Source organism: Ips typographus, linkage group LG3 (assembly GCF_016097725.1).
Source record: "Ips typographus isolate SLU linkage group LG3, UJ_Ityp_2.0, whole genome shotgun sequence".
Taxonomy (NCBI): Eukaryota; Metazoa; Arthropoda; class Insecta; order Coleoptera; family Curculionidae; genus Ips; species Ips typographus.
Genome location: NC_138424.1, coordinates 21,671,298 through 21,732,245, shown reverse-complemented (window position 1 = coordinate 21,732,245; position 60,948 = coordinate 21,671,298). Strand labels below are relative to the sequence as shown.

At 34.4% G+C, this 60,948-nt stretch overlaps 3 protein-coding genes across 4 annotated transcripts; 1 reads left to right on the top strand and 2 right to left on the bottom strand.

Annotated features, from left to right (window-relative positions):
• Positions 1–8,615: 8,615 nt before the first annotated feature.
• On the bottom strand, positions 8,616–10,754 carry e(r) (enhancer of rudimentary). The gene is made up of 3 exons (XM_081974850.1): positions 10,593–10,754; positions 9,774–9,959; positions 8,616–8,979 (listed from the first exon to the last, which is right to left on the bottom strand). Exons 1-3 carry the CDS (start codon positions 10,593–10,595, stop codon positions 8,842–8,844), a joined length of 327 nt encoding a protein of 108 aa, XP_081830976.1. The 5' UTR covers positions 10,596–10,754; the 3' UTR covers positions 8,616–8,841.
• A 274-nt stretch (positions 10,755–11,028) lies between these two features.
• On the top strand, positions 11,029–20,268 carry Cht11 (chitinase-3-like protein). Its single transcript, XM_081974835.1, has 7 exons — positions 11,029–11,302; positions 11,359–11,507; positions 11,604–11,864; positions 13,607–13,733; positions 13,789–13,941; positions 14,844–15,149; positions 19,759–20,268. The coding sequence occupies exons 1-7, from the start codon at positions 11,250–11,252 to the stop codon at positions 20,129–20,131; spliced, it is 1,422 nt and encodes a 473-aa protein (XP_081830961.1). The 5' UTR covers positions 11,029–11,249; the 3' UTR covers positions 20,132–20,268.
• A 5,629-nt stretch (positions 20,269–25,897) lies between these two features.
• Positions 25,898–26,987, bottom strand: LOC145725921 (NADH-cytochrome b5 reductase-like). Of its 2 annotated transcripts, XM_081974845.1 has the most exons (2): positions 26,385–26,987; positions 25,898–26,330 (listed from the first exon to the last, which is right to left on the bottom strand). In XM_081974845.1, the coding sequence occupies exons 1-2, from the start codon at positions 26,833–26,835 to the stop codon at positions 25,948–25,950; spliced, it is 834 nt and encodes a 277-aa protein (XP_081830971.1). In that variant the 5' UTR covers positions 26,836–26,987; the 3' UTR covers positions 25,898–25,947. The 2 variants fall into 2 exon arrangements, with proteins under 2 accessions (XP_081830971.1, XP_081830970.1); XM_081974844.1 differs by having other exon boundaries at positions 25,898–26,987.
• Positions 26,988–60,948: the final 33,961 nt, after the last annotated feature.

The following is a 60,948-nucleotide window of genomic DNA, read 5'->3' as shown; positions in this document are numbered from 1 at the left end:
AAGTCACTAAAATGTTAACATTCCCCCCCAAGTGAGAGAAAATAATGGGGATGAGTGCAAAAATAACCTAGAATTTCATCAGCTGATTGTCAGTAAATTTAAGGGTTTTTTCCTTGGAGACTTGTGTAAACCATAACAAGGGTATGTACTTTTCCATTACTGACCAGAAGCAACATCCCCACGGCCCAAAAACCCCAGAAAAGACGTAATTAGGTCAGACAACAGTGAAAACTTCTTACAGGTACTTACCCAAACAAATGGCGATTTTGACGGAAATATGACTGTACCGGACCGAAACACTGAGCGAACACCGGGGGCACATCACCTAGTTCAGTTCTCCTAAATTTAATTGCGTTTTTTTGCGTTAAAACTAAAGAAAATACGGTAAAAAGCATCACAACACTAGACCGACTACCCAGACATATTTATTATTCGGCGATCCGCGAAACGACCGGTGGCGCCATCTAAACAGCAGACGGTCAACTGAGATTCGCGATCGCGATTCGCAAGAGTGCCGTGAAAGTAACTGGAAAATTTCACCAGAGTGTGTGGGTGGGGCATGTAACTTTAAATTCTTCTTGGAGACAGTGGCGTTGCCTTAATTAGTTTAATTGAATAAATAAAGACCAAGAAAAAATGTATTCCGGTACAGTTTTTCAACTTAAAATTAGCCTGGTTTTTACGCTCTACCACTCTGAAATACCCCAATATACCCGGTGTAGCAGAAAAACATTTTATTATTTAGTTTTCTTCACGACTACACTTCTGAAACACCATTTATTGTACAGAGATAAGAAAATTTCATTAAGAAATCAATAATGAGTTGGACAAAGATGGTAAAAAACAGGAATGTAAAATTTCCGAAAAATTAAATTTTTGGAAATTTTTCCGGAAAAATTGGAAAATGTGAAAATTCAAAAATTCGTTTTATACACTTTTGAACTATTAACTAAGGTTTATAGTCAGTTACCTAACCTAACCTAACCTAACCTGAAACGTTCCTGAGATATTGAGCAAAAACTGCAACAAACGAGAGTCAACTTTGACGCCCTCTAACACCTAAACGGAACAACTTAGCCGTGCCCACTTAACGTCACGTGATTGCCCCATTTATTAGCTTTCTTTTGTTATACGGTGGTTTTATACAGTATGTTTTAAATAAGCGAGTTATTGACGATTTTCTGGAAAAGTGCACGGAATTGTAAGCTAAATTAGGGATTTTTTGGGCCTACTATACTAACGGCGACCATTTTGGATTTTCCTTAATCAAAGTAATTTTTTTAACTAATTTGAACCTGGGGAACACAAATCTGACGTCCATTTTGCTCTAACTGGCACCGTTTCGGAGATGACTTTGAAATTATGTCAATTTTGACAATTTAGGGCGTGGCACCCTTGCAAAATTACATTTTGACAAATGACACTTTACGTCATTTTTGTACTATTAACCTGAAGGTATTTAAGCAGTTGAGGTTAATTTTGAAAATAAAAAATTTTTTGAAAAAAATCAGTAGATATCACCTTTGAAAATTCTTGACAATTCTAGTTTTTAATTTTCAAGGTCAAATGGTGCATTGTACCAAAAAAGTGATGGAAGGGAAAAGTTGCACCCCCATCGAGGTGCGTTTGTGGTAAAAATTTTAGACCTGTAACCTGAAACGTTCTTGAGATATTGAGCAAAAACTGCAAAAAACGAGAGTCAACTTTGACGCCCTCTAGCGGCTAAACGGAGCAACTTAGACGTGCCCGCTCAACTTCACGTGATAGCCCCGTTCATTGGCTTTCTTCTGTTATACGGTGTGTTTATACAGCTAGGTTTCAAATAAGCGAGTTATGGACGATTTTCTGGAAAAGTGCACTAAAATTTCGCTTAAATTGGGAATTTCTGCATTCGAGGAGAGTGGTCAAAGTAAGGCTGCTAGAGCAAAAACAATTGAATATCGATACAAACATTTTACATCAAGTAGGCCTGGAATTTGACGTAGATTCCAAAAATCGAATAAAAAATTATAAGTTATTTGGTTTGTTGCTCAAATCTGGGACACCCAGTATACTGATGGATTATCCAGGAATAAAGTATAAATTAAACAAGTTACAAGAATGTTAAAAATTCATTGAATCACCCTGTAAACTACTCCATTGTATTGTCAATAACTCGGTTATTTTGACAATTATAGGGTGGTTCAATATACCAATTTGTAGCCCTTGAAATTTTCTTTTGACCACCCAGTATAGCGTTTTTACCTAAAACGTCGAATAACTGAGTTATTTACTGTTAAAACTGAGTTGTTTGATTTTGACAGTTTTTACTGTGACAGCCCATAACTCTGTTATTTTGACAGTTACAGGGTGGTTGAACATACCAATTTGTAGCCCTTGAAATTGTCTTTTGATCACCCTGAATACCATATATAGTAGAAATGTCACGCTACCGAAAGTTAAACAAGAAAATGATTCATGATATACCTACTATAATAGAATCTTACAACATCTTACAGCCGGACACACTGCCACTCATAGAAACGAGAAGAAACATCAACAGAGATACGCCAGAATACCAAGAACTAAATAAGATGATTAGCAAAAAAGAAGACACAACGAAAACAAAAATGTCCACGGTAAAACACAGAATGACCAAAATAGAAGACCAACAGGGTAATCTAATATCAGAGAACAAGGGCATTGTTGATCGTATCCATGCATTCTACACTCGTCTAATGCTTCCAGAGCAACTAATCCCAAAGCCTCAAGCACTAGATGACATCCCCGATATAACAAAGCAAGAGATACGTACAGTACTAAGACAAACAAAAAAACAGGAAGAGCCCAAGGTGCGTATGATTGAAACGAGGGAAGAGAATTATCAAGAGAAAGACCTGTAGAATGTGACAGAAACCCGCCATTGTCAGCTTCTTCTGTCACATTCTATCAACCCTTCTCTTGAGAATTCCGTTCCCTGCTTTCAAGAATTAGGCCCCAGGGGAAGATGGAGTCACTTGTAAAATGCTGAAAATGGGTGGAAACACTGCGGGTACTTCTCAACAAATGTCAAGGCAGAATTCTTCTTTTCAAAAAGGGCGATAACACCGACATAGAGAATTACCGACCAATCAGCCTTTTATCACACCTATACAAACTTCTTACCAAGATTATCACTCACCAACAAGCTAGAGGCCTACTAACCAGTAGAACAGGCGGGGTTTCGAAAGGGGTATAGCACCGTTGACCACCTTCAGACAGTAAGAAGATTAATAGAAAAAACAAGTGAATACAATATACTTCTGCACCTAGCATTCGTAGATTTTTGAAAGGCATTTGACTCCATTGAGATATGGGCTTTCCTGCAGGCCATAGACGATGCGAGAATTGATTCCCGATATACTAAACTCATCCTGAAATACATATATGAAAATGCCACCTTTTCCTGACAACTTGTTCACCTTGGCGTTAGGCAACATATTCAAAACACTGTCTTGGGAGGCTAAATGTGAACGGAATACCTCTAAACCACTTACGATTCGCCGACGATATCGTCCTCATATGTAGCGACATCAACGAACTCAAAGATATGTGATGATATATGATAATCTACTTGGGCATACTATCAAACTTGCATGGGCAGCTTTTGGCAAGTTGAGCTGTATATTAAAAAACAGAGAGAGATCCCAATAAACTTAAAGCGAAAAGTCTTCGATACATATAAGTATACTGCCGGTAGCAACTTACGGTTTAGAAACAGTGACAATGACGAAAAGAAGTGCTGAACAGCTAAGAGACCAAATCAGAAATGAGGAAATCCGACGAAGAACTAAAGTCGTGGACATCATGAAGCGTATCCTTCGGAAAGCAATGGGGCAAGACAGACTCCAGAAAAGGTGGCTAGACGATATCAAACCGATTGCGGGGAAAAGGGTCTCAAACAGCACAAGACAGAAATCCATGGAAGCAAGTTCAGGAGTGGACAAAGGAGGACTGAACAAGAAGAATCTTGGAAGTTACACGACTTTAATCAAGTGACTGCACCAAAACAAAAAGTTAATAGTTACTTCATTGTCATTCTGTCAAGAAGTGTAAAGAAGAATAAACCTCTAAAATTAACCACAAAGAGAGACAGTAGTAAATTGGTGCTATTTCAAATTCCACTTGTTCTGTGTAATAGACACAAGTGAGTCGCATTAAGCAGTTCTTTTCTTTTTTTTTACACACTATGGCAACAAAATGTACTATTTTTGTATATCTTCTTCTTCTCAGCCCGTACTTATCCACTCCTGGATGAAGGCCTCTTCCAAATCCCTCCACGCCTTTCTTTTTCTAGCAATCCGGGTCCAATTCCTTTCTGCAACATTCTGGATATCGTCTTTGGGGCGTACCAATGCTCCGTTTGGTCTCTCTTGGGCGCCAAACTAGAACAACTCAGAACATCTGGCACTAGTTCTTCTACGAATTTCCTCGTTGCGGATTATATCCCTTAGAGTGATTCCTATCATAGCCTCTCCATAGCTCGCTGCGTGGTTTGCGGTTTATTGGAAAATTTGCGGGTAATTGCCATTGTCTCTAGTCCATATGTGAGAACCGGCATCACGCAGGCATCAAACACTCTTTTACAAATTTATAGGAAATTCACTAGATTTAAGGATAAATCTAGTCTGCCAAAGGCTGCCCAGGAGAGGCCTATTCTTCTTGTGATTTCAGAAGATTGATTTTCTTTGCCAAGTTGAATTTTGGTGGCCTAAGTAAACATATTCCGAGACAACCTCCAGGGGTTGGTCGTTAACGGTCACCTGGATGTATTCTGTACTCATGATCTTTGTTTTGCTGAAGTTCATTTCAAGTCCAATTAGCAGCGATGCTCGATGAAGCTCCCGAAGCAGGTTTTTAAGCTCTTACGACCACAATATCGTCGGCAAATCGTAAATGGTCGTTGTCAATTCTCTTGACAGTCAAGCTTTTTGAAGACATCCTCCAGGGCAAGGATAAAAAGTTTTGGTGAGATGGTGTCTCATTGCCTTACTCCTCTTTTGATTGGAATACTGTCGGTTTTTAACTCATCATCTATTTTTACATGAATGGAAGCGTTATTATAGATTAGTTTGAGTATCTAGAGTCGATATCTTTGCAATGCCTAGGAATTCTGGAATTGTCCAGGTTTCGACAGAGTGGCTTTTTCAATAAGAGTGCGAAGTGTCTGCAGGTGGTCGATAGTACTAAACCTCTTACGGAATCCCGCCTACTCGACCGGTTGATATGAGTCCATCTTACGCCCTAGGGCATTATTTATTAGATAATTGACCTTAATAGGTGTCATGATTGCTGAAATAATAGCCCTGTCGAACATTAAAACAAATTAAGTTTGCTTTTACAACTGTCATATGCTAAAACACACAAGTTCATGATCGTCTTCTGTGTAAATCACGGTTAATGACAAAAGATCGAAATCGACACCAACAGAATCCATTCCTCTATGCATTCATATTGTCTATTTAGTAAAGAAAGATGAAAAAAAGGGTTATTCACAGATCTGCACAGTGTTTTGATGGTTGCCTTATTCTTCTTCTGTCAGTGCCTATCCTCTATGGATGTTGGCAATCATCGTTGCTCCATATAATCCTGTCGACAGTCGCCCTGAATAAATGTACTCTGTCGTCATTACCGTCCACTGTCTAATATTTTTCAGCCACCTATTTTTTCTTGCAAATTAGTTGGATAAGTTGATACTTCTCACCTTCACTCTATGTAAAATTTCTAATTCCTTATGCATTCGTTGGATCACGGTGTTATTTGTGACATGGTAAGTGTATGAGATCCGGTAGCACCACATGACATAGCATCTGTCAAGGTCCAGGTTTCCACTCCGTATAGAAGCATGGAGAATACGTAACACTTTAGGACCTGTGTTCTTATAGCAATATTCCCTCCTATCAGCTTACTAAATTCTCTTAGTAAGATATTTGAGAGGATTATCTATAATTTCATCTATTCATATGTGCGCTGTGACATGTCGAAGTATCAACATGGTTTTTTGCCTGACAGATCAACAGTTACCAACCTGTGCGTTTTTTCTGAGCATGTGGCAGATGCCTTGCGTGATAAACAGCAATTAGATGTCATCTATACAGATTGTGCAAAGGCTTTTGATAAGGTCGATCACTGTGTACTACTACGTAAGCTTGAGGAGGCGGGGTTCTCTGGTGGAGTGCTGAGGCTCATGAGTTCCTACCTGCTTGGACGTGTGCAGACTGTTAAAGTGGGCTTCTCATTGTCCGATTATTATGTTGCAACTTCTGGGGTACCACAGGGGAGTATCCTGGGGCCTTTACTTTTTCTGATTTTTATTAATGACTTACCGAATTGCCTGCAAGGCTCTACCGGCTTGTTATTTGCTGACGACTTTAAGATTTTTAGACAGATAGGCAACGATGCTGATTGTAGCATTCTCCAGGGTGACTTGGATGAGGTCGCTGCATGGTTTTATAACAATAATATGACACTGAATATTAAAAAATGTTTCATTGTCACATACAGCAGGAGGCGTACGTTGGTAACTGGAGATTACTATATAGCAGGTTCTAAATTGGAAAGATGCAATGAGGTCAAGGATTTGGGAGTTAAATTTCAAAGTAATTTTGCTTTCAATAACCATTATGACTATATAATAAACAAGGCGTTTAAATTACTGGGTTTTGTCATACGTAATACCAAAGATTTCAACATCGATACAATCATCAAGCTCTATACTGCACTGGTCAGGCCACATCTTGAATATGCCTCTAATGTTTGGTCACCAGCTGATTTTTCTAATAGCAATGAAATTGAGAAGGTTCAAAAAAGGTTCTTGCGCTATTTATATGTAAAACAAAACAATGTGTATCCTTTTAAAGTGTCGTACAGTAGCATGCTTGTCACTTTTGACTTGACTGCTCTTGGTGCTAGGAGGAAAACTCAGGCTGTTCTCTTCATCTACCACATTGTAAATAACACTAAATATTCTGGCTGTGATCTGATTAATTATATAAACTTCAAAGTTCCTAAAGTTAATTTAAGAATTTTATCCCCCAGCCTTTTCTATGTTGATAATAGGTCTGTGGCTTCACCCCTCAGCGATATGACTTTACAGTGCAATGAGCTGATCTCTACTAATGTGATACCAGATATTCTGTTTGTTACCTTAAGCGATTTGAAAGCTATTTTGTTACCTTATGAGCTACTGTTTTAGCTCAACTGTTCCTTTACTTGTAAGTACCCCCTAGGGTGTTTGTAAAGTGTACCTAAATAAATAAATAAATAATATTCAAGTGCATAGGACCTTTCTCAGGCGGTTGAAAACAGTTCTGGCTTTTTCTATGCGGCTCTCTGATCTCCCGTGAGTGATTCCTTCAGGCTGCAGCCCAAATACGTTACTGTATCTGCTGTTTCCAAGCTTTCGTTATTGACCTGGTGGTACTGCGCCTCATAGTTTTTACTAACTATACGAATCGTCTTCTTGCAGTTAAGCCTCATTCCATTATATGTCACATGCCTCCACCACTCGGTGTATTAATTCCTATAATCCCTCACCACTACCTGCTATGAGAGTGTCTCTCCATTGATCTTAATGCCTTATTCCTCTGTTTCACTGAGCGCCTGTCTAAACAGTATTTCGGCATACGTGTTAAAGAGAGTTGGTGACAGTATGCAAGGTTTCGTTGTCTATATGCACAGTCGCTCTCTGGTGTAAATACAGATTAGTTATGAGGCGCAAAAACTTGTGGTGTTGCACCCTATCAAACGCCTTCTCGAAGTCGATAAAACAAGCGTAGACATTGCAGTTTACGTCCCTGGCTCTCTGTATCAGGACCTGATGTATAGAAAATAGGGCCTCTCGCGTTCCCATTCCACTTCTGAATCCGAACTGAACCTTGTTCGTGTTTTATTCGACCTTTCTCTGTATACTTAGTAGCTATTTGTTTTCTTAGGAAGTGGAATAAACGTGGAAACCAGCCAGTCCCTAGGCAATTCTCCCGTTTCATATATTTTATTGAGTAGTTTAAGTTGGGTGTCTCCCAAAAGTTTCAGTATTTCCGCCTTAACATTGTCCGGTCCGGTTGCTTTGTTATTTTTTAGTTACTGCGTGCCTTATACTTCATCGAGTGTTATTTCTGGGCCTGAATCAGCATGGATAATGGTTTCCGCCTGTTGCTCTGCCTCGAACAGCTCTCCCATGTATTCCTTCCACCTTTCCAGGTTGTCTTATACTTTTAATAAATTCGATTTTGAAGTCTGAATTATGTGTGATTGGACTACATTTGCCAAAAACATGATGTTTTATAATAATTTTAGAAAAAACTCAGCTATTAGGTTTTATTACTTCTATATGAAGTTTTGTTGAGATTGTACTTTGAGATTATGAGTTTTTCCTTTTATCTCTGTTTATGTTAAAAATTATGAATCTAGTATAGTTTGTTCACGACGTGCTTACTTATTGGTCCTGACGATAAAGTACACAAACTTTTGAAAAACTTAAGTTTCATGTTAGAATAATAGACGAAGAGTATCAACCAAGTTCTTGATAGGGAAATACTAGACAGCAAAAAGAATATTTTGCTATTTGATGACTACCTGAAAAAATATCACAAAAATTCTCTTTGACTTTCTAGATATTTATTAAGAAACCTTAAAAATAAACATGTCCAACTTAAAATCCAGATTAGTTTCTTATGAAATAATTCCCTGGTCAAACTGAAAGCAAATATTCCTACACTTTCATAAAAAAAAGCTGAAAAACGAACCTCTTAATGTGAATGGTATCTGAAATGAACATAAAATGCAATAACATTGAAATAGAAAACCCCACCCAAAGTAAATCTAACATTGGAACCCGTAATCGGTGTGACCGGCGGCCTGTCGTAGCAAAATGTAGATTTTCTCTTTGATCCAATCTTTGCTGTAGGGCGCGTACGTGTTGGTGGATTTTTGGTATACTAAACAGCTCAGATCTGACAGCTAAAAAAATGCCTCTCAATTATATTAATACATACAGGGTGTCCAGTAAGCACATGATCAAAAGAGAGAAAGAAATGTGACGATTTGACGTATTTGTTGTAATGATGTTCTAAATACTATTAATAAAAGTATGTTGTGCTTTCAACTATCAACTTTATTGACTGACTATTTCTGTCACCCCCTACCTGCTTCCTACCAACTACCTATCATAATTATTATTACTATAAGATACCTGACAATGGTCATTAGAGACAAGTCCACAGCAAGTTTCATTAAAATCCATCGAAATATTTCTAAAAATAGATTTTTTTCCAAGAACTTTGACCATCAATCCCATTGGAACCATACACTTTTTTCTAATAACAATTACGTCAAATCGTCACCTTTCGATCTAAACAATGTCACAATACCCTTTTGATCATGTGCTTACTGTATATTAAGTAGCATTTTTCAGGAAAATATAGGTAATTTCTAGTAATTTTAAGTTCACAATCAATTGTGACATAATGTAGAATTTTCCACTAATGCTTCTAAATAGGCAAACAACAGTTATAATTAGGTATTTCTAAATGTTAAGTACACTAAATTATGTGATAATAAGCAGTGTAAGTATATTTGAAACTTTTGAAGTTGGGTCAAAATGACAAATTTGAAAAACCACTAAAAATAACTGAAAAGTTGAAAGTATCAATTTAGGAAGAAATTACAATTTGTCTGCAGTATTAACAAACTTATTGTGATCAAAAATATCAAGCATTCTTCGAAACTATTGTCACAATACAAAAATGACTTACCTGATCAACAAAATCAAACAACTGGGATATGTCATAAGTGATTGTGGGTGTGTTAGGATTTCGCCTTTTCAAGTGTTCCTCATAGATGCGACACACTCCTTCCATACAGTCATTGACTGATTCATAATCTGAGTAGGTTCTGGTCTCAGGATTGGCCCCTGGCTGCACCAGGAGGATGGTGTGAGACTGAAAAACAATACACCAACTCCAGGAATGGTTGCCAAATAGAACCCTTTTGGTTTTGGTTCAGGCTTTCAGAGGTTTTATGATTTTATGAAATTCTCAGAGCTATGATTGAGTAATTTGTAACATTTTTATAGTGTTGAGGATTACCAAAGTTTGTTACTACCTAAACCACTAAACCAACACACATAATATAATTATTTGACCAATTACAAACAATGCTGTGACTTACTCAAAATACTGCAGGTCTCTTGGATTAATGTATTTTGTGATCACAATCCTAACCTAACTATTCTGAAATCAAGTTAAAATTGTTCAAAACATAAGAGAAATGTAATTAATTTGTCTAATTATGGTTCTCTAACAATTTCGTCCTTACTATATAGTCAATAATTCTCAATTGGAACTCCTGTTGTTCAGTTATGCCTGGAGCTAAGTTCGAGTAAGTTAACCTATAATTTTAGAATTGTAGAAGGTAAATGTAGTCACAGGCTGTTACATGAATAAGTTTTAGGCTCCAACAAGTCAGTGATACTTAAAAAACTACAAATATTTCAACCAAATTCAAAATAAACAGAAAGACCAAACATGCCAAAGATTCTAGACAACGAAAGTATGATTTTCCACAGTACTCACCATTTTTACCTGCAAATAAACGGACTAAAATATATTACAAACTCAGTGATAACGTTTAAATTGAGTGAAAACCGTATTTTAAAGGGGAATTTAGAATCCAGTCACAAAAAAACAGTCCCCAAGAATGCAAAATTCCAGAAACACAGCTCAAACCTCCAAATAAATGACAGTAACAAATTGATGACATAAGTCCGACAGATGACAGTCCAGAAAACTGGATTAGCTATTTGAAAAACATTACAATTGCTTTTGATTGGGTTTAGGGATTCGTTATAATAAGCAGGCAATTATGGCTATGTAGCTGTAATTTCTTTACTATCTAAACTAAACAGCAACAACTGTACTGTGTAACCGTATAGTCTTAAACGGGCATCCATACTGACGTCACGCCTAACACATTTAGCTAACCGTTTACTATAACCACACTTTTGTCAGTAAATGTCAAATGTTTTGTAGGTTATTTTTTGTTTACATTATTGTTTTGTGTGAATATTATTATAAATTTACTTTCTTTTCCCAGATTTATGGTAAAATCTGATTTTCACACTGTAATAACCACAACATGACATTTATTGTCCACTTTTAACATGTTTGATTAACAAATATTGAAAAAAAAAAACCACTCCAGTTAATAAACCTTAGATAAGACAATTCACAATGTTTGCCGAGGATTACAACCACTACATGTTGCTTCAGAGAGATCGAAACAGGTAACTAATGTAACTGCAACATGTATGCAGTGCTGTTTACTTATTTAAATGTGCAGAACTCCCTGGCATATCGACAAGAAAACTGCTCTTATGGTTGGATGCCTTGTTCTACCTGTAACAGTATTCTGTGCCACTTATATGATTCTATTTGGTATTTATGAAAGGTTGATTTATCCCAAGTCGGCATCAATATTTGCTTCTGTTGGTGAGTATAACTGACACATACAAAAATTGATTACATTTGTTGTTTTTGTGACTTAAGTAATTTATGAAAAAAACTAATTTCATATGTAATATGTAGAAACAACAAAAAGAGAACAACACAGGGCCCTAATTTACAGTCAGGGTTATTCAGACAACTATACAGAACACTTGAGGCATGTACCAATGCACAATACTGAACAGTCTCCTGGCAAGTTTAGACTGGTTTGCTACTACAATTTCCCAGCCAATGAAAGGTCCATGCAAATCAGTGAAATTGACCCTAGTTTGTGCACTCATTTGAATGTTGCCTTTGGCAGAGTGGTGAATCACAGTATTTACCTTGATGATACTCATTTGGGTAAGTTTTTAAATTGAAACTTTTGACAGACACAATAAAAAATTGATACTATTTTTAGTGTTAAATCCTTCCTTTTTAAAGTGCTTATTCTCTGTTCTTTTCTAATTTTCAGAAATTTTTATTTTTTTTTATTTTTGTTTTGGATTTAGCTTATGAGTAATGCCAATTTTTGCTTTACGGTGGTGGTTTGCTTAAAATTTCATATAGATTCCAAAAATAACATTAAAAGATGACTTTGCAACAATTCAGGCCATGGAATTTTGCACTGTTTTTGGCATTTTAAACTCACACCAAACCTTCAAAAAGCAAAACTTTTTCAACATGGAAAAGCTTGAAAATACATTCAAATTAATGTTGCCAAAAGCAGGACCCTTTGATTCAGTCATTTTGGTTGGCAACCTCAAAAAGCTTGTAATTTGTGGATTTGTGCGGTTGCAAAAACGTGGACCACTTTGACAAACTGATCTAGCTATGACATTTGTCAAAACTCATTAAACTGTGCTGTGAAACTGTAAAATGTCAAATTTTCGCGCAACTTTGATAAATCCCACCACAATCGGATAAATCACACTGTATATTGCATTTGTAGTTCTATGGAGCAAAATTTGACAGTTGTGACGTTAAGTGACCTAAGTAACACAGTTTCCTGCCACAACTGTCAAATTTGGCTCCATGGAGCTTTAAAGTGCAATTTTTCAAAGAAACACATCTATTTGGCATTTTATACTTTTCGGTGATTAGTGAGTGAGTTGTGACAGTTATGACAGCTGTCACGTGACGCAAACAAAGTATTAAATTGTTACTAAACATCCCATCTGTCAAATTTGGCTCCCTGGAGCTGTAAATACAACTTTCAGTGTAATTCCTCAAAGAAATACATCTATTTGGCATTTTATACTTTCTGGTGACTAGTGAGTGAGTTGTGACAGTAATGACAGCTGTCACGTGACGAAAACAAAGTATCAAACTGTTCCTTAACGTCCCAACTGTCAAATTTGGCTCCATGGAGCTGTAAATACAGCTTCCAGTGTAATTCCTCAAAGGGACACATCTATTTGGTATTTTATTTTTCCAAATGACTGGTGAGTGAATTGTGACAGTTATGACAGCTGTCACGTGACGCAAACAAAGTATTAAATTGTTACTAAACATCCCATCTGTCAAATTTGGCTCCCTGGAGCTGTAAATACAACTTTCAGTGTAATTCCTCAAAGAAATACATCTATTTGGCATTTTATACTTTCTGGTGACTAGTGAGTGAGTTGTGACAGTAATGACAGCTGTCACGTGACGAAAACAAAGTATCAAACTGTTCCCTAACATCCCATCTGTCAAATTTGGCTCCATGGAGCTGTAAATACAACTTCCCATGTAATTCCTCAAAGAAATACATCTATTTGGCATTTTTTTCTTTCAAGTGACTGGTGAATGAATTGTGACAGTTATGACAGCTGTCACGTGACGCAAACAAAGTATCAAACTGTTCCCTAACATCCCATCTGTCAAATTTGGCTCCATGGAGCTGCAAACACAACTTCCAGTGTAATTCCGCAAAGAAACATAATTTCCAAATAGTCCATCACCTGAATTGTTGCTTTTGATGTGCATTCTTTATTATCCTCTCAAGTTCTTCTATAATTCCTTAAATTCCCTTGGCATTTTCTCAAAAAAAATAATTTTTGAGAATTTTCCATCTTTAGATATCCTTGAACTCCATTAACTGGAACATTTCTTGTTCTCAGATTATTTGAAGGAAATCACAAAGTTGAAGGAAATTAATAAAGAATTAAAGGTATTGCTTTCCATTGGGGGGGCTGGAAATGACGATGGGTTTCCCCAAATGGTACGCGATCACACCAACAGAAAAACGTACGTATTTCAGTAAAAATTCAGTAAAAAATTGAAAGTTCAAAGCTTTTTCTAGCTTTATAAAGTCGATTTTAACTTACGTTAAAGACTACGGTATAGATGGAGTCGATTTGGACTGGGAATTTCCAGGGGAACAAGTCTACGACGATCCGTATCAACGGATGCATTTCACTCAGTTACTGTCTGAAGTGAGAAAGACAATTTTAAGGTAACTAGAACAAGTTCAGTAGAATTTTTCAAATATTGGTTCAAAGGTTCTACTCTTTAGAACAAAACAATTCAAAATTGAAAAACCTGGAACACTAACTTTTGGACAATCAAATACAGAGCTCGTAGAACATACCAAATTTCTTGGAATTCACTTGGATGAATTCCTAAACTGGTCAAATCATATTTTAGAGTTAAACAAAAAGCTTAGTTCAGTTTGCTAAAGCATACAAGTCACTGCGAAATACATGAATGTTAGAACATTAAAAATCCTATATTACGCAAACTTTGAATCTGTGCTCAAGTATGGGATAATATTTTGGGGTTCTAATAGCTTAATGGAAAAAAGTTTTACAAACACGAGCACTTAGAATAGTCAAGAAAATGGGATACAGGGAGAGCTGCAGGGGGGTTTTCAAAGCTAATGGCATTCTGACGGTGTGGGGACTATATATTTATGAATGTATAGTTCTCTTTTTCAAAAACAAAAGTATGTTTGATCTGGAGGTACATCATAGTTATAACACTCGAAGCGTAAATGTAAATTATCCGATACACAGATTAACTATAACCGAAAAAAATCCATATTATGCCTGTTTGAAGCTTTTTAATACATTACAAAATGATTTAAAATTAGAAAGAAATGAGAAACTTTTTAAAAGAAAGGTAAAACAGATGTTAATTAATTTAGAGTCATATTGTATCAGGGATTATGTAAGAGACTATTAGGTGTACGCTCATCTTAAAATGACGCTAAAATGGCTGTTTCTTTTTGTGTTTTCATGTATGTTTTTTGTAGTTACAGGAAATGTATTGTGACCATAATTAGAAATAAAGAAGACTAACTAACTATTGATTTCCGATACATGGTGGACAATTTTGTGTATTTTTTTTAAATTTCAGGCAGCCTAAATACAGTTTCTTACTAACAGTGGCGGTGGCGGCCACTACCCAAATAATTGACACTTCCTATGACGTGTCCTACATGAATGACTACGTCGATTTCGTCAATTTAATGTCGTACGACTTTCACTATTATACGGGAGCGACTCCGTTTACTGGGATCAACTCCCCATTGTATCCAAATTTGAACGAAAAATACTATTTGGCAACTTTAAACATCAACTATTCCAGTTACTACTGGAATTCGTTGGGAATGGACAAGGCCAAAATGAATATTGGGTTGCCTACTTATGGACACACTTTCAGGTAAATAACAAATTATACCAGGGCGTCCAATAGTGGCTGGTATAAGTCAGAATTTTACCCTTTGAGAATGACGTCAAGCAGGTCAAAAAACACGCATGTCTTTAATTAGATCACAAATTTTAACCTACAAATGCTTTAAAAAATTAGTGCGTTCGGAAGTGACTGATGATCAAGTGCCTTGAAAATCACATGATCATGAGAGTTTCAGTTTAATCATCATTCATTCAGTGAATAGGTGTGCTTCACTCACTTAAAGATCACTTCTACTCCTAATAACATAATATATTATTAATGTTCATTGATTTTGTGTTGTGTTATTGTACTTTGCACAATAAAGCAAAAATAGAAATTTGACATAGCAACTTTACTAACTTGAAGTACTTTGTTTTTCATAAAAGCGGTTATTTTGGTTTTACTGACCGACATTTTCTTAGAAATGTTGGTAAAATAGGAGTCATCAGCTGAAATTCCAGCCTTTTTCATTCGGCATAGGGCAGTACTCACTTTCAAAGCCTGTGATGCTCTATAAGACACATTGGAATAATCAATTGGGATGACATCTTTCGTTCGTTTCTTTTCGTACTCCAAAAAAGCAGCACATTTAGAATTAGCATTTGGGCTTGCTCATTGTAGCGCAGCGTTTTTATACCTTTGATATTTGTTTATATCAAAGTGACAGTAAATGTCAACATTTTTAGTTTGACAGGATGACAAAATTAATAACGTGCCTTTTTTGCTAAAATTGTTTATTTCATATGTTTGATATGCGAGAAACAAAGATGTAAAAAGATGACGTCATTCTCAAAAGGTAAAAATCCAACTATACTTTATGATTATTTTGAAAATTTGTGTGTGTTTAGGTAACCATTGCTACGACGTTGCCATTTGTAGTAAAAAGTAGCAGCAACCTTGTAAATTCAGAATTAAAAACTGTTTTTAATCATTTTTTTGTTAATACGCCTTTAAAGTGCTTTTTTGTACTTATTTCACCTAATTTAAGGTCCTCTGGTATAAATACTGTTCTCGCGGACTGGATTTACCCGTGCGTCATCCCCTTATGATATAGAAGTAGACATGCATTATTGACTGCATCCTTGTCTATTGTTAACTTTCAGAAAGGGTAAATATCTAAATGAATGTCTTCCAAAAAAAAAACATTTACTGATTAACGCTTCTATTTCAGTCATTGTCAGTTTGAAAACCATCGAAATTTATTTGATTTGTTTACTATTAATTCTTTTCCGTTTTTTTGTGTTGTTAATCATTTATAAACTTTTCTATTTACCACACCACCACAGTTTATTTAAGAGCTATTATTTCTACGCTTTTAACATTCTGTAAGTACTTTCATAATATTATTTGTATATTTTTTTTATATCGGCTGTCACGATCTAACCAAAATTGGCACAATTACTAACTGGTTTTGAAAAAAAAGTGGGAGTGTCTATTGGTTTTTATTTAATATTACTATTACAGTATTTATTTAGAAAATGCCTGGAAAAATTCTCCACAGACAAGTCCAGCAGTTAATTCTTAACCTTTGTGAATATTTTGAATTGGAAAAAACCAATGCAGGACCTTTAGAAGCTTTATCATTCGTTCAGGAAGAAAATAAGACATTTTAAGACCTTACATATTCTTACTGATGTATTTTTTTTGATACTAGAAGGTTGCAGCTGCTTTGAAAATTTCCCGCAAAACTGTTTATTCGATTCGGAAAAAGCAAGCAAGTAATCTTATGATTTCCTCACCTAGAAAACGTAAATCGAGACGTTATCAACGGGCCAAGACCACTGATTTATCTGAAAGCATTAAAATGGATGTTCGAAGTACATTATATGATATGTACAACGATAGTATGTTAATAATAGTAAAATACAGGGTGGTCCAGTTTTAAATGTCAATAATTCACCAATCCATAGCCAATTAAAAAATAAGTTGACATTCATTATGTCATTTTCTTGAAAAGTGCTTCGTAAGGAAAATACGATCTTTCAAATTTCTGTTTAAAAAATCGGTTTTTTGTCATAACTGTCAGACCGTTGGAGCAATATTGATCAAATTTGGAACAAGCACTTTATTACACGTTATTACGGTCGAAGACCCAAAACTAACCCAACCCAACTTAAAAATCGTGTTGGAAACGGAAAATTCACTTAAGAAGTTTAAAAAATATTATTGTAGCCAGTTTTCATAGTTTCCAGACAAACTAAAAGACTTTACTTTTGAAAATTGAATTAGAAAAGATAAAAATTTCAGAAGCTTAAAAGTTGTGTTTGTAACCAGTTTTCATGCAAATCGAGAGACTTTAATACTAAAAATTGACTTGTAGACATAAACACTACTTTTTCAAGTATTTGTTACTACAAATTCATACATTTAAACCTTAAAAATTGACTTGAACCCCAAAATGTGACTGAACTAATGAAAAGTGACATCAGAAGCTTAAAATTTGCATTTGAAGTAAGTTTTCATAATTTGAAGACAAATTTCAATATTTTAGTCTTGAAAATAGTCTTAGATGCAGGACATTCACATTAGATTCATGAAAATTGTCTTGAAAACGAACTTTTCGTGCTTTTTACTTTGCTTTTCATTTTCTTCGAATTCTGGACTATTTTTAGTGCTTCAAAATTGCTTTCAGCTTGGAAAATCGAGTTTTAAGACTATCTTCACCAAGTTATTGACATAGCAAACTTAAAAAACAATTTTTACATTTTTCATAGACTTAAAATAGCATTCCAAGCTTTGTCACTATTATTTCGACTTCTAGACACCTGAGTGCTAAAAATTCGGGTATTTCTTAATAAACTAGAATCGTTTTTAGTGTTTTAAGGCTGTTTTCAGTGCCTCAAATCGAGTTTCAAGACTATCTTTACAAAGTTTTTGACTTATCAGGCCTAAAAGCCAGTTTGTCCACTGACCATAGTCTTGAAAATGTTATTTCAAGCTTCTTCACTATTAAATTGACTTCTACACTCATAGGTGCAATAAATTGTAGCATCTCTGAGAAATTCAGACTGTTTTTAGTGCTTTTTAAGAATGAAAAATCGAGTTTAAGACTATTTCCAAAAGTCAAGTTTCTTCAGTAATAAAAGTAAAAAATGTTGGTACCAAATGCTACAATAAAAGTCTTGAGAACTAATTTTTAGAAATAAAATAGTCCGAAAATTTAATTTACTTCTAGACTTGGTGTCCAGTCCAGAAAATTCAGTTGTACACCAATTAAAGTCTTGAAAATATACTTTTGGACTCTCTTTAGTCCTAGTAAAGTCAGTTCTAGCATTAAAAGTCAACTTTTATATTATTTTTAGTAGTAAAAAATGAGTTTCATGCACAATACAATCTTTGTCTTGATTTCCGGACTTTTTTTAGTTTTTGAATGCCAGTTTCAGACACTCAACCAGGATGGCAGTCTAAGAAAGCGAATCATAAGACCATTCCTAGTAGTAAAAAAGTTTTTAGACTATTCAGTACAAATTTGGACTTTCACAAGTCTTGGATGTTCAGTTTTAAACTACAAAACGATTTTTTAAATTTAAATTTGGAGGACTGTATCTTCCTTAGGAAACGTTTTTCAGAAAAATGACATAATGCAAGTCAACTTATTTTTTGATTAGCTATCAAATGGTGAATTATTGACACTTAAAACTGGACCACCCTGTATATCTACTTTTGTAAGAAACATCTATTAACATTTCATTGTTTCCAGAGACTGAGATTTTTGGGTTGCATTATAGATTTTTCATTTTTCAGAACATATTAATAATAGAGTCATAGAAAAAATAAAATAAGCGTCTAAAATGTTTTCCAGCGGGTTTAAAATAAAATAAGTGGATTGCAACCTGAAAATGAGATATGAGATACTACAGCATCACTCAGAATGTCTTATTGAATTTTTAATTTGTTGTATTTATTTTAGAGAAACATGTAACCATCCAGAACCTAAATCAAGAGCTTAAAGTTAAAGAAATACTACATATTGGTGATACATCTCTGCGAATTTTGGTAAATAAATTAGGTTTCAAATCTAGATGGAATTCTATGATCCAAACGGAGACTTAAATAAAAAATGTTATTTCGGTCAAGATATTTTTGATTTGCTTTGGTATAAGGTTGTTTTAGTGCAAAGATCTCTACTTTCGGACTGACAATACACGCAAAATTTTAAACGTGACGAAGCTTTAGACACGCCCTTATCTATAATATGAACACAACAGGTTTGTTGACGAAAACTTGATTTGATTCATATGATTATAAATGACGTAGCCTTAGGTAAGGTAAACTCACTCCGCGAGAACAGTATTAACACCATTTGGTGTGCATTGGAAACCTCCTTGTTTGGCAAAAATGCACTTTTTACCCAAACTGTCATTTTTTGTATTTTTGATAGGTTGTAATCCTGTAAATCGTTGAATTGGTCTTTATAAGTACTCGTTAAAATCTGCATTAATATTCAGGGTGTTAGGTTTGAATTAATAAAGTTGATATACTTTATGACTGATCCTGTATACTTGCAAACCTCAGATCATCTCAAAACTTTGAGAAAACTAAAATTATTATTCCAGACTTTTTGGACAGCCTGTATAAATCTTTTGGGCGATTTCAGGTTACTGAATCCGCGCAATCAGAATCTGTACGCGCCAGTTTCGGGTTATGGGAGTTTAGGCAACTTGGGGTTCGCTTCCTACCCTTTGATATGCAATTTCCTTCAAACCAACCATATCACTCCGGTGTTCGATATGGAAAGTTTCAGTCCGTACGCGGCCAAATTCTACGAATGGATCTCCTTCGACGACCACGAAAGTTTGACGTTCAAGGCGGAATTTATTAAAAGCAACCATTTTGGGGGCGCCATGGTTTATTGTCTGAACGCTGACGATTTTAAGGGCGAGTGCAAAATGGGGGGTGCGCCAAATGCACGCAAGTTTCCGCTAGTTGGGGCTGTTAAAGCGGTATTGGAAGCACCGACCGAGTTTTAAGTCTGCTTTATTTGATTTGACTTTTTTTTTTATTTATTTTATGGTGTAAAGTTCATTCTAAGTTACCCTAAGTTAAGGATCTGTGATAAGTGTGTAAATAAGTATTAAATGTGTAATATAATTACAAAACTACTAAATGTTTGCATTATTTGTGAGTTTCTTGCTTTGAGGACCCCATCTACACCATTTACACATGTAGTTTAGAAAGCGTCAGTTGAATTTTAGAAATCATAAGATGTATCTGAAAAATATCATTTGTATTTCAGAAAAGGTACTTTCAATTTTAGAATAATAACTTTGATTTTTGAAATTGCAATTTGTATTTCAGATTAGTCACTTGTAGTATAGAAAAGAGCAGTTGTATTTTAGACATGGTTATTTGTAATTTGGAAAATTAAAGTGGAGCAAAAAAAGTTAATAAAAAAAAGTAAATAGTTTAACGAATATTTTTAATAACATTGTGGTCTAAGCAGTTCAATGAAAAATCGATTTATTTCGAAAACCAGTTATTTTATCGAAATTTACAATTTTTCGATAAAAATGTTAAGAGTATCCATAATGGCGTTTGCAGCTGAAAATAATGACAGCTGTCAAAGTTTAAGCAAATTCTGTCTTAGGTCCAGTTAGTTCCAGCCTTTCGAAGACGAGATACCTGGTTCTGTTTAACATTTATATAAGGGATCTGTTTGAGAATAAGGATGGCATCATTATGTCAGGTTATGCAGATGATTTGGTGGTGTTTATTAAAGGCAATAATTATAATGAAATGGTTCAAAGAATGAACAACTACATAGCGGCATTGGAGGAGAAATTGGAAGACAAGGAGTTGTCTTTATCACCGCAAAAATGTGAAGCAATGTGGTTTGTAAAAGGTAGAAGAAGGGAACAACCAATCAAAATTAAAATTGGAGGACAGGAGATTGACTACAGAGAAAATGTACAGTATTTGGGAATATCTTTACAGCTAAATTTAAAGTGGGATTTACATATTAATAGTATGGTTAATAAAGCTTTGACGGCGTTGAACACTCTCAAAATCTTTACCAGAATATGGTGGGGCGCTGACCCCAAAAGTATGTTGGTGGTCTATAAAGCTTTGATAAGATCGCACTTGGATTTTGGTTCTATCTTGTATAACAAGCTGCCAAAACGTTTGGTGGAGAAAATGGATAGAGTTCAATTTGGAGCGCTAAGGCTCTGCTTAGGATGTATGAAATCTACACCGATCTGTGCTCTAATGGCGGAGAGTGGGGAAATCTCACTAAAATATAGGAGACAAATTTTGGCTTCAAAATTTGTATCAAAAATCTTCTCTTTAAAACAAAATCCATTGATGGAAATTATTTGTAAATTAAGAGATCGTTTCTTACAACGTCCTAACATGTTGAATAAGTCACCCTTGTTTGTACAGGCTTTGGAGCCTTTTTTACCATTTCGCCAGAAAGTATTTTATAATGAGACACTACCTTGCTTTAATATTGATTATTATAAACAATTAGATCAGGTGAAAATAATTGATTTGAATATAAATAAAAAAGATTCGGATGTTAAACAACACTTTTTATTAGTAACAGATAGATTCAATGATACACACCACTTTGTTTACACAGATGCATCGAGAAAGGATGGGCAAGTAGGTTTTGGAGTATATATTCCAAAAGTTAAAGTTAAATTCTCTTCTAAACTACCGAAGGAATTAACGATATGTAATGCGGAAATAGCAGCAATTCACGAAGCGGTTATCATAATATTAAAAAGGAAAATCAAAAAGACAATAATATTTTCAGACTCCTGGAGTGCGGTTCAGAAAATTGGTAAATCTCGAATTAGTGCTAGTTCTGACATCATGACGCTCAGAACAAGAAGGCTTTTATTGTTGGCCTGTGAAATGGGATATGATATTTCTTTGGCATGGACACCGGGACATGCCGGGATCCAGGGTAACGAAATAGCGGATACTCTGGCAAACATTGGGAGGGGTTTTAACATTCCAAAGAAGGTGTTTGTAAGCTCAAACGATATATTTAATATTGTGAAAAATAATATCATAGAGCAGCATAAAAAAGAATGGTTACAGATTATAGGGAATAAAGGATCGTTTTACAGAGGTATTCAGAATCATTTCTCTCAAATTCGTTGGTTCGATAAAATTCCGTACAAAAACCGAAGGCAAATTACCACGATTATTCGTATGCGCACTGGTCATTGTTGTACAAAACTTCATTTATTTAAAATTAAAGTTAAGGATGATCCTTTTTGTGATTGTGGACAGATTGAAGATTTAAACCATATCTTTTTTGAGTGTCCCATTAATCAAATAGATGATTTCAATGTTTATAGTCAGTTAATCAAAGTGGGTGTTACTGCACCTTTAAATATTGAAGTTGTTTTAGGAAAGCCAAATGCAGAGATCATTGATATTATCAATAAATTTCTCAATATCAATAAAATTAAATTGTGACGTGTGTTGTTGGGAAAATTTGTGTTTTCGTTTTGTTGTAGATAAAAACTTTTTCCGGTACCTGGACTTTTAATAGAGATGTCTCTATGTGTTTAGAGTAGTTGTGAAGTCCTTCCTGTGTGGTTTTTTGGGATAATACCATTAGCCAAGAAGTGAAAGAAGAAAGTAAGCCAAGAACCACCTGAAGAACACCACAGAAACGCAGAAAATTCACAGCACTAGAAGCTACTAATCAGAAAGCTCTAGAGAACCAGGAGCTTTGAGGTCGACTATCTGGCTCTCTTTTCGTATTGAGCTGGCAAATACCCTAGTTGGTAACGCCATTAAACGGAGCAAAAAAAAGATACCTGGTTTTCATGTCAAATAGAAGGTCTCTTTCGATAAAACATTAAACCCAATAATCATTACAATATATAAAGTGTTTCAAAAGTTACGGCCAAAAACGTTAATTGGAAGGCAGTTCTTTGGGGCTCGATATTTCCCTTAGGAGTGACTTTTAAAAAAAATTAATTATATGAACAAATCGTATTATTTTGACCTCCCCTGTATGCCCCGAGAGATTGTCATATAGTTATGGGACACCCTGTATATTTTATTTTATTAATACTCCCGATGGACGCGTTTTTTGCTTAAAGGGATATTAAAAAAAAAACAATAAACTAATAACCACATAGAAACACAAAAAAATCTGAAATTGAAATAACGCGTTCTAAAATACAAGTGACCTTTTCTGAAATACAAGTGACGAATCTGAAATACAACTTACGTTTTCCAAAACCAAATTTACGATAATGAAATACAAGTTATAGATTCTGAAATCCAACTTATATTTTTAAAATCCAAGTGATATTTTCTAAACTACATGTGTAAATGGTGTAGTAAAGGTTATACAACATACAATTGAAAGTTGCCAGATTAGAGGTTTTTCTCCAAAAACAAGAATTTTTTTGGAGATAATTTTTCCTGATCTCCATGCCATGAAATGCTTCAGTCTTTCGGTAGCGTGATATTTCTACTATATAAGCTATACAGGGTGGCCAAAAGACAATTTCAAGGGCTACAAATTGGTATATTGAACCACCCTGTAACTGTCAAAATAACGGAGTTATGGGCTGTCAAAGTAAGAACTATCAAATTCAAACTTTATAGAAAACAACTCGGTTTTAACAGTAAATGACTCGGTTATTCGACGTTTTAGGTGAAAATACTAAACAGAGTGGTCAAAAGAGATTTTCAAGGGCTACAAATTGGTATATTGAACCACCCTGTAACTGTCAAAATAACGGAGTTATGGGCTGTCAAAGTGAGAACTATCAAATTCAAACTTTACAGAAAACAACTCAGTTTCAACAGTAAATGACTCAGTTATTTGACGTTTTAGGTAAAAATACTAAACAGAATGGTCAAAAGAGAATTTCAAGGGCTACAAATTGGTCGAATGAACCACCCTGTAACTGTCAAAATAACGGAGTTATGGGCTGTCAAAGTGAGAACTATCAAATTCAAACTTTACAGAAAACAACTCAGTTTCAACAGTAAATGACTCAGTTATTCGACGTTTTAGGTGAAAATACTAAACAGAGTGGTCAAAAGAGAATTTCAAGGGCTACAAATTGGTATATTGAACCACCCTGTAACTGTCAAAATAACGGAGTTATGGGCTGTCAAAGTGAGAACTATCAAATTCAAACTTTACAGAAAACAATTCAGTTTTAACAGTAAATGACTCGGTTATTCGACGTTTTAGGTGAAAATACAAATTGGTATAATGAACCACCCTGTAATTGTCAAAATAACCGAGTTGTTGACAATACAATGGAGTAGTTTACAGGGTGATTCATTGAATTTTTTACATCCTCGTAAGTTGTTTAATTTTCGTTTTATCAAAAAATTACCAAATATGAATCTTGTAGATATTTGCTTCTACTTTATTCCTAAATAATCCATTAGTATACAGGGTGTCCCAAATTTGAGCAACAAATCAAATTTATAATTTTTCAGATGGGATGACCAATTTTTATTAGATTTTTGGAATCTACGTCAAATTCTAGGCCTACTTGATGTAAAATGTTTGTATCGTTATTCAATTGTTTTTGCTCTAGCAGCCTTCCTTTGACAACCCCCCTTGAAAGCAGAAATTCCCAATTTGAGCGAAATTTTGGTGCACTTTTCCAGAAAATCGTCCATAACTCGCTTATTTGAAACACCCTGTATAAAACCACCGTATAACAAAAGAAAGCTAATGAATGGGGCTATCACGTGACGTTAAGCGGGCACGCCTAAGTTGCCCCGTTTAGACGCTAGAGGACGTCAAAGTTGACTCTCGTTTTTTGCAGGTTTTGCTCAATATCTCATCAACGTTTCAGGTTAGAGGTCTGAAATTTTTTCCACAAATGCACCTCGATGTGGTGCAATTTTTTTTTTCCATACACTTTTTCGGTACCATGCACCGTTTGACCTTGAAAAATTAAAAACTAGAATTGTCAAGAATTTTCAAGAGTGAGACCTTCTGATTTTTTCAGAAAATTTTTTATTTTCAAAATTAACCTCGACTGCCTAAATACCTTTAGGTTAATAATACAAAAACGACGTAAAGTGTCATTTGTCAAAATGTCATTTTGCAAAGGTGCCACGCCTTAGAAAGTGTCAAAATTGACATAATTTCAAGGTCATCTCCGAAACGGTGCCAGTTAGAGCAAAATGGACGTCAGATTTGTGTTCCCCAGGTTGAAATTAGTTAAAAACGTGACTTTGATTAAGCAAAATTCAAATGGTCGCCGTTAGTATAGTGGGCTCAAAAAAATCCTAATTTAGACTAAATTTCCGTGCATTTTTCCAGAAAATCGTCCATAACTCGCTTATTTGAAACACCCTGTATAAAACCACCGTATAACAAAAGAAAGCTAATAAATGGGGCTATCACGTGACGTTGAGCGAGCACGGCTAAGTTGCCCCGTTTACCCGCTAGAGGGCGTCAAAGTTGACTCACATTTTTTGCTCAATATCTCAAGAACATTTCAAGTTAGAGGTCTGAAGTCTACGATTTCCCACAGAACATAAAATATTCTTCCATTTTTGGCATCTAAAATAATAGTTAATAAATGTTAATGTAATTTTCTGTTTCACTTTTTTTAAGTGTGATTTTTGAAAAAAAAAATTGTATTCAGGCAAAAGTAAATCAAAGATAGTGGCTACATTTTGACGTTAAAACGAAATTTCTAGCTGTCATACTAACCAAACTAGCACCTGTCAAAAAAGGTCAGTCCTGTCATTTCTAAAGAAAAATGACAGTTATTAGATTAACATTTTGTAAACAATAAAAAACACCTTGTATATTTTTTCTAAATAATTTAACTTAAAATACAGTTATAAGGGTGTCTGGCACCTGACATTTTAACAATAACAACTTCAAATTTTGGCTAAAACTGTCACTACCACAAATCAAAATTGCTGATTGCTCTTTGATGCAGTTCTTGACAATACCATCCAAGTCTGTTTGGTCTAATCGCCTACAATGCACTTTTTCCTCATATTTTTCTACAAAATTATTCTCACACAAGTGTGCTATAAACAGCTCATATTGAAAGTTCCAGTACTGTTGTAGTTTATAGAGTTTGTTGCGAAGCAAACAGTTATCAACTGCACAACAGTAAAACAGTTTCAAGAATGTGAAACAGTCCTCATTTTTAACTAAATCACAGATTATAGTGTAAAATGGTGCAATTCCAGTACCTTGAGCTATAAAAAATAAACTGTTCAAGCTGTAGTTGACTTTATAATCTCCATAAGGACCTCTCCATAATGTATCCACTCCTGGGGTTATGGTACGAAAGTACTGCGACATTTCACCAGTTTTGTACAGTTTAACTACAACTGTAAACTGGTTCTCAGGCTGATTTTCAATGTACAAAGGAGTGTAAGCCCTTTGTACAGTTTTTCCTTGCCATTGAGCTTTTAAAATTAGGTATTGACCAGGCTGGTACACAACTGTCCTACACTCATTAAGATCAGATGATTGAATATACTCAAAAGTGTACAAGTTGCAGTCTTTGGTGTGCGGCTCAATGTTGATGAGTTTAAAAGGACTGAATGAAGTCAATGAGAGACAATTGGCCTTTGGTTGATGCAGGGTTTTATTATTGCTGTAGAATTTCTTTAATTGTTCCTCATAAACGTCCAATATGCAAGGGTTGCACCCTGAATTACAGCAATCAGACTCATGCGGTTTTATTGGGGGCTCCATGCTCAGAAAATACAGGATTTTTCATTACTTACGCAGAATTACAGTTTATGACTTTGAACCTATTAAAATTATGGTAAATTATGTATTTTATTCATTTATTAGACTATTCCAAATCAAAGTTTTAAATAATAACTAAACAGTAAACAGATGATTGCCCTGATTCTAACCTAACCTTTCAAAACTAAACTAGAACGCACTTCAATCACGTGACACTACAATGTACCAGAATAGGGTAGTCACGTGATTAGTAAGCCCCTAAGTTTTGTTTGTTCTCCATCTTGTATAGAGAGTGGAGGACAAACAAAACCATATTATTCCTGTGGAAGTGTACACAAACAGGACAGGACAGGAACTAAAAAGGACTTATTGCACTTTGGCTGTTAAATTACTGTTATAGTTGTGTTTTTATTCTGTAGTACAGTTAAACAAATTATTATTATAGACAATAATAAGAATTACCGCAATTAAAAAATAACTATGACAATTAATAAGTAGACAAAACGGACAAAATCTAACTGACTGTATTTTTAATGTTTCTAGTTGTATCTGTTGCCAATAGAGTCAAAATAGAAATCGTTATATTAGTATATTTACGACTTGCTGAAAGTGTGCATAGGTGGCGCCACATAGACTATACTGGCCCTTCATGGATAGAGAAATAACACTCTTAAATTCTATATTTTTACGTTTTTCAATTTGAGTTGGCCATTTTGTGGTGTGTTTTGCCATAGGCTGCATATAACCCTGTCTAAAAATATAAAAAAAACAATTTGCAAAAATTGGCAAAAAGTATACTAAAAATCAAACAAAGTTGGGATGACGTCACAGCCGGAGGAAATTGTCGTGCAGAAAAGAACGTAAACTTTTTCAAAACAAAATTTTAACTTGGAGGCCGTTCAAAACTTCAAAAATGTTAAAATTGCCAGAAGCCTCTAGAATCATTCAGAGTTGTAAAGTCAACTGGTCATATCTCCGTTATTTTTAAAGATATTAAAAGACCATTAGAAAATAAAGCTGAAGGAAATTTTGTCCTCTACAAGATTGCATTGGAGCACTTTTGCCATAAATTGTCATTTAAAGGAGATATTTACAGAGTTAACTTCAGTTCCCACTTTAACTGTTCATATCTCCGTTATTTTTAAAGATATCAAAAAACCTTTAAATAAGAAAGTGATAAAATTTTTTATCTTTTAAAAGATTATGACATTTTGGTGGTAACAAAACTTAAAAATTTTCAGGTTAATTTACAATTGCAATAGCTATGATGAGATATTGAAGAGTTTTAACAGACAAAAACATAACGATTATATGTTGCATAATGGGTAAGTATCAATTTACAAATTTCCAAATGCTTCTGAAGTAGTCTAAAAAAATGTAAAAACATTCCAAAACACTATAGAAGCTCCAAAATGTCTTGCAAAAGCTTACAAAACAGCCTAGAAGCTTTTAGAACAGTCTAAAAGCTTTCAAATGCTTTTCAACTTATCTATAGAAGCTTTCAAAAGATTTCAAGGCAGTCTAAAAGCTTCTGTATGTTGCAAAAGTTTCTAGAACCCTCTACAAGGTTTCAAATGCCTTAAAAGCAGTCCAGAACGTTCAATGCTCTTTAAACTGTTCAAATACTTTCCAAAATGCTCCCAAAAGTTGTCTAAAAAGGTTTTTAAACTCTCCAGAAACTTTCCAAATGCTCCTAGAGCAGTCAAAAGCCTTCCAAAAGCTTTTAGAATAGTCTAGAAGCTCTCAACAAATTCCAAGTTTCCGTATGCTTTTAGACCAGTTTATAAAAGCTTCCAAAAGTATCTAGAATCGTCTGGAAGGTTTTAAATGTCTTAAGAGCAGTCCAGAACGTTCAAAGCTCTTTAAACTGTTCAAATACTTTCCAAAATGCTCCCAAAAGTAGTCTAAAAAGGTTTTTAAACTCTCCAGAAACTTTCCAAATGCTCCTAGAGCAGTCAAAAGCCTTCCAAAAGCTTTTAGAACAGTCTAGAAGCTCTCAAAAGATTCCAAGTTTCCGTATGCTTTTAGACCAGTTTATAAAAGCTTCCAAAAGTATCTAGAATCGTCTGGAAGGTTTCAAATGTCTTAAGAGCAGACCAGAACCTTCAATGCTCGTAAAGAAGCCGTTCAAAACAATCTAGAAGCTTCCAAAAACTTTTAGAACAGTTTAAAAGATTCCACATGCACTTCAACTAGTCTAGAAGCTCACAAAAAATTCTAGAATCGTCTAAGTTTCCAAATGCCTCTACTAAAGCATTCCAGAACCTTCAATATGCTCTTTAAACCGTCCAAATGCTCCTTAAGTAGTTCAACAAAATTTCGAAACAGTCTTCTGTATGCTTCTAAGCTTCAAAAAATGTCTAGAACTTGATCAAAAAAAAAATGCATTTCTGAAAGAGTTTTGGGTTTTTTTAAAGTTTTTTACGGATTTATATGGTTTTTTTGAGGAAAATAATTTTGCTTTCTAAGCCCTTTTTTGGTGATTTTAGTGCTTTTTAATCCGGACTCTAGTTATCACTTTCAATATTGTTAAGACGTTTTTTTTTTGTTTTTCTCTTTGTATTGTATATCAATATTTTTGACTGTTGATTTATTTTTTTTTAAACCTGAATGACATTATAAACAAAATGTCGACCAAAAATGACTTTTCCTCGAGTAATTTAGGGTCAGGTGAATAGTTTTCAGGGACTCAAATTGGGGTTGTAATATGTTATTGGTGTAATTGACTAACGTCCGCCTGTTGACGGTCAAAACTGAAAAGAAAAAGAGCGTCGGCGATGGAAACGATGAATAGTAAAAATAAAAATTGATTAACTATTTAAATTCTTTGAGTTCGAAACGGAGATCCTAAAACAGATGTATCGACGAGATAATGCGACCGAATAAATTAGAAACAAATTTTACCGAGTAATCGGCAGAAAAATCGTGATGCCCGAAAAGTCAATGACTGTGTATGAATCGCTCGTTTTTCTGTTTTTGTTTTCGTAAAACAACTCGGTAACAACCGGACAGAATTCTCGTAATTACATGTGCAAAGCGAAACAATATAAACTGTCGAGTTTTTAACGTTTTGAGCGCCTGTTAGCCTCTTTCTACAGTATCGATGGACCATTTTCAAAAAAGTGCTGTATTTTCGCTAATTTTAAAAATTGGCTTGAACATTGTTAGAGCAACTTTTTAAGGACTATCTTTCTGTGAATTTCGTTTTCAGTTCCGACGTTTCGGTCTCGAGAAACGATCATCATCAAAACAGTAATTATTCTTAAAATTACGTTAATGCAAAATCTAAACGATTACAATATGTCGTATGTAATTAGGGTCTAAACTATATTATATTATATTATTATATTATTATGGTATTGTTGGTTGCAGTAATAAACGGACCGATGAATTATACAGATTTCGAAAAAAAAAGCATTTATTGCATGCAAAACATGTGAGATTCTTAGAATGTTTTTTTTCAAAACAATATAGTTTTCTCATTTTCATTTATAATTGCTTAATGAAAGATAACATATTGTGGGGTTTAAAGGAGGAATTTGTCAATACGGCAACGTCCAAACAGGTGATTAAAAAGATGGATAGCCTAGCTTGTAATAAACGACGTGCGTAAATTTCAATATGGCGGAGCACTTGATGACGTAACCGCCACGGGAAAAAAATGAACCATACTTCCCCAGATATTCAAGTGTGGTTTGATTTCCTCCTCCAAACCTCTGGCAACACTGTCAGACAAACAATAAGTAGCAGAAAACACTAACAAAATGATAGAGCAGCCATTGAAAACGCCTAGAAAAGTTCAATAACACATGGTTTAGTAATTTTTTTTCTGGTTATGCCGCAACATTCGATGAATAACAAATTCCGTAATTCATATTTCAGATGAAGCTAGATAAAAACGTCCCAAAACGGATTCGTTTTTGATATTATTTGTCTTGATGGATTTATCAGATTTCGGTTACGGAATTAAGTTAAACGACCCCGGAGAATTGACAAACAACATCCCATCACGTAATAAGGGTACCAGCTGTATTTACCATGATGAAAAAGGGTTTGCCAAAAAATTACGATTTTTTTGTAATCCTTTAAATTAGGGGAAACGCGGTGGTATTTAAGCGTATAGAAGACACATGTTTTATTGTAAGGAAATGTCGTGTTTTAGGGTTTTTTTTGAACCTGAAGGGGGGTGTTATACTGCACATAAAGTGTGTAGGGCCCTTAAAAAAAAATCCTTTAAAAAAAAGGTACAGGAAAGGATTTCCGCGTTCCCACAGGTTTTAAGTGAAAGGGATGAAAAGGGTTAATTACACGATTTCATGGGAAAACATCGTCTATTTTGACTTCCTTACTGACTATTACAGATGAATGATAAATATAACTCGAAGAGGAATTTGTAGGAGGAATTCCAGTGTGCTTGGAAATTTTCCGGTAATTAGGAATTTGGTAAATTAACCTTAAAATAGAACACATTGTATTATGTATAGTGATGCGGGTTTTCTAAAATTACAGAAAATATGGAAAAAACTTGGTAACTCCATATTTGCTTAAATCAAAGCAGCGTTTGTAGTTTGTGATTGGTCAAGAAAAAGCAGCAAGCTGAAAGCTGCTTCTTTTGACCAATTTTACTGACAAATTTGTAAATAAATACAAACCTAAATACTTGTAATAGTTTAAGATAATTAACGTGATAATGTCGAATTAGTTTATTCTTATTCCAAGACTATTTTTTTATTTCAAAAACCAAAAGTTTCATTCATTTTGATCGAGCAGCTTAAATCGACTTTTACAGCCTTTTACCTCTCTTCACTCAAAGTCACATGATGGGTGCTAATTTTTAGTTTGAATGACATTTTTAAGCAAATTCCTAGACGATAGTAACGAAGATGATAGTACGAAGATAATTTAGCTAGACAGTCACGTGACTGAACTGTCATAAATCCCAAATACACTTTTGTTATCGAATACTGCAAGAAAACTTTTCTAAACCCTGATTTTTGCAACTTTTGAGCAGAGTTTAACGATTTTGACGTTAGTGATAGTTGTCACGTGATTTTAGCACATTATTTAGCTAGCCGATCACGTGACAATTGTCAAAATAACTGTCATAAATTCCAAAACATGTCTCGTTTCGAAAACTGTGTTAAACTTTAATTCTTTGCAGATTTTATACAAATTTTGACATTAGTGACAGATATCACGTGGTTTCAGAGGATAATTTGGCTATGGTCCAGGGCACTAATGGGAGCGATGCACGTCATCAGTGAGTTTGACGTTTTGAAAATGCATTCGTATTGCTTAGCGATTAGTTGCGACCTGTAGCGCTCTCTTTCTAACACGCGCTTATTAACTGAACGCAATTCTGACACAAACGTGACCATCTCGATGTTTAACGAGTTGTGTGCGTCGTTGCCAGATTGCTAGTTGACCGTTTCCTGTTTTTGTTTTTGTTGTTGATGACTTGACTAAAAACTGCTTACAGAGAGAGACAAAAAAAAACTCAATATTGACTTATTCAAAATTTTCTGTTAAAAAACTGCGTCAACTTCTATATAAGAAGTAAATAAAAACAAAATTTATGTAAAGTTCGTGTTTTAATGAAAAAACTAAACATCTGGCAACGAGGTATTGCCTTCTACTATAGATAATTACGTAGTAACTGTCAAAATAACTGTTATAAACCTCAGAAACAGGTTTTATATCAAATACAGCAAGGAAACATTTCTAAACTCTGACTTTTGCAAGTTTTGAGCACAGTTTGATGGTTTTTGACGTTAATGATAGTTCTCACGTGATTTCAGAACACTGCTTAGCTAGACGATCACGTGACAATTGTCAAAACAACTATCATAGATTTCAGATATACGTTTTATATCATCAAATACTGGAAAAAAGCTTTTCTAAACCCTGATTTTTGCAACTTTTGAGCAGAGTTTGACGGTTTTGACGTTAGTGATAGTTGTCACGTGATTTTAGAACACTATTTAGCTAGACGATCACGTGATAATTATCAAAATAACTCTCATAAATCCCAATACACGTCTCGTACCGAAACTGTGTTAAACTTTAATTCTTACAGATTTTACGCAAATTTTGACAGTTTTGACATTAGTGACCGATATCACGTGGTTTCAAAGGATAATTTAGCTAGACAGTCACGTGACAACTGTCATAAACCTTAGAAACACGATTAATATCAAATACTGCAAGGAAACATTTCTAAATCCTGAATTTTGCAACTTTTGAGCACAGTTTGATGGTTTTTGACGTCAATGATAGTTGTCACGTGATTTTAGAACATTATTTCGCTAGACGATCACGTGATAATTATCAAAATAACTTTCATAAACCCCAGTACACGTCTCGTACCGAAACTGTGTTAAACTTTAATTCTTGCAGATTTTACGCAAATTTTGACAGTTTTGACATTAATGACCGATATGACATGGTTTCAAAGGATAATTTAGCTAGACAGTCACGTGACAACTGTCATAAACCTTAGAAACACGATTTATATCAAATACTGCAAGGAAACATTTCTAAACCCTGAATTTTGCAACTTTTGAGCAGAGTTTAACGGTTTTGACGTTAATAACAGCTGTCACGTGCTTTTAAAACACTATTTAGCTAGACGATCACGTGATAATTATCAAAATAACTCTCATAAACCCCAATACACGTCTCGTACCGAAACTGTGTTAAACTTTAATTCTTACAGATTTTACGCAAATTTTGACAGTTTTGACATTAGTGACCGATATCACGTGGTTTCAAAGGATAATTTAGCTAGACAGTCACGTGACAACTGTCATAAACCTTAGAAACACGATTTATATCAAATACTGCAAGGAAACATTTCTAAACCCTGAATTTTGCAACTTTTGAGCACAGTTTGATGGTTTTTGACGTCAATGATAGTTGTCACGTGATTTTAGAATATTATTTCGCTAGACGATCACGTGATAATTATCAAAATAACTCTCATAAACCCCAGTACACGTCTCGTACCGAAACTGTGTTAAACTTTAATTCTTGCAGATTTTACGCAAATTTTGACAGTTTTGACATTAGTGACCGATATCACGTGGTTTCAAAGGATAATTTAGCTAGACAGTCACGTGACAACTGTCATAAACCTTAGAAACACGATTTATATCAAATACTGCAAGGAAACATTTCTAAACCCTGAATTTTGCAACTTTTGAGCAGAGTTTAACGGTTTTGACGTTAGTGATAGTTGTCACGTGATTTTTGAACATTATTTCGCTAGACGATCACGTGACCATTGTCAAAATAACTCTCATGAACTTCAAAATATCTCTCGTTCCGAAAACTGTGTTAAACTTTAATTCTCTTGAGATTCTAGTCAAATTTTTAAAGTTTTGACATTTGTGACAGATATCACGTGGTTGCAGAGTATAATTTAGCTAGACAATCACGTGACAACTGTCATAAATTTCAGATACACATTTCATATCATCAAATGCAAAAGAGCTTTTCTGAACTCTGATTTTTGCAACTTTTGAGCACAGTTTGACGGTTTCAACGTCAATGATTGTTGTCATGTGATTTTAAAACACTATTTAGCTAAACGATCACGTGATAATTGTCAAAATAACTGTCATAAACCCCAAAGCATGTTTCGACTCGAAAACTGTGTTATAAACTTTAATTTTTGCAGATTTTAGGCAAATTTTGACAGTTTTGACATTAGTGACAGATATCACGTGGTTTCAGAGTATAATTTAGCTAGACAATCACGTGACAACTGTCATAAATCTCAGATACACGTTTTATATCATCAAATACTGCAAAAAAGTTTTTCTGAACTCTGATTTTTGCAACTTTTGAGCACAGTTTGACGGTTGTGACGTTAGTGATAGTTGTCACGTGATTGTAGAACACCATTTAGTTAAACGATTACGTGATAATTATCAAAATAACTCTCATAAACCTTAAAACCTGTCTCGTTTCAAAAACTAAGTTAAACTTTAGTACTCTGCAGATTCTAGGCAAATTTTGACATTATCACATTAGTCACGTGGTTTTGAGGGTAATTTAGCTAGGCAGTCACGTGGTACAGTCAAAGAGAAATATCGTGTTAAAGTTAAAGTTGTATAACCATGTTTTATGTATTCTTTATGTTATGGAACAAATAATAACTGTACGGAACTTGTATCGTGTTTACAATTGGCAAGTTAGTAGAATGAATTTTTTTTCACAAACTGACCCAGTTTTGGCGTAAAAGTAACCGATGGGCAAATCCGTCATACGGAGGCAATAATTGATAAAGTGCCCCCGTAAAAAGCGAGTTAATTATTTTTTTCGAAGCCGCTCGTAATTTTGTGTTTACGATACTGGCGCGCTTATTAACGGGGTGTTCATATTTTACGGGCGCATTACGCCCGAGAATTCTCGAAATCCAATCTGAGGCGGTTTTTTTTGTAGCATCTCGAAAACGATTTCAGAAAATGAAAAATCGCCACGGATTCGCCTCCAAATGCTGTAATTATCGAATTTATATTTCTTTTATGTGTCGGAGCGGCCATTTACCATCTCGAACTGGATTTTTCAACTTTAAAAATATTCGCGGCCAAGATTAGCGTCGAGATAACCGTGCACGGAATAAGAATTATTAATTATTGAGTTTAAGAAATTTATATTTCTTTGTGCTGTTCGTGGCTGGGAACGGATTTTGGATTGAGGGCATAATAATATTATACAGTATGTCCATGATTCGATTCTCTATACAGGGATCTCGCTTCCCGTACTGCAAACGTTAAATGGGAAAAGTTTTAGAGAATTTAATAGGCAATCCAACAAAGTTTTAAAAATATGTAATTTTTGCTTCGTTTTTGAATTATTTTCGAAAAATCAATCATTTTCAAAAATGTGCTGTATTTTCGCTAATTTTGAAACATTGTAAGAGCAACTTTTTAAGGACTATCTTTCTGTGTATTTAGTTTTCAGTTCCGACGTTTCGGTCTCCAGATACCATCATCAACTTTTGTTTTTTTATCCAATTTTCATGATTTTGCTCATTTTTTAGTTTTTGGACCAATTTTCGTGATTTTGATCAATTTTCATAGTTTTGCTAATTTTTTAGTTTTTAAACCAATTTTCATGATTTTAAATTTTTTTGAAAAGTGAAAAATTTTAAAGTGCTTTTTTTGTGCTTATTCCACCTAATTTAAGGTTCTTTTGCTTAAATATGCCCTTTGCTATGCATTGGAACCCTTATAAAGCAAAATAAAAATTTGCCAAAATTGCACTTTTTACCAAAAATTGAATTTTTTTACTTTTTGAAAAATCGTAGCTCTTTTGTTTAAATTCGCAGGAAATTCGTTCCTACGCCATTCGAAAAAGCATACAAAATACTACAAGAACGAAACTGACAGTTGCAATGGATTCCCTGATCCCGAATTAGTCGAAAACGAGTACCATCAACCCTATGCTATTTCGATCCAAAATGGCGGAAATTGCCAATGGCCTCCACAAGCGTCATTTTGACATTTTCGTAAAAAATCAAGTTTGTACTCGTTTTCTACTATATCGAGGATGAGGAATTCAGTGGTGACGTCAATTTTTTCACAATTTGTATTTAAACCCATTTTTTTAATAAAAAGACAATCTTTTTAAACTGAGTGACAGATACAGACTGACTGACTGCAGAAATGGATTCCTTGACCCCAAATTAGTCGAAAACGAGTACCATCAACCCTATGCTATTTCGATCCAAAATGGCGGAAATTGCAAATGGCCTCCACAAGCGTCATTTTGACATTTTCGTAAAAAATCAAGTTTGTACTCGTTTTTTACTAAATCGAGGATGAGGAATTCAGTGATGACGTTCATTTTTGCGTAACTCTCCCCCAAACCCAGATTTTTACGAAAAGTTAAGTTTCTCGAACCGAGTAACATATACGGACACACTGACTGCAGAAATGGATTCCTTGACCCCAAATTAGTCGAAAACGAGTACCATCAACCCTATGCTATTTCGTTCCAAAATGGCGGAAATTGCAAATGGCCTCCACAAGTGTCATTTTGACATTTTCTTAAAAAATCAAGTTTGTACTCGTTTTCTACTATATCGAGGATGAGGAATTTAGTGGTGACGTCAATTTTTTCACAATTTGTATTTAAACCCATTTTTTTAATAAAAAGACAATCTTTTTAAACTGAGTGACAGATACAGACTGACTGACTGCAGAAATGGATTCCTTGACCCCAAATTAGTCGAAAACGAGTACCATCAACCCTATGCTATTTCGATCCAAAATGGCGGAAATTGCAAATGGCCTCCACAAGCGTCATTTTGACATTTTCGTAAAAAATCAAGTTTGTACTCGTTTTTTACTAAATTGAGGATGAGGAATTCAGTGATGACGTTCATTTTTGCGTAACTCTCCCCCAAACCCAGATTTTTACGAAAAGTTAAGTTTCTCGAACCGAGTAACATATACGGACACACTGACTGCAGAAATGGATTCCTTGACCCCAAATTAGACGAAAACGAGTACCATCAACCCTATGCTATTTCGATCCAAAATGGCGGAAATTGCAAATGGCCTCTACAAGCGTCATTTTGACATTTTCTTAAAAAATCAAGTTTGTACTCGTTTTCTACTATATCGAGGATGAGGAATTCAGTGGTGACGTCAATTTTTTCACAATTTGTATTTAAACCCATTTTTTTAATAAAAAGACAATCTTTTTAAACTGAGTGACAGATACAGAGTGACTGACTGCAGAAATGGATTCCTTGACCCCAAATTAGTCGAAAACGAGTACCATCAACCCTATGCTATTTCGATCCAAAATGGCGGAAATTGCAAATGGCCTCTACAAGCGTCATTTTGACATTTTCGTAAAAAATCAAGTTTGTACTCGTTTTCTACTATATCGAGGATGAGGAATTCAGTGGTGGCGTCAATTTTTTCACAATTTGTATTTAAACCCATTTTTTTAATAAAAAGACAATCTTTTTAAACTGAGTGACAGATACAGACTGACTGACTGCAGAAATGGATTCCTTGACCCCAAATTAGTCGAAAACGAGTACCATCAACCCTATGCTATTTCGATCCAAAATGGCGGAAATTGCAAATGGCCTCCACAAGCGTCATTTTGACATTTTCGTAAAAAATCAAGTTTGTACTCGTTTTTTACTAAATCGAAGATGAGGAATTCAGTGATGACTTTCATTTTTGCGTAACTCTCCCCCAAACCCAGATTTTCACGAAAAGTTAAGTTTCTCGAACCGAGTAACATATACGGACACACTGACTGCAGAAATGGATTCCTTGACCCCAAATTAGTCGAAAACGAGTACCATCAACCCTATGCTATTTCGATCCAAAATGGCGGAAATTGCAAATGGCCTCCACAAGCGTCATTTTGACATTTTCGTAAAAAATCAAGTTTGTACTCGTTTTCTACTAAATCGAGGATGAGGAATTCAGTGATGACGTTCATTTTTGCGTAACTCTCCCCCAAACCCAGATTTTTACGAAAAGTTAAGTTTCTCGAACCGAGTAACATATACGGACACACTGACTGCAGAAATGGATTCCTTGACCCCAAATTAGTCGAAAACGAGTACCATCAACCCTATGCTACTTCGATCCAAAATGACGGAAATTGCAAATGGCCTCCACAAGCGTCATTTTGACATTTTCTTAAAAAATCAAGTTTGTACTCGTTTTCTACTAAATCGAAGATGAGGAATTTAGTGATGACGTTCATTTTTGCGTAACTCTCCCCCAAACCCAGATTTTTACGAAAAGTTAAGTTTCTCGAACCGAGTAACATATACGGACACACTGACTGCAGAAATGGATTCCTTGACCCCAAATTAGTCGAAAACGAGTACCATCAACCCTAACGTAGATCAATCCAAAATGGCGGCCATTTTGATTTTTTCCTTATAATGTAATTTCCGGCGTAGGTTTGATCGAATTTTTGGACGTAAACGAGAAAAAAACATTTTTGAGACCACGCCCAAACTTGCTACAATTTTAAAATATGTAATTGCTTTCAAATATTGCACACTAACGGTAGGAAATACTGGAGGCATTTTAAAAAATCGCGATGTAAAATAACACGTGACTGATAAGAAAAACCCCGAGTGCACGATCTAATTCGTTCAGATTTCGTTTATTTATTATTAAAAGCTTATTTATTTCCAAGATTAATAATACTTGGTATTAATAGAAAATTATTTTAATCATTATAAAATTTATAATGAAAACATGCATTTTTGGACTCAAAATTTGAAGATTTGAAGAGCCGCCCCTGATCCAGAGGAACCTGCAAAACTAACAGATCGCGAGATCTTAAATATGAATAAGAAGAAGAAGAAGAAAAAGATGTCCTATGTGGTTAACACCAAATTTTTGAACTGATTCTTCTACGTAAACGAAAAATACTTAATACGGTTCTGTACGTAACATACTCACCTTACAGAAATGAAGAATCCATCTTGGAATGCGTATTGGAAGATTTATAGTTTTGAATATTCGAAATCATTTTTTACGTCGCGATCCGCGTCCAAACGAGCTCCGTTTGACTGACAGCTCCCAGTATATCTCTCTCCTTGTCTGTTGCTCGTCCATTTTCTGTGGTTTTTATCTATTGAATTTTCGGTTTTGGTAATTTGACCGCTTGTCGAAGATTTATTATTTAAATGATGATGATGGGGCGCATTACTCGCAAGCCGACCGCGGCTAAAAAATCGTTTTCTTTATTTGTAACAAAGGTTCGGTTAGTAACGGGTTCTACGTTGCCGACGTTCATATACGAAACGAAAATGGAAGCCAATAATTGTTATTGCGTTTAAAACATTTTTTGGTAATAATCGATGGCACACTCGACCAATCGGCAACGTTCGTTTCAAAGTTTTGTGTTTTTGCCGCGGATTTTTCAAGTTTTCAAAATGCCACAACCAAACATGTTGCAGATGGACACAACAAACTGATTTGATGCCTTAAATCACTCTGAAATTTAATTTATATGCCAGCTTATTGTTGATTTTTACTCCAAATTGCAAAAATAAAAACCCGCGCCGTACTGAAAAATTTTCAGAAAAAATCCTGTTTTTTGTTAAACTTGGAAAATTAAACTGAAAATGACAGAAAACTCACTCAACTAACTTGAAACAAAATTTGGGCCATAATTTGGGTATTTGGGCGGTTGCGGACCTGAAATTTTCACTGAATATACTAAATTGAACCAAAAAATCAGCGCCGTACTGAAAAAAATTCAGAAAAAATCATGTTTTTTTTTAAATTTGGAAAACCAAACTGAAAATGACAGAAAACTCACTCAACTAACTTGAAACCCAATTTGGGCCATAATTTGGGTATTTGGGCAGTTGCGGACCTGAAATTTTCACTGAATGTACTAAATTGAACCAAAAAATCAGCGCCGTACTGGAAAAATTTCAGAAAAAATCCTGTTTTTTGTTAAACTTGGAAAACCAAACTGAAAATGACAGAAAACTCACTCAACTAACTTGAAACACAATTTGGGCCATAATTTGGGTATTTGGGCGGTTGCGGACCTGAAATTTTCACTGAATGTACTAAATTGAACCAAAAAATCAGCGCCGTACTGAAAAAAATTCAGAAAAAATCATGTTTTTTTTTAAATTTGGAAAACCAAACTGAAAATGACAGAAAACTCACTCAACTAACTTGAAACCCAATTTGGGCCATAATTTGGGTATTTGGGCAGTTGCGGACCTGAAATTTTCACTGAATGTACTAAATTGAACCAAAAAATCAGCGCCGTACTGGAAAAATTTCAGAAAAAATCCTGTTTTTTGTTAAACTTGGAAAACCAAACTGAAAATGACAGAAAACTCACTCAACTAACTTGAAACACAATTTGGGCCATAATTTGGGTATTTGGGCGGTTGCGGACCTGAAATTTTCACTGAATGTACTAAATTTGAACCAAAAAATCAGCGCCGTACTAGAAAAATTTCAGAAAAAATCCTGTTTTTTGTTAAACATGGAAAACCAAACTGAAAATGACAGAAAACCCACTCAACTAACTTGAAACACAATTTGGACCATTATTTGGGTATTTGGGCGGTTACGGACCTGAAATTTTCATTGAATTTAATAAATTCTACCTAAAATCCAGCGCCGTACTGAAAATTTTTTTAAAAAAATGCTGTTTTTTGTTAAACTTGGAAAATTAAACTGAAAATGACAGAAAACTCACTCAACTAACTTGAAACACAATTTGGACCATAATTTGGGTAATTGGGCAGTTACGGACCTGAAATTTTCACTGAATATACAAAATTGAACGAAAAAAGCAGCGCCGTACTGGAAAAATTTCAGAAAAAATCATGTTTTTTGTTAAACTTGGAAAACCAAACTGAAAATGACAGAAAACCTACTCAACTAACTTGAAACACAATTTGGACCATAATTTGGGTAATTGGGCAGTTACGGACCTGAAATTTTCACTGAATATACAAAATTGAACGAAAAAAGCAGCGCCGTACTGGAAAAATTTCAGAAAAAATCATGTTTTTTGTTAAACTTGGAAAACCAAACTGAAAATGACAGAAAACCTACTCAACTAACTTGAAACACAATTTGGACCATAATTTGAGTAATTGGGCAGTTACGGACCTGAATTTTTCACTGAATATACTAAATTGAACCAAAAAAGCAGCGCCGTACTGGAAAAATTTCAGAAAAAATCATGTTTTTTGTTAAACTTGGAAAACCAAACTGAACATGACAGAAAACCTACTCAACTAACTTGAAACACAATTTGGACCATAATTTGAGTAATTGGGCAGTTACGGACCTGAATTTTTCACTGAATATACTAAATTGAACCAAAAAATCAGCGCCGTACTGGAAAAATTTCAGAAAAAATCATGTTTTTTTTTAAACTTGGAAAATTAAACTGAAAATGACAGAAAACTCACTCAACTAACTTGAAACACAATTTGGACCATAATTTGGGTAATTGGGCAGTTACGGACCTGAAATTTTCACTTAATATACAAAAGTAAAATTACCAAGTATAGTTTAAATTACCACTACTGTGACTATTACAAAAAACTGACAAAAAAAGTCTTGAAAATTGACTTGAACACCAAAAAATGACTCTGAACCAATGAAAAGTAACATTAGAAACCGAAAATTTGCATTTAAAGCAAGTTTTCATAATTTCAAAGTCTTAAATACAGAATATTGACATTGGGTTCATGAAAATTGCCTGAAGACTGTCTTTTCAAGTTTTTTTACTTTGTGATTCATTTTCATAAAACTCTGGACTATTTTTAGGGCTTTAATACTGCTTTCAGCATTGAAAATCGAGTTTCAAGACTATCTTCACCAATTTTTTGACATAGCAGACTTAAAAAACCATTTTTACTTATTCCATAAGCTTAAAAATGGAATTTCAAGCTTTGTCACTATTAAATTGACTTCTAGACATCTCACTGCTAAAAATTCGAGCATTTCTTAAAAATCTAAATTGTTTTTAGTGCTTTAAGGCAGTTTTGAGGCTAAAAAATCGAGTTTCAAGACTATTTTTACAAAGTTTTTGACTTATCAGAATTGAAAGCCAATTTGCACACTGTCCACAGTCTTGAAAATGTCTATTCAAGTTTCTTCACTGTTAAATTGACTTTTAGACATCTCAGTGCAAAAAATTGGAGCATTTCTAAAAAATTCGGACTGTTTTTAATGCTTTAAGACTGAAAAATTGAGTTCCAGACTTTTCAGCAATGAAAGTAAAAAATTTTGACACTAAATGCTAATCCTGAAACCGAATGTTTAGAAATTAATTAAATTTGGTCTGTTTCTAGTGTTTAGTTCAATTCTAGACTTGTTTCAGTCCAGAAAATTGAGTTGTACACCAATTAAAGTCCTGAAAACAGTTTTTTGGACTCTCTTTAGTCTTAGTAAAGTAATTTCTAGTCTTAAAAGTCAACTTTTAGTAGTAAAAAATGATTTTTATGCGTAACAATCTTTGTTTTCACCTCTGGACGATTTTTAGTGCTCAAAATCCAGTTTCAGATACTCGACAATGGATTATAGTCTGAAAAAAAAACAATTTCAAGACTACTCCTAGCAGTAAATAACAATTTTTTGGACTATTTAGTACAAATTTTAATTGTCACAAGTCTTGAATGTTCAGTTTTACGCTAACTATAGTCAAAAAAATCACCAGTAAAAAATTAGTCTAGAAATCCAGTTTTTTGACTAAAATTAGCTTGTAAACCTTGTAGACCGTAAATGTTATTGGAAACCTTCTAAAAAATGCCAGAGGCCTCTACAAGTGTCTTCAAATTTCCAAAAATTGTTTTAATGTGTCAGATTCCTCTAGAACCAGTTTGAAAGTTCCATAAATCTTTAAATGTTATTAAGAACTTTCTAAAATGTGTCCTAAAAAGACCTCTACAAGTGACTTAAACCTTCCCAGAGTTGTTTTAAGTTGTCAAAGACTTAGAGGATCATTTTGAAAATTCCATAAACTTCTAAATGTTATTCAGAACTTTCTAAAATGTGTCAAAGACCTCTAAAAGTCTCTTAAGCCTTCCCAGAGTGGTTTTAAGTTGTCAGAAACTTAGAGGATCATTTTGAAGATTCCATAAACCTCTAAATGTTATTACGAACTTTCTAAAATGTGTCAAAGACCTCTACAAGTGTTTTAAACCTTCCCAGGGTTGTTTTAAGTTGTCAAAGACTTAGAGGATCATTTTGAAAATTTCATAAACTTCTAAAAGTTATTAAGAACTTTCTAAAATGTGTCAAAGACTTTTACAAGTGTCTTAAACCTTCCCAGAGTTGTTTTAAGTTGTCAGAGACTTAGAGGATCATTTTGAAAATTCCATAAAACTCTAAATGTTCAAAAGAACTTTCTAAAATGTGTCAAAGACCTCTACAAGTGTCTTAAACCTTCCCAGAGTTATTTTCAGTTGTCAGAGGCTTCTAGAACCATTTTGAAATTTCCATAAACCTCTAAATGTTATTAAGAACTTTCAAAAATGTGTCAAAGACCTCTACAAATGTCTTAAACCTTCCCAGAGTTGTTTTCAGTTGTCAGAGGCTTCTAGAACCATTTTGAAATTTCCATAAACCTCTAAATGTTATCAAAAACTTTCTAGAATGTGTCAAAGACCTCTACAAGTGTCTTAAACCTTCCCAGAGTTAGTTTCAGTTGTCAGAGGCTTCTAGAACCATTTTGAAATTTCCATAAACCTCTAAATGTTATTAAGAACTTTCAAAAATGTGTCAAAGACCTCTACAAGTGTCTTAAACCTTCCCAGAGTTGTTTTCAGTTGTCAGATGCTTCTAGAACCATTTTGAAATTTCCATAAACCTCTAAATGTTATCAAAAACTTTCTAGAATGTGTCAAAGACCTCTACAAGTGTCTTAAACCTTCCCAGAGTTATTTTCAGTTGTCAGAGGCTTCTAGAACCATTTTGAAATTTCCATAAACCTCTAAATGTTATCAAAAACTTTCTAGAATGTGTCAAAGACCTCTACAAGTGTCTTAAACCTTCCCAGAGTTATTTTCAGTTGTCAGAGGCTTCTAGAACCATTTTGAAATTTCCATAAACCTCTAAATGTTATCAAAAACTTTCTAGAATGTGTCAAAGACCTCTACAAGTGTCTTAAACCTTCCCAGAGTTATTTTCAGTTGTCAGAGGCTTCTAGAACCATTTTGAAATTTCCATAAACCTCTAAATGTTATCAAAAACTTTCTAGAATGTGTCAAAGACCTCTACAAGTGTCTTAAACCTTCCCAGAGTTATTTTCAGTTGTCAGAAGCCTCTAGGTCCATTTTGAAAATTCCATAAACCTCTAAATGTTCAAAAGAACTTTCTAAAATGTGTCAAAGACTTTTACAAGTGTCTTAAACCTTCCCAGAGTTGTTTTAAGTTGTCAGAGACTTAGAGGATCATTTTGAAAATTCCATAAAACTCTAAATGTTCAAAAGAACTTTCTAAAATGTGTCAAAGACCTCTACAAGTGTCTTAAACCTTCCCAGAGTTGTTTTAAGTTGTCAAAGACTTAGAGGATCATTTTGAAAATTCCATAAACCTCTAAATGTTATTAAGAACTTTCTAAAATGTGTCAAAGACCTCTAAAAGTGTCTTAAACCTTCCCAGAGTTATTTTCAGTTGTCAGAGGCTTCTAGAACCATTTTGAAATTTCCATAAACCTCTAAATGTTATTAAGAACTTTCAAAAATGTGTCAAAGACCTCTACAAATGTCTTAAACTTTCTCAGAGTGGTTTTACATTGTCAGAAGCCTGTAGGTCCATTTTGAAAATTCCATAAACCTCTAAATGTTATTAAGAACTTTCAAAAATGTGTCATAGACCTCTACAAGTGTCTTAAACCTCGTCAGAGTTGTTTTAACTTGTCAGGAACCTCTAGGTCCATTTTGAAAATTCCATAGACCTCTAAATGTTATTCAGAACTTTCTCAAATGTGTCAAAGGTCTCTACAAGTGTCTTAAACCTTCCCAGAGTTGTTTTAAGTTGTCAGGAACCTCTAGAACCATTTTAAAAGTTTCATAGACCTCTAAATGTCATAAAAAGTGTCAGAAGTTTCTACAAGGATTTTCAACTTTCCCAGACTTGTTTTGAATTGTCAGAGGCCTCTAGGATAATTTTGAAAGTTCCAGAAAATTTTCGAAAATGTGATAGATGCTTCTACAAGTGCGTGAAACCGTGAAAAACAACCAAAGTTGTTTTTCAGATACTTCTAGGACCATTTTCAAAGTTCTACTCTATATGCTGTTAAGAACTTTCTAGCCAGTGTAAGAAGTCGGTAGAAAAGTGTCTTAAACTTTCTAGAAAGTTTTAATTATCTCAAGCTTCTAGATTTATTAAGAAAGTGCTCTATACAAGTCTTCTACACCTTCTAAGAATTGTTGGTATATCAACTTTGATTGGTTGATCATATACCATAGTTTATTATATCGCCTCTGCCTTAAGATATTACCTAAAACTATAATAATTTTGACAAACTTGTACATATGTTTTTTGTTGGAAACTGTGACACAACAGTCAAAAGTTGCTTGCTGAATGACTGTGACGTAAAGGACAACTGATTTTCCCACATTTTTGCATCTTTGATTCAACATTTTGTCGTATCATTTTGCCACTATACGCACTTTTTTGAAGATTTAGACTGGTTTTGTATTTTCAATCAAAACCCCTCACAAACTTGAAGCTATTGGTCATCATCATCATCGTCGCTAGCTAGAGCTAAAGTGTTCTTAACTTCCACTTATAGATAAATATCAAAACGCGCACCAGCAGCGGTCACAGTCTGAACAGCGCCGGCAGACATAAAAAATGAGTAAAGTCATCGCGGTTGATTTTGAAAAATCATCATTTAAATCTCGAAGAAAACGGGTTTAAAATATCTGAAATCATCTTTACAATAGTTTAGAAAGAATGGGGGAGAACTCATTATCAATATATTGTGTGTGAGGCGAGCATTCTTGATAATGACGGATGGTCGAGATGCCTCGTCGACCATTACCACTCCAGAAGTGTAATACATTAATTAATTCATTATACAGTGTGTCCATAAAGTATGGAATATACTATATACACGGTTTTTCAATGAAAAGTAGCCACCCTGAATATTTTCCAAAATATTTATTTATAATTTATTATTTCTCTGTTATTAAAAAATGCTAAGACACGTCAACAAAGATTGCAAGGGGGACATCTTTTTACGTAGGATTTGAATTTCTGAATGATGACACCGTTTGGCCGCTAGAGGGCATCAAAAGTATTTAACCATAAAATCACATATTTTGTGACACTCGTTGCTTTGACCCTAAATAACTCCCTTATTTGACAAGTTACGTCAAAATGTCATAGAAAACAAAAGATAGAGCAGATTTCAAGCTTTCTAAAAATGTCCCCCCATGAGCTGATTGATAACACCGTTTGGACGCTAGAAGGCGTCAAAATTATTTTACCCTAAAATCACATATTTGTGACACTCGTTGCTTTGACCTTAAATAACTCCCTTATTTGACAAGTTACGTCAAAATGTCACAGAAAACAAAAGATAGAGCAGATTTCAAGCTTTCTAAAAATGTCCCCCCATGAGCGGATTGATAACACCGTTTGGACGCTAGAAGGCGTCAAAATTATTTTACCCTAAAATCACATATTTTGTGACACTCGTTGCTTTGACCTTAAATAACTCCCTTATTTGACAAGTTACGTCAAAATGTCACAGAAAACAAAAGATAGAGCAGATTTCAAGCTTTCTAAAAATGTCCCCCCATGAGCGGATTGATAACACCGTTTGGACGCTAGAAGGCGTCAAAATTATTTTACCCTAAAATCACATATTTTGTGACACTCGTTGCTTTGACCCTAAATAACTCCCTTATTTGACAAGTTACGTCAAAATGTCATAGAAAACAAAAGATAGAGCAGATTTCAAGCTTTCTAAAAATGTCCCCCCATGAGCTGATTGATAACACCGTTTGGACGCTAGAAGGCGTCAAAATTATTTTACCCTAAAATCACATATTTTGTGACACTCGTTGCTTTGACCTTAAATAACTCCCTTATTTGACAAGTTACGTCAAAATGTCACAGAAAACAAAAGATAGAGCAGATTTCAAGCTTTCTAAAAATGTCCCCCCATGAGCTGATTGATAACACCGTTTGGACGCTAGAAGGCGTCAAAATTATTTTACCCTAAAATCACATATTTTGTGACACTCGTTGCTTTGACCTTAAATAACTCCCTTATTTGACAAGTTACGTCAAAATGTCACAGAAAACAAAAGATAGAGCAGATTTCAAGCTTTCTAAAAATGTCCCCCCATGAGCGGATTGATAACACCGTTTGGACGCTAGAAGGCGTCAAAATTATTTTACCCTAAAATCACATATTTTGTGACACTCGTTGCTTTGACCCTAAATAACTCCCTTATTTGACAAGTTACGTCAAAATGTCACAGAAAACAAAAGATAGAACAGATTTCAAGCTTTCTAAAAATGTCCCCCCATGAGCTGATTGATAACACCGTTTGGACGCTAGAAGGCGTCAAAAGTATTTCACCATAAAATCACATATTTTGTGACACTCGTTGCTTTGACCTTAAATAACTCCCTTATTTGACAAGTTACGTCAAAATGTCATAGAAAACAAAAGATAGAGCAGATTTCAAGCTTTCCAAAAATGTCCCCCCACGAGCTGATTGATGACACCGTTTGGCCGCTAGAGGGCATCAAATGTATTTCACCATAAAATCACATATTTTGTGACACTCGTTGCTTTGACCCTAAATAACTCCCTTATTTGACAAGTTACGTCAAAATGTCATAGAAAACAAAAGATAGAGCAGATTTCAAGCTTTCTAAAAATGTCCCCCCATGAGCTGATTGATAACACCGTTTGGACGCTAGAAGGCGTCAAAATTATTTCACCCTAAAATCACATATTTTGTGAAACTCGTTGCTTTGACCCTAAATAACTCCCTTATTTGACAAGTTACGTCAAAATGTCATAGAAAACAAAAGATAGAGCAGATTTCAAGCTTTCTAAAAATGTCCCCCCATGAGTTGATTGATGACACCGTTTGGCCGCTAGAGGGCATCAAATGTATTTTAACCATAAAATCACATATTTTGTGACACTCGTTGCTTTGACCCTAAATAACTCCCTTATTTGACAAGTTACGTCAAAATGTCATAGAAAACAAAAGATAGAGTAGATTTCAAGCTTTCTAAAAATGTCCCCCCATGAGTTGATTGATAACACCGTTTGGGCCGCTAGAAGGCATCAAATTTCCTTTACTATAATATCACATATTGTAAATATTTTTTAGTCAGATTTCAGGTCTCTTAATCCGGCCGAGTTCCTAGCAAAGAAATTTTACACAATTAACAGTTAAAATGTTAAATTTTAGATCTAACTCTGTTAGTTTTTGAGATATCAAAAAAACCGACTGCACCAGAGTCTTTTCCGGGAAATTTTAACATAAAATGACACCGAGATGTCAACTGTAACTTGATAAATAAAAAAGTTGTATTTTTTGACAGTTTGAGGCCGCCATTTTGAATTTTCTGTCAAAATATTGACATGCACCTCATTTTAAAGGAAATTTCACGTAGTTTCAAGAAATGACAGACAAAATGGCGTCCCAGGCCGCCATTTTGAATTTTCTGTCAAAATATTGACTTGCACCTCATTTTAAAGGAAATTTCACGTAGTTTCTAGAAATGACAGACAAAATGGCGTCCCAGGCCGCCATTTTGAATTTTTTGTCAAAACATTGACTTGCAACTCATTTTAAAGGAAATTTCACGTAGTTTCAAGAAATGACAGACAAAATGGCGTCTCAGGCCGCCATTTTGAATTTTCTGTCAAAATATTGACTTGCACCTTATTTTAAAGAAAATTTCACGTAGTTTCAAGAAATGACAGACAAAATGGCGTCCCAGGCCGCCATTTTGAATTTTCTGTCCGAGGCCGCCATTCTGTCAAAATATTGACTTGCACCTCATTTTAAAGGAAATTTCACGTAGTTTCAAGAAATGACAGACAAAATGGCGTCCCAGGCCGCCATTTTAAATTTTCTGTCAAAATATTGACTTGCACCTCATTTTAAAGGAAATTTCACGTAGTTTCAAGAAATGATAGACAAAATGGCGTCCCAGGCCGCCATTTTGAATTTTCTGTCAAAATATTGACTTGCACCTCATTTTAAAGGAAATTTCACGTAGTTTCAAGAAATGACAGACAAAATGGCTGCCAATTGTCTATTTTCTAACAAGTCTTTGATAATGTAAAGTAAGTATTTGGGGGGAGTTTGAAGTTCGTATAGTTTGTACAGTAAACCCTTAGTATGGAATAAATTCGGTTCAAATTCAGGAAATTATTACAGGGTGTCCGATTCTAAGTAAAGTTCTGGGTATTTTTCATGTCGCATATCTTATGTTGAAATTCAGCTGTTTTCGCGAAAATATAACATGTTTTATTGAAAATAGTGTTCAACTATAATAAAAAAACAGTAATTAAAAAATTAAATTGAAAAAAATATATTTTTTTATTATTAATCTAAATTCTAAATTTTAGTGCACTTTTTCCAAAAATGTCCTTAACTTGCTTAATTGACAGTTGACGACCAAAAAGTCCAAAAATATGCTCTGCCTTTATGGACACACACTGTATACGTACTGTTTTGTCAACGGAAAATATTAATTTATTGGGAGATTTTTCTTTTGATTGTGGCCAATTTCCAAAGTAACCAGCAACAAAGTACGCGCGTATGTAAATAGACCACCCTCGTCGAGTTTTGATCGGCGCGATATACCGAGGCGTTTAAATATCTTTAATGAACCCGCGAAGTGGCTAACTATGCAATTTAATAGTACTTCTCTCTTTTGGTACGACCTCGCAAATCGAATAAAACCGTCGCGTTCGATCGTCCCTAAATGGCCAATTTTGTCCTCGACTTGTGCGCGTTTCAATCCATCTCGATGACCTTTTCAAAAATATCATCGACGAACTACAAAAACAAAACTTACCTATAGTAGTGACATATAAAGCCCCTAAATCTATTACACTGCTAGTACCAACTATACAGAGTCACACTCAGATATTCGTTATTTTCTAAAAATTTAAAACAAATTTTAAAGTTTATCCACTCAACGTCTGTATGATTTTTATTAACGGAAATTGGCTCGAATATTGCAAAAAAAACAATTTTGACAGTTGTGACAGGTGTCACGTGACTGTAAGTCACATCTACAATTGTCATTTAACGTCACAATTGTCAAATACTGTTTCGTAGAGCTGTAAATAAAACTTGAAATGTAATTAACCAAACGGGTACACTATTTTAAAGTTTTACAGCTTCGTAGCACTACTACGTTAATTTTGACAGTTGTGACAGATGTCACGTGACTAAAAGGCACATCTAAAACTGTCATTTAACGTCACAACTGTCAAATACTGCTTCGTAGAGCTGTAAATAAAACTTGAAATGTAATTAACCAAACGGGTACACTATTTTTAAGTTTTACAGCTTCATAGCACTACCACGTTAATTTTGACAGTTGTGACAGATATCACGTGACTCCATGGCACATCTAAACTGTCATTTAACGTCACAACTGTCAAATACTGTTTCGTAGAGCTGTAAATACAACTTGAAATGTAATTAACCAACCGGGTACACTATTTTAAAGTTTTACAGCTTCATAGCACTACTACGTTAATTTTGACAGTTGTGATAGATGTCACGTGACTACACGGCTCTTCTAAAACTGTCATTTAACGTCACAACTGTGCAAATATGGTTTCGTAGAGCTGTAAATACAACTTGGACTGTAGTTAACCAAAACGACACATCGTTTTGGATTTTTATTGTTTCATAGCATTATCCAATCAATTTTGACAGTTGTGCCAGATGTCACGTGACTGTGAGTCACATCTAAAACTGTCATTTAACGTCACAACTGTCAAATACTGTTTCGTAAAGCTGCAAATACAACTTGAAATGTAATTAACCAAACGGGTACACTATTCTGAAGTTTTAGAGCTTCGTAGCACTACCACGTTAATTTTGACAGTTGTGATAGATGTCACGTGACTCCACGGCTCATCTAAAACTGTCACTTAACGTCACAACTGTCAAATACTGTTTCGTAGAGCTGTAAATGCAACTTGGACTGTAGTTAACCAAAACGACATATCGTTTTGGATTTTTATAGTTTCATAGCATTGTCCAGTCAATTTTGACGGTTGTGACAGATGTCACGTGACTGTAAGTCACATCTAAAACTGTCATTTAACGTCACAACTGTCAAATACTGTTTCGTAGAGCTGTAAATACAACTTGAAATGAAATTAACCAAACGGGTACACTATTTTAAAGTTTTACAGCTTCGTAGCACTACTACGTTAATTTTGACAGTTGTGACAGATGTCACGTGACTAAAAGGCACATCTAAAACTGTCATTTAACGTCACAACTGTCAATACTGTTTCGTAGCTGTAAAACAACTTGAAATTAAATTAACCAAACGGGTACACTATTTTAAAGTTTTACAGCTTCGTAGCACTACTACGTTAATTTGACAGTTGTGATAGATACACGTGACTCCATGGCTCTTCTAAAACTGTCATTTAATGTCACAACTATCAAATATGATGGTTTCGTGGAGCCGTAAATGCAACTTGGACTGTATAGTTAACCAAAACGACACATCGTTTTGGATTTTTATTGTTTTATAGCATTGTCCGGTCAGTTTTGACAGTTGTGACAGGTGTCACGTGACTGTGAGTCACATCTAAAACTGTCATTTAACGTCACAACTGTGCAAATATGGTTTCGTGGAGCCGTAAATTCAACTTGGACTGTAGTTAACCAAAACGACATATCGTTTTGGATTTTTATAGTTTCATAGCATTATCCGGTCAATTTTGACAGTTGTCACGTGACTGTAAGTTTTTGGACCCTTTGAAGAGCATATTGAAGATTTTGGAATGCTTTAGAGGCATTTGGAAACTTTTAGACGGTCCTAGAATGTTGTGGAAGCTTCTAGAGTAGTTGAATAGCTTTTGGAAACTTTTAGATCGTTTTGGAAGGCTTTCGATTGCTTGGGAAACATTTTGGAGTTCCCGTAATGTTTTAAAACAATTTTAAACTACTTGAGGAGCATTTGAAAGTTTTTGGGACAGTTTAAAGAGCATTTTGAAGGTTCTGGAATGCTTTAGAGGCATTTGGAAACTCTTAGACGGTTCTAGAATTTTTTCAAAGCTTCTAGACTGTATTGATATCTTTTGGGAGTTTCTAGACTAGTTGAAGAGCATTTGGAATCTTTTAAACTGTTCTTAAAGCTTTTGGAAACTTTAAGCCCGTTTTGGAAAGCTTTCGATTACTTGGGAAGCATTTTGGAGTTTCTGTAGTGTTTTGAAACCATTTTAGACTACTTTAGGAGCATTTGGAAGGTGTTTTGACAGTTTAAAGAGCCTTGTGAAGGTTCTGGACTGCTTTTAAGACATTTGAAACCTTGTAGACGGTTCTAGAAACTTTTGGAAACTGTTAAACTGCTCTAGAAGCACACGGAAGCGTTTCTCTCACCAACAGTAACACTTTAAACACTTTCATGCACAAAATACTACAATTATTGAATAAATTGTACTTACATTTGTTAGACGATGAGGGCAGCTTTCTGGAGGGTTTGGCACTCGCGATTATTATAATTTGAAAAAATGGATTACTATTTCATTCATTTGCAAACTCGGTGCGAGATGCTGAATTCGGGACGTCTACATTTTGTGGCACGAGACGGAGTTTTCTACCGTCTGCCTTACTAACGAGCCTTATTTATACCAAATCATTAACGAAATCTATTACAGTTCGTCGCTCGTTTTCCATATTCCTGGTGATACGTGCATTCTGACTGTAACCTTGCCTCGTGCATTTTATTAGTTTGCCATCTTCAAATATCTTTCCAGTGAGATTCACTGATTCCCAAGATATCAATGGGGTGTCATTTTCTTTTCGATTATTTGGAGATTTCCTAGCTGTTTTTTAGTCTCCTTACATTCCAGTTTCAGGGAGAGTCAGTCCATTTTGACTGTGTGGGTTCACTTTCAAATCAGTTCCTCCTGGAAATCCGATTGATGAACTATTTTAGACCTGTTTTGAGTTGAAAGTTGCCATAATTCTCTTGGGAAGGATACATTTTTATAGTCAAAGTGGTTTTCCCTTGCCATCCTTCTATCTGTTACAGGGATTTAGTCCTGTAACTGTCAAAAGTGTCGTACATGTTCAAAATACTTTCTTGTCTAATCTGCCATTTAAATTTTTTGTGTTCCAGTTTTTCAATCTATAATTTAGAGCCCATTACAGCAATCCATATACAATCAGTCAAACGTGATATAGTTACAACAGGTCTAACCTGTGTATAGAAATAGATTCGATGAATCATTATCATATCGTTCCCGGTCACAGTCTAATCGATTTAGAAGAGCGAGATTCATTTTTAAGACAAAATAACAATTATATTAAACAATAGGGCACCCTGTCGGGAGCACATGAGAATGGTTGGTATTCGTCGGATCGATTTTGATCCGATCGAAGCCCATTGTGAGTGGGATTATTATATTTTCAATTTTTATTTTGTAAAAGCGATCGGTATGTAGAAAAAGGCCTTTTAACGAGACGGAGGTTCGATGATGAACGATAGCGCAAACCCAGTGCCGTACTAATCACTTTACTTAGCAAAGTTAATCTAGTTTTATTAAACCAGTTTAAGAGCATTATTGGAATGTTGTACGCCAGTGTCGAAATGGTTATGATAACGTGTCACTTGTCAAAAAAATGTACAATTCTGACAATCAGCTTAGAAGACACTAGTCAAACTGCTTAAAAAAAAATCAGAAGAACATCTGAAACGTTTTTGACAGGCTTGTCGTAGCTGTCAATCCGGAATGTCAACTTTTTGTTTGAAACGCCACTCAAACGACGACACTGAAACAGTTGCTTCATGGGTGTCATTTTAGATTATTGTCTGATGTCACGTGACAGTTTGACAACTGACAAATTCACTCAATAACACCAAAAACACACAAATTCCTATTCCCTTTATCAAAAAGTTTGGTTTGATACTCAAATTTGGCACATTCATAGTCTTGGTTCAGGCATCACGTACTATACTACACATAATAAGGTATTTAATGCCAGCTTGTGACGTACCCTCATCTGTGTCACGTGACGTAAATACGTTACGTATCTCAAATTATAGCCATCGAGCAATAAAATTACTTTTTCCATCTTAGCAATAGAAAAATTGTGTTTGTAGCTTTACGTACTGTTGCTGGAGTTTGACAGGTCTGTCGCGTGTCACCGATGTCACGTGACACGACCAAACCTTTCCAACTGTCAGGTACGTCATATCATCAAATTAAAGTACATGGAACTATAAAATACCATAAATAAAGTACGTTTATCGTAAATATAGTGTGTTTTGTTGTTGCAAACGGCCATTAAATTGAGTTTGACAGTTGTTGACAAAGTCGGTCGTGTTTCACCGATGTCACGTGATACAACGAGAAAATCTCAACTGACAGACGCGTCATGTCTGTCAAATTCCAGTACATGAAGCTATAAAGTACATAGATAATGCACGTTTAAAGGTAAACAGTGGGTTTTGTGGTTGCACACTTTATAAGTGAGTTGTGACAGTTGTGACGTACTTCAACTGGTCACGTGATTTAAAGTAGCAGTTACGTCCAAAGTCTGTCTAATTCTAGACCATCGAGCCATAAAACATCATTTTTTCAGTTTTTTCAATCTAACTAAGAGTAAGTTTGTAATTGTTAAAACTGTTAATTTGTTGTGTTGTTTTTTTTATTTTATTTTTTTATATTTTTATATAGTTTCTTTTATAAATTTGTATCCTATTTAAAGTACTGTGTTTGATAGTTTTTACTGCTCTTGTCATTTGAAAAAATGTCATTTTTTCAATTTTTGAATCATTGTAACTTTTTTTATTTGAACTCTTATAGATTTCACTAAAACGCCATAGAAAGAGGATAAAAAATACTACAAAATGAGCGAGAACTGACCTCTCTAGCTCTTCGTTGTTACCGAGATATTGAATTTCAAAAAGTAGTAAAAAAAGACCCTAATTTTAAATTTTTTTGAAAAATCCAAAACTTAAAGTGCTTTTGTTTGTACTATTTCACCTAATTTAAGATGTTTGGTATAAATATGCCCTTTGCTGTGCATTGGAACTTCCTGCAGTAAAATTAAAATTGCCAAAATTGCAGTTTTTTGCAAATTAGCATTTTTTTCATTTTTGAATGATTGTAACTTTTTACTTGAACTCTTATAGATTTTCACTAAACCGCCATTAGAAAAAGGATAAAAATACTACAAAATAAGCCAAAACTCGCCTCTCTAGCTCTTCGTGTTACCGAGATATAAAATTTCAAAAGTAGTAAGAAAAGAACCCTAATCTTTCAATTTTTTTAAAAAATGAGAAATTTTAAAATGCTTTTTCTGCACTTATTTTACCTAATTTAAGGTTCTTTGGTATAATGGGCTCTTTGCTGTGCATTGGAACCCTCTTGGAGCAAAATAAAAAATTGCCAAAATTGCTCTTTTTCCAAAAATGACATTTTTTTAATTTTGAATGATTGTAACTTTTTTATTTGAACTCGTATAGATTTCACTAAAACGCCATAAGAAAGAGGATAAAAAATACTACAAATAAAGCCAGAACTGACCTCTCTAGCTCTTCGTGTTACTGAGATATTGAATTTCAAAAAGTAGTAAAAAAAGACCCCTAATTTTAAATTTTTTTGAAAAATCCCAAACTTAAAGTGCTTTTTTTGTACTTATTTCACCTAATTTAAGATGTTTTGGTATAAATATGCCCTTTGCTGTGCATTGGAACCTTCCTGGAGCAAAATTAAAAATTGCCAAAATTGCAGTTTTTGCAAAATTAGCATTTTTTCAATTTTTTGAATGATTGTAACTTTTTTATTTGAACTCTTAGAGATTTTGCTAAATACCATTAGAAAGAGCATGAAAATACTACAAAATGAGCCAAAACTAGCCTTTCTAGCTCTTCATGTTACCGAGATATCGAATTTGAAAAAGTAGTTAAAAAAGACTCCTAATTTTAAATTTTTTTGAAAAATCCAAACTTAAAGTGCTTTTTTTTGTACTTATTTTACTAATTTAAGGTTCTTTGGTATTAATATGCCTTTTGCTGTGTATTGGAACCCTCTTGGAGCAAATAAAAAATTGCGAAAATTGCACTTTTTGCAAAAATGACATTTTTTTCAATTTTTGAATGATTGTAACTTTTTTATTTGAAACTCTTATAGATTTCACTAAAACGCCATTAAAAAGTGGGTAAAAAATACTACAAATGAGCCAAAACTGGCCTTTCTAGCTCTTCGCTTTACCGAGATATTGAATTTCAGAAAGTAGTAAAAACAGACCCCCTAATACCCCGCCATTCTTTCAATTTTTTTGAAAAATAAAAAATTTAAAATGCTTTTTCTGCACTTATTTTACCTAATTTAAGGTTCTCTGGAATAAATATGCCTTTTGCTGTGCATTGGGACTCTCTCGGAGTAAAATTCAAAATTGCCAAATTGCACTTTTTGCAAAAATGACATTTTTTAAATTTTCGAATGATTGTAACTTTTTTATTTGAACTCCAATCAATTTCGCTAAAACGCCATTAGAAAAAGAATAAAAAATACTACAAAATGAGCCAAAACTGGCCTCTCTAGCTCTTTGGGTTACCGAGATATTGAATTTCAAAAAGTAGTAAAAACAGATCCCTAATACCCCCCCATTCTTTCTTTTTTTTGAAAAATGAAAAATTTTAAAATGCTTTTAAAAGCCAAAATAGTGTTCTACAATCACGTGACAGCTGTCACTAACGTCAAAACTGTCAAAGTATTCTACAATCACGTGACAACTGTCACTAACGTCAAAACTATCAAACCATGCTCTAAAGCTGCAAAAATCAGGATTTAAAAACGTTTGCTTGCAGTATTTGATATAAAACGTGTTTCTGAGAATTATGACAGTAATATTGCCAATTGTCACGTGACCGTCTTTCTAAATAGTGTTTTACAATCACGTGACAAATGTCACTAACGTCAAAATTGTCAAACTATGCTCTAAAGTAGCAAAAAAGCAGGATTTAGAAACGTTTTCTTGCAGTTTTTTATATAAATCGTGTTTCTGAGAATTATGACAGCTATATTGCCAATTGTCACGTGACCGTCTTTCTAAATAGTGTTTTACAATCACGTGACAAATGTCACTAACGTCAAAATTGTCAAATTATGCTCTAAAGTAGCAAAAAGCAGGATTTAAAAACGTTTGCTTGCAGTATTTGATATAAAACGTGTTTCTGAGAATTATGACAGTTATATTGCCAATTGTCACGTGACCGTCTTTCTAAATAGTGTTTTACAATCACGTGACAAATGTCACTAACGTCAAAATTGTCAAACTATGCTCTAAAGTAGCAAAAAGCAGGATTTAGAAACGTTTTCTTGTAGTTTTTGATATAAATCGTCTTTCTGATAATTATAACAGTTATTTTGCCAATTGTCACGTGACTGTCTTTCTAAATAGTGTTTTACAATCACGTGACAATTGTCACTAACGTCAAAACTGTCATATTATGCTCTAAAGTTGCAAAAATCAGGATTTAGAAACGTTTTCTTGCAGTTTTTTATATAAATCGTGTTTTCTGAGAATTATGACAGCTATATTGCCAATTGTCACGTGACCGTCTTTCTAAATAGTGTTTTACAATCACGTGACAAATGTCACTAACGTCAAAATTGTCAAATTATGCTCTAAAGTAGCAAAAAGCAGGATTTAAAAACGTTTGCTTGCAGTATTTGATATAAAACGTGTTTCTGAGAATTATGACAGTTATATTGCCAATTGTCACGTGACCGTCTTTCTAAATAGTGTTTTACAATCACGTGACAAATGTCACTAACGTCAAAATTGTCAAACTATGCTCTAAAGTAGCAAAAAGCAGGATTTAGAAACGTTTTCTTGTAGTTTTTGATATAAATCGTCTTTCTGATAATTATAACAGTTATTTTGCCAATTGTCACGTGACTGTCTTTCTAAATAGTGTTTTACAATCACGTGACAATTGTCACTAACGTCAAAACTGTCATATTATGCTCTAAAGTTGCAAAAATCAGGATTTAGAAACGTTTTCTTGCAGTTTTTTATATAAATCGTGTTTCTGAGAATTATGACAGCTATATTGCCAATTGTCACGTGACCGTCTTTCTAAATAGTGTTTTACAATCACGTGACAAATGTCACTAACGTCAAAATTGTCAAATTATGCTCTAAAGTAGCAAAAAGCAGGATTTAAAAACGTTTGCTTGCAGTATTTGATATAAAACGTGTTTCTGAGAATTATGACAGTTATATTGCCAATTGTCACGTGACCGTCTTTCTAAATAGTGTTTTACAATCACGTGACAAATGTCACTAACGTCAAAATTGTCAAACTATGCTCTAAAGTAGCAAAAAGCAGGATTTAGAAACGTTTTCTTGTAGTTTTTGATATAAATCGTCTTTCTGATAATTATAACAGTTATTTTGCCAATTGTCACGTGACTGTCTTTCTAAATAGTGTTTTACAATCACGTGACAATTGTCACTAACGTCAAAACTGTCATATTATGCTCTAAAGTTGCAAAAATCAGGATTTAGAAACGTTTTCTTGCAGTATTTAATATAAAACGTGTTTCTGAGAATTATGACAGAGAATTATTATTCGCTAAAACGCCATTAGAAAAAGGATAAAAAATACTACAAAATGAGCCAAAACTGGCCTCTCTAGTTCTTTGTGTTACCGAGATATTGAATTTCAAAAAGTAGTAAAAACAGACCCCTAATACCCCCCCATTCTTTCAATTTTTTTGAAAAATGAAAATTTTAAAATGCTTTTTCTGCACTTATTTTACCTAATTTAAGGTCATTTGGTATAAATATGCTGTTTGCTCTGCATTAGAACCCTCTTGGAGTAAAATAAAAAATTGCCAAAATTGCAATTTAGTAGAATTTGTTGAGAAACCAATCAGCTAATTAACAAAAACAATTCGATATTTGTAGATTTTATTGCGATTAAAAGAGGAATATTAAACACAAAGGGAAACGCCTCTGGTAAGTATTATTATCACCATCAATTGAAGCAAAAGATCGTCGAGATGCAAAATCCTAAACATTGAAAACAGATCTCTCAGGCTATCGAACCAGACTTCGTAGAATCGGATGAAAAAGGCCAGCTATACGAATTTTATTGATTATTATTGACGTTGATTTATGAACGCCCATGTTATTCCTCCGTTTTAAATGGCGATTTCCAATTATTAATTTTTATTCGTTAATTAATCGAAAAAATGTCTGATTTCATCGTTACGAATCTCAGCAAAAAGCCCGTAAAGGTACGTTCAATGGTAAAATCAATGGTGCGATACTTGATCACATGGCAGTGGCAATTGTTGAACACCCACGACATTTCAAAACCAGAATTGCCAGCTCATAAAACAAAGTATACGCGGTTGCCACTCGATCGAGTTTGAAAAATCGATTTCAAATACCTTATTAGAGAGTTCTAGTCTGGTAACTTAATTTACACCACAAAACCCTATTACACACGCAAACACCAAAAGTTACCAACCTTTTTAAACGTACAGTAGCTTTTTAGTACCGTTTGCCCAGGATCGTAAAAGAACTTTAGCAAAAATCCTTAGTTTTAACACCAAAACTGTGTGGCGATAACTCTCTAATTTTTTTTCAAATTAGTCGGAAACGTTTGAGAAATACAGGGTGTGGCATTTAATGGCACGCGCTGGCCAGACTAAAAAAATCGCCTCCGAGTTATTGTGTCTGTCGTAAATGAACTAATACGTTGTAAATCCGGTCACAACTATGTGCACCGAGGCTATTATATACAGGGTGATTTCAATAAGAAACGTTTCAGTTGCGTGTCAATGTTGGTTAAACTGTTTGGTTAAGTTACACAAAAAATAAGGCCCCTTTTTCGTTTATCATCAATCTTAATTGTAACGATCAATCCGGCAGAGTTATTCAATTGTTTCAAGCAATGTTGCCAGGTCTACCGTTAGAACTGTATATCTACTACTAGAAAATTTAATAAGGATTCTAAAAATGTGCTTAAAACAGTCATTTTCTTACTCCAAATTATTCTCGAAAACCACGTGATGTCTGTCACTTCTGTCAGAATTGTCAAAATTTTACTAGAATTTGCAAGAATTACTTTTTAACACAGTTTTCGAAACAAGACGATTTTCTGAGATTTAGCAGTCATTTTGACAATTGTCACTTCATAGTCTAGCTAAATAGTCTTCTGAAATCAACGTGACAACTGCCACTAACGTCAAAACTGTCAAACTGTGCTCAAAAGTTGCAAAAATTAGGATTTAAAAACGTTTTCTTGCAGTTTTTGATATAAAACGTGTTTCTGAGAATTATGACAGTTATATTGCCAATTGTCACGTGACCGTCTTTCTAAATAGTGTTCTACAATCACGTGA

Excerpts from the sequence above, each read along its gene's own strand:
- LOC145725921 (XM_081974844.1), bottom strand. The coding sequence starts at position 26,835 with ATGGAGCCCCCAATAAAACCGCATGAGTCTGATTGCTGTAATTCAGGG.
- Cht11 (XM_081974835.1), top strand. The coding sequence starts at position 11,250 with ATGTTTGCCGAGGATTACAACCACTACATGTTGCTTCAGAGAGATCGA. Across the intron at positions 13,734-13,788 it reads GATCACACCAACAGAAAAAC|CTTTATAAAGTCGATTTTAA; the intron begins GTACGTATTTCA and ends AGCTTTTTCTAG. Across the intron at positions 13,942-14,843 it reads GTGAGAAAGACAATTTTAAG|GCAGCCTAAATACAGTTTCT; the intron begins GTAACTAGAACA and ends TTTAAATTTCAG.